Raw genomic sequence first — 71,820 nt, forward strand, 5'->3', positions numbered from 1 at the left:
ATAGAAAGCAGTCCTCTATAAGTCCTACACCACGGCTGCACCACAGCCACTTACTCTACCTATAGGTATCAGCTGTAGGTGGCAGACATGGACCCGGTGTTCTCTTTCCAGGTGTTTTCTTCACTTTCATCCTGTCTGTGATGATAATGAGATGAGACGTGATCCCTATACAGCACCACATACTGGATCTTCAGCTTACTGACTCAGCTGGTAACTATATTTTTACTATACAGTGGTGGAATTAAGTATTTGATCCCTTGTTGATTTTGTAACTTTGCCCACTGACACAGACATGAACGTCTATAATTTTAAGTGTAACAGTGAGAGAATATCCAAACTAAAATCCAGAAAATCACATTGTATAAATTATATAAATGTATTTGCATTGTGCAGAGAGAAATAAGTATTGGATCCCCTACCAACCATTAAGAGTTCTGGCTACAGTGGAGAAGACCAGAGACCTGCACAAGGCTGGACTAGAGAAGACCATAGACCTGCACAAGGCTGGACTAGAGAAGACCATAGACCTGCACAAGGCTGGACTAGAGAAGACCATAGACCTGCACAAGGCTGGACTAGAGAAGACCATAGACCTGCGCAAGGCTTGAATGGAGAAGACCATAGACCTGCACAAGGCTGGAATGGAGAAGACCATAGACCTGCGCAAGGCTTGAATGGAGAAGACCATAAACCTGCACAAGGCTGGAATGGAGGAGACCATAGATCTGCACAAGGCTGGAATGGAAAAGACTATAGACCTGCACAAGGCTGGAATGGAGAAGACCATAGACCTGCACAAGGCTGGAATGGAGAAGACCATAGACCTGCACAAGGCTGGAATGGAGAAGACCATAGACCTGCACAAGGCTGGAATGGAGAAGACCATAGACCTGCACAAGGCTGGAATGGAGAAGACCGTAGACCTGCACAAGGCTGGAATGGAGAAGACCATAGACCTGCACAAGGCTGGAATGGAGGAGACCATAGACCTGCACAAGGCTGGAATGGAGAAGACCATAGACCTGCACAAGGCTGGAATGGAGAAGACCATAGACCTGCACAAGACTGGAATGGAGAAGACTATAGACTTGCACAAGGCTGGAATGGAGAAGACCATAGACCTGCACAAGGCATGAATGGAGAAGACCGAAGACCTGCACAAGACCGGAATGGAAAAGACCATAGACCTGCACAAGGCTGGAGTGGAAAAGACCATAGACCTGCACAAGGCTGGAATGGAGAAGACTATAGACCTGCACAAGGCTGGAATGGAGGAGACCATAGATTTGCACAAGGCTGGAATGGAAAAGACTATAGACCTGCACAAGGCTGGAATGGAGAAGACCATAGACCTGCACAAGGCTGGAATGGAGAAGACCATAGACCTGCACAAGGCTGGAATGGAGAAGACCATAGACCTGCACAAGGCTTGAATGGAGAAGACCATACACCTGCACAAGGCTGGAATGGAGGAGACCATAGATTTGCACAAGGCTGGAATGGAAAAGACTATAGACCTGCACAAGGCTGGAATGGAGAAGACCATAGACCTGCACAAGGCTGGAATGGAGAAGACCATAGACCTGCACAAGGCTGGAATGGAGAAGACCATAGACCTGCACAAGGCTGGAATGGAGAAGACCATAGACCTGCACAAGGCTGGAATGGAGAAGACCGTAGACCTGCACAAGGCTGGAATGGAGAAGACCATAGACCTGCACAAGGCTGGAATGGAGGAGACCGTAGACCTGCACAAGGCTGGAATGGAGAAGACCGTAGACCTGCACAAGGCTGGAATGGAGAAGACCGTAGACCTGCACAAGGCTGGAATGGAGAAGACCGTAGACCTGCACAAGACTGGAATGGAGAAGACTATAGACTTGCACAAGGCTGGAATGGAGAAGACCATAGACCTGCACAAGGCTGGAGTGGAGAAGACCATAGACCTGCACAAGGCTGGAATGGAGAAGACCGTAGACCTGCACAAGGCTGGAATGGAGAAGACCATAGACCTGCACAAGGCTGGAATGGAGGAGACCATAGACCTGCACAAGGCTGGAATGGAGAAGACCATAGACCTGCACAAGGCTGGAATGGAGAAGACCATAGACCTGCACAAGACTGGAATGGAGAAGACTATAGACTTGCACAAGGCTGGAATGGAGAAGACCATAGACCTGCACAAGGCATGAATGGAGAAGACCGAAGACCTGCACAAGACCGGAATGGAAAAGACCATAGACCTGCACAAGGCTGGAGTGGAAAAGACCATAGACCTGCACAAGGCTGGAATGGAGAAGACTATAGACCTGCACAAGGCTGGAATGGAGGAGACCATAGATTTGCACAAGGCTGGAATGGAAAAGACTATAGACCTGCACAAGGCTGGAATGGAGAAGACCATAGACCTGCACAAGGCTGGAATGGAGAAGACCATAGACCTGCACAAGGCTGGAATGGAGAAGACCATAGACCTGCACAAGGCTTGAATGGAGAAGACCATACACCTGCACAAGGCTGGAATGGAGGAGACCATAGATTTGCACAAGGCTGGAATGGAAAAGACTATAGACCTGCACAAGGCTGGAATGGAGAAGACCATAGACCTGCACAAGGCTGGAATGGAGAAGACCATAGACCTGCACAAGGCTGGAATGGAGAAGACCATAGACCTGCACAAGGCTGGAATGGAGAAGACCATAGACCTGCACAAGGCTGGAATGGAGAAGACCGTAGACCTGCACAAGGCTGGAATGGAGAAGACCATAGACCTGCACAAGGCTGGAATGGAGGAGACCATAGACCTGCACAAGGCTGGAATGGAGAAGACCGTAGACCTGCACAAGGCTGGAATGGAGAAGACCGTAGACCTGCACAAGGCTGGAATGGAGAAGACCGTAGACCTGCACAAGACTGGAATGGAGAAGACTATAGACTTGCACAAGGCTGGAATGGAGAAGACCATAGACCTGCACAAGGCTGGAATGGAGAAGACCGTAGACCTGCACAAGGCTGGAATGGAGAAGACCATAGACCTGCACAAGACTGGAATGGAGAAGACTATAGACTTGCACAAGGCTGGAATGGAGAAGACCATAGACCTGCACAAGGCATGAATGGAGAAGACCGAAGACCTGCACAAGGCCGGAATGGAAAAGACCATAGACCTGCACAAGGCTGGAGTGGAAAAGACCATAGACCTGCACAAGGCTGGAATGGAAAAGACCATAGACCTGCACAAGGCTGGAATGGAGAAGACTATAGACCTGCACAAAGCTGGAATGGAGAAGACCATAGACCTGCACAAAGCTGGAGTGGAGAAGACCATAGACCTGCACAAGGCTGGAGTGGAAAAGACCATAGACCTGCACAAGGCTGGACTGGAGAAGACCATAGACCTGCACAAGGCTGTAATGTAGAAAACCAGAGACCTGCACAAGGCTGGAATGGAGAAGACCATAGACCTGCATAAGGCTGGAATGGAGAAGACCATAGACCTGCACAAGGCTGGAATGGAGAAGACAATAGACCTGCACAAGGCTGAAATGGAGAAGACCATAGACCTGCACAAGGCTGGAATAGAGAAGACCATAGACTTGCACAAGGCTGGAATGGAGAAGACCATAGACCTACACAAGGCTGGAGTGGAGAAGACCATAGACCTGCACAAGGCTGGAATGGAGGAGACCATAGACCTGCACAAGGCTGGAATGGAGAAGACCATAGACCTGCACAAGGCTGGAATGGAGAAGACCATAGACCTGCACAAGGCTGGAGTGGAAAAGACCATAGACCTGCACAAGGCTGGAGTGGAAAAGACCATAGACCTGCACAAGGCTGGACTGGAGAAGACCATAGACCTGCACAAGGCAGTAATGTAGAAAACCAGAGACCTGCACAAGGCTGGAATGGAGAAGACCATTGATATAGAAGGGTTAATAGTTTCTCTTTTTCTACAAAGAAACAAACAGAGCAGTCTGTACTGATGACTGACGTGACACAGCAAAAAGGGGAGAGTATAGAGACGTACTTTGGGAGGTTACAGCTGAAGTGGACAGACATGGGGTACAGTGCAAGAAACGACCTTGATATCAAAATATTGGTGAATGCATTCATTGACGGTATGAATAAGTTTTTACGAGAAGCAGTACAGACAGCCAGACCTGAGTGGAGAAACATGGACCCAACAGACCTTCTGCAAGTAGCTAAGGGGGTTGAACTGACAAAATGCAAGCGACCAGTTATGTATGCTAGAGCACAAGGAAGACAGTGGAAACAGAGGGGGGGGGCACCAGGTGACCGAGCGACCGTACAGTGCTGGAATTGTGGACAGAATGGACATTATGCCAGACAGTGCAAAAACTCCAAAAAGGAGAGTGAGCAGACTGATTTCCCTCCTCCCTTGCCTCTGACCTAGGAAACTGGCAACCCAGTGACAAATGTGTACCCTGTTTTCGTTCCCTCAGGACCTGGTCCCACCTTACTTACGACCATAACCATGCCAGGGGGGAAAGAGGCAGAATTTTTAATTGACACTGGGGCAGCCGGCACTGTGGTACATAAAGACCTGATAAAGCCAGATATGATCACTGACGAGACTGTGGAGTGTGTTGGGGTGGAGGGATTGGTGTCTGAAACTCCCTTGACAAAACAGATGAAGCTGAGATTACAAGATAGCCAGGAAATTCTCACAAAGCTTATTGTTAGTGAAAACACTCCTATGAATTTGCTGGGGGCTGATGTGTTAAGTGCTATCCAGGCTACCATACAATACACCCCAGAAGGTATTACAGTCACAAGTCCCCTCTCTGACAAACACTTGTGCAAGATTGCAGCAATGGTGTACATGTCCAAATCTGCGAGAGTGTCCGATACCAGAACTAGTGAAGACATAGCAATGCAACAAGTTCCAGACATTGTATGGGCAAAGGGAAAAACTGATGTTGGTCGGCTTCCTATTCCCCCAGTCATGATAAAATTAAAAGAAGGCTCCACTCCTCCTTGTTTAAAACAGTATCCCTTAAGTCCAGCCAAATCAATGGCCCTGACCAGAGATATAAGAGAATATGTGGAAGCAGGGGCTCTAGTACAAAGGTCCTCCCCCTGTAACACTCCCTTGTATCCAATCAAGAAAAAAGGGCCCAAAGGTTCCCCTGACACGTACAGAATGGTGCATGATTTGAGAGCTGTCAATGCTGTCACTGAGAGTGTAACACCAATTGTTCCAAACCCACATACCTTACTGTCACAAATCCCAGGGACCTCCAAATGTTTTACAGTAATTGATTTGGCAAATGCCTTTTTCTCAGTGCCTCTACACCCTGACTGTCAGTATCTTTTTGCCTTCACACATGAGGGGAAACAGTACATGTGGACAGTCCTCCCGCAAGGAGGAATGAATTCACCTACCATTTATTCTACAGCTATGGCAGGAATTCTGGAGCAGTGGCAACCGCCTCATCCACAGGTTACGCTATTGCAGTATGTGGATGACCTTTTGCTCTGCTGTCCAGACCAGACGTCCTGCAAGGAAGCCACAATTTCTTTGCTGTGTTTTCTGGCAGAGAATGGTTGCAAAGTTTCACGTGAAAAATTACAGTACTGTAAGCAAAAGGTAACATTTTTGGGTCACTGTATCTCTGAAGGTACGAGACACCTGACTGAGGAGAGAAAACAAGCAGTCCAAAATCTCTCCCTACCCAGGTCCCACCGGCAACTGCGCACCTTTTTGGGCTTAGTGTCATACTGCAGGCCTTGGATAAGGTCTGCCTCGCAAATGATGCAACCCCTCTATGATTGTCTGTCATCTGACCCCTTTGACCTCACTCAGGAAGCTATTGATTCCTTTCATTCCCTTAAACTACTCATTGTATCTGCCCCAGCCCTGGGTATTCCAAATTACGATCAACCATTTTTCTTGTTTTGCACAGAACAGGGAGGGCATGCGACAGCCGTCCTCACACAGCAACATGGTGACAAACAAAGACCAATAGCTTACTACTCAGCGCGATTGGACCCAGTTGTCAGAGGGTCACCCACGTGTGTCCGTGCTGTAGCGGCTGCTGCAGTACTGCTAGGGAAAGCTTGCGAGATCACATTGACATTTCCCTTAACAATTTACTCCCCGCATGACATTCATGCTATACTTGTGCAAGTCCAACCAAAACACCTGTCTATGGCCAGACAGCTCAGACTTGAATGTGCCCTTCTGATTCCTGAGTATGTCACCCTCAAGAGGTGTAATGTTCTGAATCCAGCCACCCTTTTGCCAGTAGATTCAGAAAAGGGGGAATTGGTGACAATGGTAGCAAGTGAGGATGAATACTTTGACATGACGCACGAGCATGACTGCATAGAGCTGATGAGTCAGGAGACAGCAGGTTTTCCACATGTCTATGATACACCTATTACTAATGCAGATTTTGAGTTTTTTGTAGATGGCTCCAGATATCACCTGGATGGGAGATTCTACACTGGATATGCAGTAGTATCCTCGCATGAGGTAATCCGAGCTGAACCACTCCCGCCGCACATGTCCGCGCAGGAGGCGGAGCTAACAGCGCTCATTGAGGCGTGTAGAGCGGGGTCAGGTAGGAAAATTAATGTTTATTCAGACTCAAAGTATGGATTTGGGATCTGTCATGATTTTGGCCCTATCTGGAGAAGTAGAGCTTTTCTTACGTCAGCTGGTAAGCCTATTAAAAATGCAGAATTGGTAAAACAGTTAATGGAGGCACTAATGTTACCAGTCCAGGTTGGCATCATTAAGGTGAAAGCACACACAAAAGGTGACTCACTGGAGGTAGCGGGCAATAGAAGGGCGGATGCGGCTGCGAAAGCAGCGGCAAAGAGGCCTAGGGATCAGAGGATAGTGGCAGGGAGCCAGCAAGTCCCAGCCACAGTGAGTCTGGATGTCCTGAAATCCCTCCAGCATCAGGCTGCCCAAACAGAGAAGGAACACTGGGGAAAATGGGAGCTGGGCTGAACTCGAATGGAGTATGGGAAAGTAAGGACAGGTTGTGTTTACCAAGGTCCCTGTTCCCTATGATGGCACAAGCAACACATGGCCCCACTCACGCCTCAAAAAGTCACATGTGTAACCAGGTGAATGCCTTCTGGATCGCTCCTGGCTTCAGTTACGTAGCCTCCAAACACGTACAATCCTGCATTATCTGCGCACAACACAACCCAGGTAAAACAGTAAAAGTCCCTAAGAAAGCAACACCCAAACCGCTCTATCCGTTTCAACGACTGCAAATAGACTACATACAACTACCCAAGGTAGGAGTGTATGAATACGTCCTGGTATGTGTAGATCTCTTCTCAGGATGGGTTGAGGCCTATCCAGTAAAATGTGCAAATGCTAAAACAACTGCAGAAAAACTGATGAAGGAACTAGTCTGTCGGTATGGCATCCCAGAAGCCATAGAAAGTGACAGGGGTACACACTTCACTGGAGAAATAATGAGGGACATTATGCAGGCCCTGGGAATAGAGCAGGCATTCCATACCCCTTATCATCCACAGAGCAGTGGAAAAGTAGAGAGATTAAACGGGACACTTAAACTAAAAATTCAAAAGGCCATGGCAGAGACAGGAAAGAATTGGGTAGAGTGCTTATCCCTGGCACTCTTTTCAGTCAGACACACTCCAAATAGGAAGACAGGCTTGTCTCCTTTTGAAGTCCTTTTTGGTAGTGCCCCAAAAACAGGTCTCTACTTTCCACAAGTGTTACAGATGCAACACGGCACTATGACAGCCTACGTCCAGGCCTTACAGGAAAGACTTAATGTGGTGCATAAACATGTCTTTTCATCCATTCCAGATCCCAATGCAAGTGCAGATGTGCATCAGCTGAATCCAGGTGATTGGGTGGTCGTGCGCAGACACGTGAGAAGGAGCCTAGATCCACGCTTTGATGGCCCATTCCAAGTCCAGCTGACCACATCCACCTCAGTGAAACTTGAGGGAAAACCCACCTGGATCCACGCCAGTCACTGTAAAAAGGTCACTCCACCGGCAGAATGACAGTCTTGCTAATTATCCTGCTAGGTGTAGCAGGGTTGCTGCAAGAAACAAAGACACTGAGCGAACTTTTTAATACGGACTGGGATAATAAACTCATTCGCCACCATATTTCTCTTACTGAGGACATGGAGGGAGAAAAGCCAAAAGACTGTTGGATCTGCACACACAGTCCTATTTCTTCAAAGACTATGCCTTATTTAGCCTTACCTCTGGAACCACAGGAGGTATTGGTACCAGACTGTATACACAATGAAACCTGGACTCAATCTAGATTTTTGGGAGAAGATGTACCTCGTGATGTATCTGCTACATTGACTATAGTTGGATGGGTCACTAAACCCTGGTTCCAGCTAAATATCACTCGACCCGATGGATACTCGTGGTGGATGGAATACGATTCAGACATGGGCATAATTGCCAAAATAAAGACTAAGATTCCTCATTCGGGCCCCATTCCCCATGATGGATTATGGTTCAGTCTTCAATACAATGGTGTTGGAAATTGTGGAGAAGACAATAACTGTTTCTATATACATACACATGACTCAACCAAGGACAATGAGACAGTATATCAGAAGGGTATTGAGGGCTGTACATCATCATTTATTAGACGGACTTTTAGGAGGGAGCGGGGTAGCTGTATCTCGGGTATGACCGGAAAACAAATGAACAATACGTGGTGTGCTCATAAAGTCATGAAGGGGCTTCTGAATCTGCTTTATTGTGTACAAAGTCAAACTCACTTTTGTATTTTCCCAGAGGGAGTGTTTTTGGTTTGTGGGAATCGTGCTCACAAGTGGGTGAGCCCTGACATGAGAGGGGTCTGCACACTTGCCAGACTTACACCTGCCACTTTCATAGTTCCTCATAGTGAAGTAGATGTAGCAGCTGTCCCAATTCATACCTTGTATAAACGAGCAGCAGATAATAAACCCCGGCCAAATGGTAGGCCTCATGTAGTAGAATTGGGAAAAGCAAATAAGGTATTTAGTGCTATTTTCATATACCCTTTCTTAATGCAAATGTGGGACAAGCTAGTAGAGTCCACTGACTACCTGGATGATCAAATTTTTCGGGTTCTTGAGATTCTAAATGCTACCAATGCTATACAAAAACAATTAATTGTAGTCACTAACCAGCATACTATAGTGCTAGACTTTGTGACAGCAAAAGACGGCGGAATGTGTCAAATAATTGGTCCTGCCTGTTGCCATTACATTGACCCTGCAGGCAACCTCCAGGTTAGAGCAGATATACAGAAAACAAGTGAACTTAGGGATAAATGGTTAAAAGAGCACGATGCCAACAAGGACTCCTGGTGGGGAAATACATTTTCTTTTATGAATCCAGCCAATTGGTTTAAAGGCATAGCAGGTTGGGTTTCTGGCATTATACAAACCTGTATGCAAATATTGTTGTTCTGTCTACTGCTTTATATAGCTGTAAAAACATTGATATATGCATTACCTAAACTATTGAATAATGTATGTTCTAAGAGTCCCAGCATTGAACCCTCTGTAGTTTACTACGGACCCCAAATGGCCTCTGCTGACCGGGAGTAGGTGTCCACACTGAGGGTGGATGGGTGAAGTGGTAGGAAGACCCCTCATGGGTACTAGGCCCATGAGCCAGCAGCTCCTGTTTGGACGCCTACTGACCGTGTAGTGAAGGTTATACCATTTACAAAAGGGGGAAATTGATATAGAAGGGTTAATAGTTTCTCTTTTTCTTTATTAAAGATTTATTGTTATTAGTAAGTATATCTGATGGTAGTTCATAGTCATTATGGAGCCTACGGAATAAGAGACAGACTCAAGGATTATTATGGTTTCTAAATGTTCTTCTTATCTCATATGCATGACTCTACATTTTTGTTTTGCTAAAACTTAAAGGTTATATGAACAATTAGTAAAGTTCAGCTCGAAGTTTTTTTCTTTTTCTTTTGCAATATCACATTGATCTGTAAATGGTATAAATAAACTGTACTTTGATGAAATAAACAGAAGAAATTAATCATGCCCACATGGATGCTGGTCTTTTCTCTCCGAGCGCTCGATCTTGATTAGGTCTGAAGAGGCCTAACTCAAGAGAACCTCACTGGTGATCCCATAAGCTGACTTGTGACAAAACAGAACAGCTACAACACCATAGACCTGCACAAGGCTGGAATGGAGAAGACAATAGACCTGCACAAGGCTGAAATGGAGAAGACTATAGACATGCACAAAGCTGGAATGGATAAGACCATAGACCTGCACAAGGCTGGAATGGAGAAGACCATAGACCTGCACAAGGCTGGAATGGAGAAGACCATAGACCTGCACAAGGCTGGAATAGAGAAGACCATAGACCTGCACAAGGCTGGAATGGAGAAGACCATAGACCTGCAAAAGGCTGGAATGGAGAAGACAATAGACCTGCACAAGGCTGAAATGGAGAAGACTATAGACCTGCACAAAGCTGGAATAGATAAGACCATAGACCTGCACAAGGCTGGAATAGAGAAGACCATAGACCTGCACAAGGCTGGAATGGAGAAGACCATAGACCTGCATAAGGCTGGAATGGAGAAGACCATAGACCTGCACAAGGCTGGAGTGGAAAAGACCATAGACCTGCACAAGGCTGGAATGGAGAAGACCATAGACCTGCACAAGGCTGGAATGGAGAAGACCATAGACCTGCACAAGGCTAGAATAGAGAAGACCATAGACCTGCACAAGGCTGGAATGGAGAAGACCATAGACCTGCACAAGGCTGGAATAGAGAAGACCATAGACCTGCACAAGGCTGGAATGGAGAAGACCATAGACCTGCACAAGGCTGGAATGGAGAAGACCATAGACCTGCGCAAGGCTTGAATGGAGAAGACCATAGACCTACACAAGGCTGGAATGGAGAAGACCATAGACCTGCACAAGGCTGGAATGGAGGAGACCATAGATTTCCACAAGGCTGGAATGGAGAAGACCATAGACCTGCACAAGGCTGGAATGGAGAAGACCGTAGACCTGCACAAAGCTGTAATGTAGAAAACCAGAGACCTGCACAAGGCTGGAATGGAAAAGACCATAGACCTGCACAAGGCTGGAATGGAGAAGACCATAGACCTGCACAAGGCTGGAATGGAGAAGACCATAGACCTGCATAAGGCTGGAATGGAGAAGACCATAGACCTGCACAAGGCTGGAACGGAGAAGACCATAGACCTGCACAAGGCTGGAATGGAGAAGATCATAGACCTGCACAAGGCTGGAGTGGGAAAGACCATAGACCTGCACAAGGCTGGAATGGAGAAGACCATAGACCTGCACAAGGCTGGAATGGAGAAGACCATAGACCTGCACAAGGCTGGAATGGAGAAGACCATAGACCTGCGCAAGGCTTGAATGGAGAAGACCATAAACCTGCACAAGGCTGGAATGGAGGAGACCATAGATCTGCACAAGGCTGGAATGGAGAAGACCGTAGACCTGCACAAGGCTGGAATGGAGAAGACCATAGACCTGCACAAGGCTGGAATGTAGGAGATCATAGACCTGCACAAGACTGGAATGGAGAAGACTATAGACTTGCACAAGGCTGGAATGGAGAAGACCATAGACCTGCACAAGGCTGGAATGAAGAAGACCATAGACCTGCACAAGGCTGGAGTGGAGGAGACCAAAGACCTGCACAAGGCTGGAGTGGAGAAGACCATAGACCTGCACAAGGCTGGAATAGAGAAGACCATAGACCTGCACAAGGCTGGAATGGAGAAGACCATAGACCTGCACAAGGCTGGAATGGAGAAGACCATAGACCTGCGCAAGGCTTGAATGGAGAAGACCATAGACCTACACAAGGCTGGAATGGAGAAGACCATAGACCTGCACAAGGCTGGAATGGAGGAGACCATAGATCTGCACAAGGCTGGAATGGAGAAGACCATAGACCTGCACAAGGCTGGAATGGAGAAGACCGTAGACCTGCACAAAGCTGGAATGTAGAAGACCAGAGACCTGCACACAGCTGGAATGGAAAAGACCATACACCTGCACAAGGCTGGAATGGAGAAGACCATAGACCTGCACAAGGCTGGAGTGGAAAAGACCATAGACCTGCACAAGGCTGGAATGGAGAAGACCATAGACCTGCACAAGGCTGGAATGGAGAAGACCATAGACCTGCACAAGGCTGGAATGGAGAAGACCATAGACCTGCACAAGGCTGGAATGGAGAAGACCATAGACCTGCACAAGGCTAGAATAGAGAAGACCATAGACCTGCACAAGGCTGGAATGGAGAAGACCATAGACCTGCACAAGGCTGGAATAGAGAAGACCATAGACCTGCACAAGGCTGGAATGGAGAAGACCATAGACCTGCACAAGGCTGGAATGGAGAAGACCATAGACCTGCGCAAGGCTTGAATGGAGAAGACTATAGACCTACACAAGGCTGGAATGGAGAAGACCATAGACCTGCACAAGGCTGGAATGGAGGAGACCATAGATCTGCACAAGGCTGGAATGGAGAAGACCATAGACCTGCACAAGGCTGGAATGGAGAAGACCGTAGACCTGCACAAAGCTGGAATGTAGAAGACCAGAGACCTGCACACAGCTGGAATGGAAAAGACCATAGACCTGCACAAGGCTGGAATGGAGAAGACCATAAACCTGCACAAGGCTGGAATGGAGAAGACCAAAGACCTGCACAAGGCTGGAATGGAGAAGACCATAGACCTGCACAAGGCTGGAATGGAGAAGACCATAGACCTGCGCAAGGCTTGAATGGAGAAGACCATAGACCTGCACAAGGCTGGAATGGAGGAGACCATAGATCTGCACAAGGCTGGAATGGAGAAGACCATAGACCTGCACAAGGCTGGAATGGAGAAGACCAGAGACCTGCACAAGGCTGGAATGGAGAAGACCATAGACCTGCACAAGGCTGGAATAGAGAAGACCATAGACCTGCACAAGGCTGGAATGGAGAAGACCATAGACCTGCACAAGGCTGGAATGGAGAACACCATAGACCTACACAAGGCTGGAATGGAGATGACCATAGACCTGCACAAGGCTGGAATGGAGAAGACCATAGACCTGCACACAGCAGGAATGGAGAAAACCATAGACCTGCACAAGGCTGGAATGGAGTAGACCATAGACCTGCACAAGGCTGGAATGGAGAAGACCATAGACCTGCACAAGGCTTGAATGGAGAAGACCATAGACCTGCACAAGGCTGGAATGGAGAAGACCAAAGACCTGCACAAGGCTGGAATGGAGAAGACCATAGACCTGCACAAGGCTGGAATGGAGAAGACCATAGACCTGTGCAAGGCTTGAATGGAGAAGACCATAGACCTGCACAAGGCTGGAATGGAGAAGACCATAGACCTGCACAAGGCTGGAATGGAGGAGACCATAGATCTGCACAAGGCTGGAATGGAGAAGACCATAGACCTGCACAAGGCTGGAATGGAGAAGACCGTAGACCTGCACAAAGCTGGAATGGAGAAGACCAGAGACCTGCACACAGCTGGAATGGAAAAGACCATAGACCTGCACAAGGCTGGAATGGAGAAGACCATAAACCTGCACAAGGCTGGAATGGAGAAGACCAAAGACCTGCACAAGGCTGGAATGGAGAAGACCATAGACCTGCACAGAGCTGGAATGGAGAAGACCATAGACCTGCGCAAGGCTTGAATGGAGAAGACCATAGACCTGCACAAGGCTGGAATGGAGGAGACCATAGATCTGCACAAGGCTGGAATGGAGAAGACCATAGACCTGCACAAGGCTGGAATGGAGAAGACCAGAGACCTGCACAAGGCTGGAATGGAGAAGACCATAGACCTGCACAAGGCTGGAATAGAGAAGACCATAGACCTGCACAAGGCTGGAATGGAGAAGACCATAGACCTGCACAAGGCTGGAATGGAGAACACCATAGACCTACACAAGGCTGGAATGGAGAAGACCATAGACCTGCACAAGGCTGGAATGGAGAACACCATAGACCTACACAAGGCTGGAATGGAGAAGACCATAGACCTGCACAAGGCTGGAATGGAGAAGACCATAGACCTGCACACAGCAGGAATGGAGAAGACCATAGACCTGCACAAGGCTGGAATGGAGTAGACCATAGACCTGCACAAGGCTGGAATGGAGAAGACCATAGACCTGCACAAGGCTTGAATGGAGAAGACCATAGACCTGCACAAGGCTGGAATGGAGAAGACCAAAGACCTGCACAAGGCTGGAATGGAGAAGACCATAGACCTGCACAAGGCTGGAATGGAGAAGACCATAGACCTGTGCAAGGCTTGAATGGAGAAGACCATAGACCTGCACAAGGCTGGAATGGAGTAGACCATAGATCTGCACAAGGCTGGAATGGAGAAGACCATAGACCTGCACAAGGCTGGAATGGAGAAGACCAGAGACCTGCACAAGGCTGGAATGGAGAACACAATAGACCTGCACAAGGCTGGAATAGAGAAGACCATAGACCTGCACAAGGCTGGAATGGAGAAGACCATAGACCTGCACAAGGCTGGAATGGAGAACACCATAGACCTACACAAGGCTGGAATGGAGAAGACCATAGACCTGCACAAGGCTGGAATGGAGAACACCATAGACCTACACAAGGCTGGAATGGAGAAGACCATAGACCTGCACAAGGCTGGAATGGAGAAGACCATAGACCTGCACACAGCAGGAATGGAGAAGACCATAGACCTGCACAAGGCTGAAATGGAGTAGACCATAGACCTGCACAAGGCTGGAATGGAGAAGACCATAGACCTGCACAAGGCTGAAATGGAGAAGACCATAGACCTTACAAGGCTGGAATGGAGAAAACCATAGACCTGCACAAGACTGGAATGGAGAAGATCATAGACCTGCACAAGGCTGGAATGAAGAAGACCATAGACCTGCATAAGGCTGGAATGGAGAAGACCATAGACCTGCACAAGGCTGGAATGGAGAAGACCATAGACCTGCACAAGGCTGGAATGGAGAAGATCATAGACCTGCACAAGGCTGGAGTGGGAAAGACCATAGACCTGCACAAGGCTGGAATGGAGAAGACCATAGACCTGCACAAGGCTGGAATGGAGAAGACCATAGACCTGCACAAGGCTGGAATGGAGAAGACCATAGACCTGCGCAAGGCTTGAATGGAGAAGACCATAAACCTGCACAAGGCTGGAATGGAGGAGACCATAGATCTGCACAAGGCTGGAATGGAGAAGACCATAGACCTGCACAAGGCTGGAATGGAGAAGACCATAAACCTGCACAAGGCTGGAATGGAGGAGACCATAGATCTGCACAAGGCTGGAATGGAGAAGACCATAGACCTGCACAAGGCTGGAATGTAGGAGATCATAGACCTGCACAAGACTGGAATGGAGAAGACTATAGACTTGCACAAGGCTGGAATGGAGAAGACCATAGACCTGCACAAGGCTGGAATGGAGAAGACCATAGACCTGCACAAGGCTGGAATGGAGAAGACCATAGACCTGCGCAAGGCTTGAATGGAGAAGACCATAGACCTACACAAGGCTGGAATGGAGAAGACCATAGACCTTCACAAGGCTGGAATGAAGGAGACCATAGATCTGCACAAGGCTGGAATGGAGAAGACCATAGACCTGCACAAGGCTGGAATGGAGAAGACCGTAGACCTGCACAAAGCTGGAATGTAGAAGACTAGAGACCTGCACACAGCTGGAATGGAAAAGACCATAGACCTACACAAGGCTGGAATGGAGAAGACCATAGACCTGCACAAGGCTGGAATGGAGAACACCATAGACCTGCACAAGGCTGGAATGGAGAAGACCATAGACCTGCACAAGGCTGGAGTGGAAAAGACCATAGACCTGCACAAGGCTGGAAGGGAGAAGACCATAGACCTGCACAAGGCTGGAATGGAGAAGACCATAGACCTGCACAAGGCTGGAATGGAGAAGACCATAGACCTGCACAAGGCTGGAATGGAGAAGACCATAGACCTGCACAAGGCTAGAATAGAGAAGACCATAGACCTGCACAAGGCTGGAATGGAGAAGACCATAGACCTGCACAAGGCTGGAATAGAGAAGACCATAGACCTGCACAAGGCTGGAATGGAGAAGACCATAGACCTGCACAAGGCTGGAATGGAGAAGACCATAGACCTGCGCAAGGCTTGAATGGAGAAGACCATAGACCTACACAAGGCTGGAATGGAGAAGACCATAGACCTGCACAAGGCTGGAATGGAGGAGACCATAGATTTGCACAAGGCTGGAATGGAGAAGACCATAGACCTGCACAAGGCTGGAATGGAGAAGACCGTAGACCTGCACAAAGCTGTAATGTAGAAAACCAGAGACCTGCACAAGGCTGGAATGGAAAAGACCATAGACCTGCACAAGGCTGGAATGGAGAAGACCATAGACCTGCACAAGGCTGGAATGGAGAAGACCATAGACCTGCATAAGGCTGGAACGGAGAAGACCATAGACCTGCACAAGGCTGGAACGGAGAAGACCATAGACCTGCACAAGGCTGGAATGGAGAAGATCATAGACCTGCACAAGGCTGGAGTGGGTAAGACCATAGACCTGCACAAGGCTGGAATGGAGAAGACCATAGACCTGCACAAGGCTGGAATGGAGAAGACCATAGACCTGCACAAGGCTGGAATGGAGAAGACCATAGACCTGCGCAAGGCTTGAATGGAGAAGACCATAAACCTGCACAAGGCTGGAATGGAGGAGACCATAGATCTGCACAAGGCTGGAATGGAGAAGACCGTAGACCTGCACAAGGCTGGAATGGAGAAGACCATAGACCTGCACAAGGCTGGAATGTAGGAGATCATAGACCTGCACAAGACTGGAATGGAGAAGACTATAGACTTGCACAAGGCTGGAATGGAGAAGACCATAGACCTGCACAAGGCTGGAATGGAGAAGACCATAGACCTGCACAAGGCTGGAGTGGAGGAGACCAAAGACCTGCACAAGGCTGGAGTGGAGAAGACCATAGACCTGCACAAGGCTGGAATAGAGAAGACCATAGACCTGCACAAGGCTGGAATGGAGAAGACCATAGACCTGCACAAGGCTGGAATGAAGAAGACCATAGACCTGCGCAAGGCTTGAATGGAGAAGACCATAGACCTACACAAGGCTGGAATGGAGAAGACCATAGACCTGCACAAGGCTGGAATGGAGGAGACCATAGATCTGCACAAGGCTGGAATGCAGAAGACCATAGACCTGCACAAGGCTGGAATGGAGAAGACCGTAGACCTGCACAAAGCTGGAATGTAGAAGACCAGAGACCTGCACACAGCTGGAATGGAAAAGACCATACACCTGCACAAGGCTGGAATGGAGAAGACCATAGACCTGCACAAGGCTGGAGTGGAAAAGACCATAGACCTGCACAAGGCTGGAATGGAGAAGACCATAGACCTGCACAAGGCTGGAATGGAGAAGACCATAGACCTGCACAAGGCTGGAATGGAGAAGACCATAGACCTGCACAAGGCTGGAATGGAGAAGACCATAGACCTGCACAAGGCTAGAATAGAGAAGACCATAGACCTGCACAAGGCTGGAATGGAGAAGACCATAGACCTGCACAAGGCTGGAATAGAGAAGACCATAGACCTGCACAAGGCTGGAATGGAGAAGACCATAGACCTGCACAAGGCTGGAATGGAGAAGACCATAGACCTGCGCAAGGCTTGAATGGAGAAGACTATAGACCTACACAAGGCTGGAATGGAGAAGACCATAGACCTGCACAAGGCTGGAATGGAGGAGACCATAGATCTGCACAAGGCTGGAATGGAGAAGACCATAGACCTGCACAAGGCTGGAATGGAGAAGACCGTAGACCTGCACAAAGCTGGAATGTAGAAGACCAGAGACCTGCACACAGCTGGAATGGAAAAGACCATAGACCTGCACAAGGCTGGAATGGAGAAGACCATAAACCTGCACAAGGCTGGAATGGAGAAGACCAAAGACCTGCACAAGGCTGGAATGGAGAAGACCATAGACCTGCACAAGGCTGGAATGGAGAAGACCATAGACCTGCGCAAGGCTTGAATGGAGAAGACCATAGACCTGCACAAGGCTGGAATGGAGGAGACCATAGATCTGCACAAGGCTGGAATGGAGAAGACCATAGACCTGCACAAGGCTGGAATGGAGAAGACCAGAGACCTGCACAAGGCTGGAATGGAGAAGACCATAGACCTGCACAAGGCTGGAATAGAGAAGACCATAGACCTGCACAAGGCTGGAATGGAGAAGACCATAGACCTGCACAAGGCTGGAATGGAGAACACCATAGACCTACACAAGGCTGGAATGGAGAAGACCATAGACCTGCAAAAGGCTGGAATGGAGAAGACCATAGACCTGCACACAGCAGGAATGGAGAAGACCATAGACCTGCACAAGGCTGGAATGGAGTAGACCATAGACCTGCACAAGGCTGGAATGGAGAAGAACATAGACCTGCACAAGGCTTGAATGGAGAAGACCATAGACCTGCACAAGGCTGGAATGGAGAAGACCAAAGACCTGCACAAGGCTGGAATGGAGAAGACCATAGACCTGCACAAGGCTGGAATGGAGAAGACCATAGACCTGTGCAAGGCTTGAATGGAGAAGACCATAGACCTGCACAAGGCTGGAATGGAGAAGACCATAGACCTGCACAAGGCTGGAATGGAGGAGACCATAGATCTGCACAAGGCTGGAATGGAGAAGACCATAGACCTGCACAAGGCTGGAATGGAGAAGACCGTAGACCTGCACAAAGCTGGAATGTAGAAGACCAGAGACCTGCACACAGCTGGAATGGAAAAGACCATAGACCTGCACAAGGCTGGAATGGAGAAGACCATAAACCTGCACAAGGCTGGAATGGAGAAGACCAAAGACCTGCACAAGGCTGGAATGGAGAAGACCATAGACCTGCACAAGGCTGGAATGGAGAAGACCATAGACCTGTGCAAGGCTTGAATGGAGAAGACCATAGACCTGCACAAGGCTGGAATGGAGGAGACCATAGATCTGCACAAGGCTGGAATGGAGAAGACCATAGACCTGCACAAGGCTGGAATGGAGAAGACCAGAGACCTGCACAAGGCTGGAATGGAGAAGACCATAGACCTGCACAAGGCTGGAATAGAGAAGACCATAGACCTGCACAAGGCTGGAATGGAGAAGACCATAGACCTGCACAAGGCTGGAATGGAGAACACCATAGACCTACACAAGGCTGGAATGGAGAAGACCATAGACCTGCACAAGGCTGGAATGGAGAACACCATAGACCTACACAAGGCTGGAATGGAGAAGACCATAGACCTGCACAAGGCTGGAATGGAGAAGACCATAGACCTGCACACAGCAGGAATGGAGAAGACCATAGACCTGCACAAGGCTGAAATGGAGTAGACCATAGACCTGCACAAGGCTGGAATGGAGAAGACCATAGACCTGCACAAGGCTTGAATGGAGAAGACCATAGACCTGCACAAGGCTGGAATGGAGAAGACAATAGACTGCACAAGGATGGAATGGAGGAGACCATAGACCTGCACAAGGCTGGAATGGAGAAGACTATAGACTTGCACAAGGCTGGAATGGAGAAGACCATAGACCTGCACAAGGCTGGAATGGAGAAGACCGTAGACCTGCACAAAGCTGGAATGTAGAAGACCAGAGACCTGCACACAGCTGGAATGGAAAAGACCATAGACCTGCACAAGGCTGGAATGGAGAAGACCATAGACCTGCACAAGGCTGGAATGGAAAAGACCGTAGACCTGCACAAAGCTGGAATGTAGAAGACCAGAGACCTGCACACAGCTGGAATGGAAAAGACCATAGACCTGCACAAGGCTGGAATGGAGAAGACCATAGACCTGCACAAGGCTGGAATGGAGAAGACCAAAGACCTGCACAAGGCTGGAATGGAGAAGACCATAGACCTGCACAAGGCTGGAATGGAGAAGACCATAGACCTGCGCAAGGCTTGAATGGAGAAGACCATAGACCTGCACAAGGCTGGAATGGAGGAGACCATAGATCTGCACAAGGCTGGAATGGAGAAGACCATAGACCTGCACAAGGCTGGAATGGAGAAGACCATAGACCTGCACAAGGCTGGAATAGAGAAGACCATAGACCTGCACAAGGCTGGAATGGAGAAGACCATAGACCTGCACAAGGCTGGAATGGAGAACACCATAGATCTACACAAGGCTGGAATGGAGAAGACCATAGACCTGCACAAGGCTGGAATGGAGAAGACCATAGACCTGCACAAGGCTGGAATGGAGTAGACCATAGACCTGCACAAGGCTGGAATGGAGAAGACCATAGACCTGCACAAGGCTTGAATGGAGAAGACCATAGACCTGCACAAGGCTGGAATGGAGAAGACAATAGACCTGCACAAGGATGGAATGGAGGAGACCATAGACCTGCACAAGGCTGGAATGGAGAAGACTATAGACTTGCACAAGGCTGGAATGGAGAAGACCATAGACCTGCACAAGGCTGGAATGGAGAAGACCATAGACCTGCACAAGGCTGGAGTGGAGAAGACGATAGACCTGCACAAGGCTGGAGTGGAAAAGACCATAGACCTACACAAGGCTGGACTGGAGAAGACCATAGACCTGCACAAGGCTGTAATGTAGAAAACCAGAGACCTGCACAAGGCTGGAATGGAGAAGACCATAGACCTGCACAAGGCTGGAATGGAGAAGACAGTAGACCTGCACAAGGCTGGAATGGAGAAGACTATAGACCTGCACAAGTCCATTCCAGCTTTGTGCAGGTCTATAGTCTTCTCCATTCCAGCCTTGTGCAGGTCTATGGTCTTCTCCATTCCAGCCTTGTGCAGGTCTATGGTCTTATCCATTCCAGCTAAGACCATAGACCTGCACAAGGCTGGAATGGAGAAGACCATAGACCTGCACAAGGCTGGAATGGAGAAGACCATAGACCTGCACAAGGCTGGAATAGAGAAGACCATAGACCTGCACAAGGCTGGAATGGAGAAGACCATAGACCTACACAAGGCTGGAGTGGAGAAGACCATAGACCTACACAAGGCTGGAATGGAGAAGACCATAGACCTGCACAAGGCTGGAATAGAGAAGACCATAGACCTGCACAAGGCTGGAATGGAGAAGACCATAGACCTACACAAGGCTGGAGTGGAGAAGACCATAGACCTGCACAAGGCTGGAATGGAGGAGACCATAGACCTGCACAAGGCTGAAATGGAGAAGACCATAGACCAGCACAAGATTGGAATGGAGAAGACCGTAGGCCTGCACAAGGCTGGAATGGAGAAGACCATAGACCTGCACAAGGCTGGAATGGAGGAGACCATAGACCTGCACAAGGCTGGAATGGAGAAGACCATAGACCTGCACAAGGCTGGAATAGAGAAGACCATAGACCTGCACAAGGCTGAAATGGAGAAGACCATAGACCTAACAAGGCTGGAATGGAGAAAACCATAGACCTGCACAAGACTGGAATGGAGAAGATCATAGACCTGCACAAGGCTGGAATGAAGAAGACCATAGACCTGCATAAGGTTGGAATGAAGAAGATCATAGACCTGCACAAGGCTGGAATGATGAAGATCATAGACCTGCACAAGGCTGGAACGGAGAAGACCATAAGTAAGACGCTGGGGGAGGAGAAACTGCTGGTGCAATAGTAAGAAAATGGAAGAAATACAAAATGAGTGTCAATCCACATCGATCTGGGGCTCCATGCAAAATCTCACTTCATGGGGTCTCCAGGATCATGAGGAAGGTAAGAGATCAGCCTAAAACTACACGGGTGAACTTGTTACTGATCTCAAGGCAGCTGGGATCACTGTAACCAAGAAAACATTGGTAACACATTACACCGTAATAGTGGCCACAAAGTTACACTGCTCAAGAAGGCCCATATGCAGCTGGCCCATCTGAAGAAGGCCCATGTGGAGCCGGCGCCTCTGAAGAAGGCCCATGTGCAGCCGGCCCCTCTGAAGAAGGCCCATGTGCAGCCGGCCCCTCTGAAGAAGGCCCATGTGCAGCCGGCCTGTCTGTAGAAGGCCCATGTGCAGCCTGCCTGTCTGAAGAAGGCCCATTTGCGGCCGGCCCATCTGAAGAAGGCCCATGTGCAGCAGGCCCGTCTGATGCAGGCCCATGTGCAGCCGGCCAATCTGAAGAAGGTCCACGTGCAGCCATCCCGTCTGCCGTAGGCCCATGTGCAGCCGGCCCGTCTGCCGAAGGCCCATGTGCAGTCAGCCTATCTGAAGAATGCCCATGTGCAGCCAGTCCATCTGAAGAAGGCCCATGTGGAACCGGCCCCTCTGAAGAATGTCCATGTGCAGCCGGCCCGTCTGAAGAAGGCCCATGTGCAGCCGGCCCGTCTGAAGAAGGCCCATTTGCGGCCGGCCCATCTGAAGAAGGCCCATGTGCAGCCGGCTCATCTGAAGAAGGTCCATGTGCAGCCGTCCCGTCTGATGAAGGCCCATGTGCGGCCGGCCCCTCTGAAGATGGTCCTATGTGCAGCTGATCAGTCTGAAGAAGGCCCATGTGCAGCTGGCCCATCTGATGAAGGCCCATGTGCAGCCGGGCCATCTGAAGAAGCTCCATGTGCAGCCTGCCTGTCTGAAGAAGGCCCATTTGCGGCCGGCCCATCTGAAGAAGGCCCATGTGCAGCAGGCCCGTCTGATGCAGGCCCATGTGCAGCCGGCCCATCTGAAGAAGGTCCACGTCCAGCCGTCCCGTCTGCCGAAGGCCCATGTGCAGTCGGCCTATCTGAAGAATGCCCATGTGCAGCCAGCCCATCTGAAGAAGGCCCATGTGGAACCGGCCCCTCTGAAGAATGTCCATGTGCAGCTGGCCCGTCTGAAGAATGTCCATGTGCAGCTGGCCCGTCTGAAGAAGGCCCATGTGCAGCCAGCCCATCTGAAGAAGGCCCATTTGCGGCCGGCCCATCTGAAGAAGGCCCATGTGCAGCCTGCTCATCTGAAGGAGGTCCATGTGCAGCCGTCCCGTCTGATGAAGGCCCATGTGCGGCCGGCCCCTCTGAAGAAGGCCTATGTGGAGCTGATCAGTCTGAAGAAGGCCCATGTGCAGCTGGCCCGTCTGATGAATGCCCATGTGCAGCCGAGCCATCTGAAGAAGCTCCATGTGCAGACGTCCCGTCTGACGAAGGCCCATGTGCGGCCGGCCCCTCTGAAGAAGGCCTATGTGCAGCTGGCCAGTCTGAAGAAGGCCCATGTGCAGCCGGCCCGTCTGAGGTTTGTCGGTGAACAACCTGGATGATTCTGATAGTAATTGAGAGAAGGTGCTGGGGACAGATGAGACAAAAATTCAGCTCTTTGGCCTTCACTCAACTCGCCGTGTTTGGAGGAAGAGAAATGCTGCCTATGACCCAAAGAACACATTCCCCACTGTCAAGCATAGAGGGGGAAACATTATATTTTGGGGGTGTTTCTCTGCTAAGGGCACAGGACTACTTCACCGCATCAATGGGACAATGGATGGAGCCATGTATCATAAAATCCTAAGTGATAACCTCCTTCCCTCTGCCAGGACATTAAAAATGGGTCGTGGCTGGGTCTTCCAGCACGACAATGACCCAAAACATACAGCCAAGGAAACAAAGAAGGGGCTCAAAAAGAAGCACATTAAGGTCATGGAGTGGCCTAGCCAGTCTCCAGACCTTAATCCCATAGAAAACTTATGGAGGAGCTGAAGATCTGAGTTGCCGAGCGACAGCCTCAAAATCTTAATGATTTACCGATGATCTGCAAAGAGGAGAGGAGCAAAATCCTCCTGACATCAAACCTCATCATCAACTACAAAAACCTCTGACTGCTGGGCGGCCAACAAGGGAACGGCCACCAAGTATTAAGTTTTGTTTGCCAGAGGGATCCAATACTTATTCCTCTCTGCACAATGCAAATACACTTATATACTTTATACAATGTGATTTTCTGGATTTTATTTTGGATATTTTATCTCTCACTGTTAAAATCAATCGACCCTTAAAATTATAGACTGTTCATGTCTATGTCAGTGGGTGAAGTAACAAAATCAGCAAGGGATCAAATACTTCCTTCCTTCACTGTAGATGGTGAAAAACCCACCAATAACTAAACTCCTGTTGTGCTACCAGCCCTGGGGCGCTCGCAGTCTCGTGTGGGAAGAATAGGTGAATCTTGGGTGGAGACGTATTTTTCCAGGTGAAGGTGTGTGATCTCCTGTATTACCCCTCGTCTTCCGCTCCTGACATGGGGCCTCCGGCTTCCCCTCCCTCCTCTTCTTGGAGATACTTTACTTTCACTTTTGTTATTGTGCCTCCTCGTGTGTGAACGCTCGGGTCTACGGTCAGACATGGATATCGGGCAGCTGAAGGAATACATCATATCCTACACCCTGAATAGCTGCCCCCTGGGAAACCAGGGCTACAACCAGGTCCTCATCCAGCTCCTGGGCTTCCTGGGACACGGGAAATCCTCCCTGATCAATTCTTGTAAATACGCCCTCCATGACAAGGAGTTCACAGCCCACGCCGAGTCCGGCTCTGCTGACGGCGGCCTCACCACGGTCCGGAAGACCTACCCACTCACCAACACCATCACCATGGTGGACAACCGAGGATGCGCCAAGCTCAACCCCTTCGAGACCGGGGAGTTTTACACCCAACTGGGTAAGTCCCATTCATCGCAAGATGACCAAAAAATCCACGTTCAGACAGTTTGATTTTGTTTTCTTTACTCTGTTCAGTCAATTCTGTAATTTCATTGATTGGATTTTTATGGACACAAAGATTGTAATTATTATTATTTTTGATTTTCTTTATTTGTAAGTTGGAGTTTGTTTCTACTTTTTTTTTTATTGACTTTCACATTTCGTTCCCCCAGGGGCGTGAACTTGTGATCATTCTATTGCTCGTACTTCATACCCCTGTACTTGGCCGTTCTGCCTTTGTTAATCCTCTGGCTGCCATCCTCGGGCTCTGACGCACCCTGATCTCAGAAACCTTCCAACACTGTAAATTCTGCTGTTGGAGATTGGCAGCAGCATCTAAATGGTTGACATCTGCATTGGGCGCTCGCTCACTCAGATCCTCAGCCTGCTCCATGCACCCGCACCCAATATATCACGTGCTATTACCTCCTACATCAGGAAGGGGTTAAAATATATCTTATTCATAATCAATTAAAACTTTACCAAAAACAATCTTGGTAATTGGTCATTCATAGGAGTCTACAAGTCAAAAAGACACCGTCCTCGATAACCAGGATCCCCACCGAGTGGACGGCAGGAGCTAACAATCCTTGTGTTGTGTGAATGAGGACTTTCCCATTCTGAATAACACCCTGGTCGGTTTCTGTTGCTTCTCATTTCTCCCCACCGACTGTTTGTTATACATGCAGCTCCTCGTGCTCCCAAATTTATCAGAATGCTCCTCATTCCGCCACTATCTCTGCAGGCGATATGTTTGTTCTCACGCGCTCTGCTCCCTGTGCCACCCTCACACAGATTTCTCCCAATGTCGCCCGCTTTCTCGCACACATGATTGTTCTGTGCTGCGATTTTGTCATGTGGACTTCTCCTGGCATTACTCATTCTTCCTCCATACTGCCCCCTTTAGAACACATGTTGCTCCTTCATGCCCCTCACCTTATCATGCACACTACTTTTTGTGGCCTAGGTTTCTCTGCCTTGCTGTCTTTTTCTCTCACAGACTGCTCTGTGTCTCTCGTCCTCACGTAGACTTCTCCCTGTGTCTCTCGTCCTCACGTAGACTTTTCCCTGTGTCCCTCTTTCTCATGCAGACTTCTCCCTGTGTCCCTCTTTCTCACGCAGACTTCTCCCTGTGTCCCTCTTTCTCACGCAGACTTCTCCCTGTGTCCCTCTTTCTCACGCAGACTTCTCCCTGTGTCCCTCTTTCTCATGCAGACTTCTCCCTGTGTCCCTCTTTCTCATGCAGACTTCTCCCTGTGTCCCTCTTTCTCACGCAGACTTCTCCCTGTGTCCCTCTTTCTCACGCAGACTTCTCCCTGTGTCCCTTTTTCTCACGCAGACTTCTCCCTGTGTCCCTCTTTCTCATGCAGACTTCTCCCTGTGTCCCTCTTTCTCATGCAGACTTCTCCCTGTGTCCCTCTTTCTCACGCAGACTTCTCCCTGTGTCCCTTTTTCTCACGCAGACTTCTCCCTGTGTCCCTCTTTCTCATGCAGACTTCTCCCTGTGTCCCTCTTTCTCACGCAGACTTCTCCCTGTGTCCCTCTTTCTCACGCAGACTTCTCCCTGTGTCCCTCTTTCTCATGCAGACTTCTCCCTGTGTCCCTCTTTCTCATGCAGACTTCTCCCTGTGTCCCTCTTTCTCACGCAGACTTCTCCCTGTGTCCCTCTTTCTCATGCAGACTTCTCCCTGTGTCCCTCTTTCTCATGCAGACTTCTCCCTGTGTCCCTCTTTCTCATGCAGACTTCTCCCTGTGTCCCTCTTACTCATGCAGACTTCTCCCTGTGTCCCTCTTTCTCATGCAGACTTCTCCCTGTGTCCCTCTTTCTCATTCAGACTTCTCCGTGTGTCCCTCTTTCTCATTCAGACTTCTCCCTGTGTCCCTCTTTCTCACGCAGACTTCTCCCTGTGTCTCTTTCTCACGCAGACTTCTCCCTGTATCTCTTTCTCATGCAGACTTCTCCATGTATCCCTCTTTTTCACGCAGACTTCTCCCTGTGTCCCTCTTTCTCATGCAGACTTCTCCGTGTCCCTCTTTCTCACGCAGACTTCTCCGTGTCCCTTGTCCTCACGCAGACTTCTCCGTGTCCCTCGTCCTCACACAGACTACTCCCTGTGTCCCTCTTTCTCACATAGACTTCTCCCTGTGTCCCTCTTTCTCATGCAGACTTCTCCCTGTGTCCCTCTTTCTCATGCAGACTTCTCCCTGTGTCCCTCTTTCTCATGCAGACTTCTCCCTGTGTCCCTCTTTCTCATGCAAACTTCTCCCTGTGTCCCTCTTTCTCACGCAGACTTCTCCCTGTGTCCCTCTTTCTCATGCAGACGTCTCCCTGTGTCCCTCTTTCTCATGCAGACTTCTCCCTGTGTCTCTCTTATTCATGCAGACTTCTCCCTGTGTCCCTCTTTCTCATGCAGACTTCTCCCTGTTTCTCTTTCTCATGCAGACTTCTCCCTGTGTCCCTCTTTCTCATGCAGACTTCTCCCTGTGTCTCTCTTTCTCATGCAGACTTCTCCCTGTGTCCCTCTTTCTCATGCAGACTTCTCCCTGTGTCTCTCTTTCTCATGCAGACTTCTCCCTGTGTCCCTCTTTCTCATGCAGACTTCTCCCTGTATCTCTTTCTCATGCAGACTTCTCCCTGTGTCCCTCTTTCTCATGCAGACTTCTCCCTGTGTCCCTCTTTCTCATGCAGACTTCTCCCTGTATCTCTTTCTCATGCAGACTTCTCCATGTATCTCTTTCTCATGCAGACTTCTCCATGTGTCCCTCTTTTTCACGCAGACTTTTCCCTGTGTCTCTCTTTCTCACGCAGACTTCTCCATGTCCCTCTTTCTCACGCAGACTTCTCCGTGTCCCTCTTTCTCACGCAGACTTCTCCGTGTCCCTTGTCCTCACGCAGACTTCTCCGTGTCCCTCGTCCTCACGCAGACTACTCCGTGTCCCTCGTCCTCACGCAGACTACTCCCTGTGTCCCTCTTTCTCACATAGACTTCTCCCTGTGTCCCTCTTTCTCACATAGACTTCTCCCTGTGTCCCTCTTTCTCATGCAGACTTCTCCCTGTGTCCCTCTTTCTCATGCAGACTTCTCCCTGTGTCCCTCTTTCTCATGCAGACTTCTCCGTGTCCCTCTTTCTCACACAGACTTCTCCCTGTGTCTCTCTTTCTCATGCAGACTTCTCCCTGTGTCCCTCTTTCTCATGCAGACTTCTCCCTGTGTCCCTCTTTCTCATGCAGACTTCTCCGTGTCCCTCTTTCTCACATAGACTTCTCCCTGTGTCCCTCTTTCTCATGCAGACTTCTCCCTGTGTCCCTCTTTCTCACGCAGACTTCTCCCTGTGTCCCTCTTTCTCATGCAGACTTCTCCGTGTCTCTTTCTCACGCAGACTTCTCCCCGTGTCCCTCTTTCTCACGCAGACTTCTCCCTGTATCTCTTTCTCATGCAGACTTCTCCCTGTGTCCCTCTTTCTCACGCAGTCTTCTCCCTGTGTCTCTTTCTCATGCAGACTTCTTCCTGTGTCCCTCTTTCTCATGCAGACTTCTCCCTGTGTCCCTCTTTCTCACGCAGACTTCTCCCTGTGTCCCTCTTTCTCATGCAGACTTCTCCCTGTGTCCCTCTTTCTCATGCAGACTTCTCCCTGTGTCCCTCTTTCTCACGCAGACTTCTCCCTGTGTCCCTCTTTCTCATGCAGACTTCTCCCTGTGTCCCTCTTTCTCATGCAGACTTCTACCTGTGTCCCTCTTTCTCACGCAGACTTCTCCCTGTGTCCCTCTTTCTCATGCAGACTTCTCCCTGTGTCCTTCTTTCTCACGCAGACTTCTCCCTGTGTCCCTCTTTCTCACGCAGACGTCTCCCTGTGTCCCTCTTTCTCACGCAGACTTCTCCCTGTGTCCCTCTTTCTCATGCAGACTTTTCCCTGTGTCCCTCTTTCTCATGCAGACTTCTCCCTGTGTCCCTCTTTCTCACGCAGACTTCTCCCTGTGTCCCTCTTTCTCATGCAGACTTCTCCCTGTGTCCCTCTTTCTCACGCAGACTTCTCCCTGTGTCCCTCTTTCTCACGCAGACTTCTCCCTGTGTCCCTCTTTCTCATGCAGACTTCTCCCTGTGTCCCTCTTTCTCATGCAGACTTCTCCCTGTGTCCCTCTTTCTCACGCAGACTTCTCCCTGTGTCCCTCTTTCTCATGCAGACTTCTCCCTGTGTCCCTCTTTCTCATGCAGACTTCTCCCTGTGTCCCTCTTTCTCATGCAGACTTCTCCCTGTGTCCCTCTTACTCATGCAGACTTCTCCCTGTGTCCCTCTTTCTCATTCAGACTTCTCCGTGTGTCCCTCTTTCTCATTCAGACTTCTCCCTGTGTCCCTCTTTCTCACGCAGACTTCTCCCTGTGTCTCTTTCTCACGCAGACTTCTCCCTGTATCTCTTTCTCATGCAGACTTCTCCATGTATCCCTCTTTTTCACGCAGACTTCTCCCTGTGTCCCTCTTTCTCATGCAGACTTCTCCGTGTCCCTCTTTCTCACGCAGACTTCTCCGTGTCCCTTGTCCTCACGCAGACTTCTCCGTGTCCCTCGTCCTCACACAGACTACTCCCTGTGTCCCTCTTTCTCACATAGACTTCTCCCTGTGTCCCTCTTTCTCATGCAGACTTCTCCCTGTGTCCCTCTTTCTCATGCAGACTTCTCCCTGTGTCCCTCTTTCTCATGCAGACTTCTCCCTGTGTCCCTCTTTCTCATGCAAACTTCTCCCTGTGTCCCTCTTTCTCACGCAGACTTCTCCCTGTGTCCCTCTTTCTCATGCAGACGTCTCCCTGTGTCCCTCTTTCTCATGCAGACTTCTCCCTGTGTCTCTCTTTCTCATGCAGACTTCTCCCTGTGTCCCTCTTTCTCATGCAGACTTCTCCCTGTTTCTCTTTCTCATGCAGACTTCTCCCTGTGTCCCTCTTTCTCATGCAGACTTCTCCCTGTGTCTCTCTTTCTCATGCAGACTTCTCCCTGTGTCCCTCTTTCTCATGCAGACTTCTCCCTGTGTCTCTCTTTCTCATGCAGACTTCTCCCTGTGTCCCTCTTTCTCATGCAGACTTCTCCCTGTATCTCTTTCTCATGCAGACTTCTCCCTGTGTCCCTCTTTCTCATGCAGACTTCTCCCTGTGTCCCTCTTTCTCATGCAGACTTCTCCCTGTATCTCTTTCTCATGCAGACTTCTCCATGTATCTCTTTCTCATGCAGACTTCTCCATGTGTCCCTCTTTTTCACGCAGACTTTTCCCTGTGTCTCTCTTTCTCACGCAGACTTCTCCATGTCCCTCTTTCTCACGCAGACTTCTCCGTGTCCCTCTTTCTCACGCAGACTTCTCCGTGTCCCTTGTCCTCACGCAGACTTCTCCGTGTCCCTCGTCCTCACGCAGACTACTCCGTGTCCCTCGTCCTCACGCAGACTACTCCCTGTGTCCCTCTTTCTCACATAGACTTCTCCCTGTGTCCCTCTTTCTCACATAGACTTCTCCCTGTGTCCCTCTTTCTCATGCAGACTTCTCCCTGTGTCCCTCTTTCTCATGCAGACTTCTCCCTGTGTCCCTCTTTCTCATGCAGACTTCTCCGTGTCCCTCTTTCTCACACAGACTTCTCCCTGTGTCTCTCTTTCTCATGCAGACTTCTCCCTGTGTCCCTCTTTCTCATGCAGACTTCTCCCTGTGTCCCTCTTTCTCATGCAGACTTCTCCGTGTCCCTCTTTCTCACATAGACTTCTCCCTGTGTCCCTCTTTCTCATGCAGACTTCTCCCTGTGTCCCTCTTTCTCACGCAGACTTCTCCCTGTGTCCCTCTTTCTCATGCAGACTTCTCCGTGTCTCTTTCTCACGCAGACTTCTCCCCGTGTCCCTCTTTCTCACGCAGACTTCTCCCTGTATCTCTTTCTCATGCAGACTTCTCCCTGTGTCCCTCTTTCTCACGCAGTCTTCTCCCTGTGTCTCTTTCTCATGCAGACTTCTTCCTGTGTCCCTCTTTCTCATGCAGACTTCTCCCTGTGTCCCTCTTTCTCACGCAGACTTCTCCCTGTGTCCCTCTTTCTCATGCAGACTTCTCCCTGTGTCCCTCTTTCTCATGCAGACTTCTCCCTGTGTCCCTCTTTCTCACGCAGACTTCTCCCTGTGTCCCTCTTTCTCATGCAGACTTCTCCCTGTGTCCCTCTTTCTCATGCAGACTTCTACCTGTGTCCCTCTTTCTCACGCAGACTTCTCCCTGTGTCCCTCTTTCTCATGCAGACTTCTCCCTGTGTCCTTCTTTCTCACGCAGACTTCTCCCTGTGTCCCTCTTTCTCACGCAGACGTCTCCCTGTGTCCCTCTTTCTCACGCAGACTTCTCCCTGTGTCCCTCTTTCTCATGCAGACTTTTCCCTGTGTCCCTCTTTCTCATGCAGACTTCTCCCTGTGTCCCTCTTTCTCACGCAGACTTCTCCCTGTGTCCCTCTTTCTCATGCAGACTTCTCCCTGTGTCCCTCTTTCTCACGCAGACTTCTCCCTGTGTCCCTCTTTCTCACGCAGACTTCTCCCTGTGTCCCTCTTTCTCATGCAGACTTCTCCCTGTGTCCCTCTTTCTCATGCAGACTTCTCCCTGTGTCCCTCTTTCTCACGCAGACTTCTCCCTGTGTCCCTCTTTCTCATGCAGACTTCTCCCTGTGTCCCTCTTTCTCATGCAGACTTCTCCCTGTGTCCCTCTTTCTCATGCAGACTTCTCCCTGTGTCCCTCTTACTCATGCAGACTTCTCCCTGTGTCCCTCTTTCTCATGCAGACTTCTCCCTGTGTCCCTCTTTCTCATTCAGACTTCTCCGTGTGTCCCTCTTTCTCATTCAGACTTCTCCCTGTGTCCCTCTTTCTCACGCAGACTTCTCCCTGTGTCTCTTTCTCACGCAGACTTCTCCCTGTATCTCTTTCTCATGCAGACTTCTCCATGTATCCCTCTTTTTCACGCAGACTTCTCCCTGTGTCCCTCTTTCTCATGCAGACTTCTCCGTGTCCCTCTTTCTCACGCAGACTTCTCCGTGTCCCTTGTCCTCACGCAGACTTCTCCGTGTCCCTCGTCCTCACACAGACTACTCCCTGTGTCCCTCTTTCTCACATAGACTTCTCCCTGTGTCCCTCTTTCTCATGCAGACTTCTCCCTGTGTCCCTCTTTCTCATGCAGACTTCTCCCTGTGTCCCTCTTTCTCATGCAGACTTCTCCCTGTGTCCCTCTTTCTCATGCAAACTTCTCCCTGTGTCCCTCTTTCTCACGCAGACTTCTCCCTGTGTCCCTCTTTCTCATGCAGACGTCTCCCTGTGTCCCTCTTTCTCATGCAGACTTCTCCCTGTGTCTCTCTTTCTCATGCAGACTTCTCCCTGTGTCCCTCTTTCTCATGCAGACTTCTCCCTGTATCTCTTTCTCATGCAGACTTCTCCCTGTGTCCCTCTTTCTCATGCAGACTTCTCCCTGTGTCTCTCTTTCTCATGCAGACTTCTCCCTGTGTCCCTCTTTCTCATGCAGACTTCTCCCTGTGTCTCTCTTTCTCATGCAGACTTCTCCCTGTGTCCCTCTTTCTCATGCAGACTTCTCCCTGTATCTCTTTCTCATGCAGACTTCTCCCTGTGTCCCTCTTTCTCATGCAGACTTCTCCCTGTGTCCCTCTTTCTCATGCAGACTTCTCCCTGTATCTCTTTCTCATGCAGACTTCTCCATGTATCTCTTTCTCATGCAGACTTCTCCATGTGTCCCTCTTTTTCACGCAGACTTTTCCCTGTGTCTCTCTTTCTCACGCAGACTTCTCCATGTCCCTCTTTCTCACGCAGACTTCTCCGTGTCCCTCTTTCTCACGCAGACTTCTCCGTGTCCCTTGTCCTCACGCAGACTTCTCCGTGTCCCTCGTCCTCACGCAGACTACTCCGTGTCCCTCGTCCTCACGCAGACTACTCCCTGTGTCCCTCTTTCTCACATAGACTTCTCCCTGTGTCCCTCTTTCTCACATAGACTTCTCCCTGTGTCCCTCTTTCTCATGCAGACTTCTCCCTGTGTCCCTCTTTCTCATGCAGACTTCTCCCTGTGTCCCTCTTTCTCATGCAGACTTCTCCGTGTCCCTCTTTCTCACACAGACTTCTCCCTGTGTCTCTCTTTCTCATGCAGACTTCTCCCTGTGTCCCTCTTTCTCATGCAGACTTCTCCCTGTGTCCCTCTTTCTCATGCAGACTTCTCCGTGTCCCTCTTTCTCACATAGACTTCTCCCTGTGTCCCTCTTTCTCATGCAGACTTCTCCCTGTGTCCCTCTTTCTCACGCAGACTTCTCCCTGTGTCCCTCTTTCTCATGCAGACTTCTCCGTGTCTCTTTCTCACGCAGACTTCTCCCCGTGTCCCTCTTTCTCACGCAGACTTCTCCCTGTATCTCTTTCTCATGCAGACTTCTCCCTGTGTCCCTCTTTCTCACGCAGTCTTCTCCCTGTGTCTCTTTCTCATGCAGACTTCTTCCTGTGTCCCTCTTTCTCATGCAGACTTCTCCCTGTGTCCCTCTTTCTCACGCAGACTTCTCCCTGTGTCCCTCTTTCTCATGCAGACTTCTCCCTGTGTCCCTCTTTCTCATGCAGACTTCTCCCTGTGTCCCTCTTTCTCACGCAGACTTCTCCCTGTGTCCCTCTTTCTCATGCAGACTTCTCCCTGTGTCCCTCTTTCTCATGCAGACTTCTACCTGTGTCCCTCTTTCTCACGCAGACTTCTCCCTGTGTCCCTCTTTCTCATGCAGACTTCTCCCTGTGTCCTTCTTTCTCACGCAGACTTCTCCCTGTGTCCCTCTTTCTCACGCAGACGTCTCCCTGTGTCCCTCTTTCTCACGCAGACTTCTCCCTGTGTCCCTCTTTCTCATGCAGACTTTTCCCTGTGTCCCTCTTTCTCATGCAGACTTCTCCCTGTGTCCCTCTTTCTCACGCAGACTTCTCCCTGTGTCCCTCTTTCTCATGCAGACTTTTCCCTGTGTCCCTCTTTCTCATACAGACTTCTCCCTGTGTCCCTCTTTCTTATGCAGACTTCTCCCTGTGTCCCTCTTTCTCACGCTGACTTCTCCCTGTGTCCCTCTTTCTCATGCAGACTTCTCCCTGTGTCCCTCCTTCTCATGCAGACTTCTCCCTGTGTCCCTCTTTCTCACTCAGACTTCTCCCTGTGTCCCTCTTTCTCACGCAGACTTCTCCCTGTGTCCCTCTTTCCCACGCAGACTTCTCCCTGTGTCCCTCTTTCTCACGCAGACTTCTCCCTGTGTCCCTCTTTCTCATGCAGACTTCTCCCTGTGTCTCTCTTTCTCACACAGACTTCTCCCTGTGTCCCTCTTTCTCATGCAGACTTCTCCGTGTCCCTCGTCCTCACGCAGACTTCTCCCTGTGTCCCTCTTTCTCATGCAGACTTCTCCCTGTGTCCCTCTTTCTCATGCAGACTTCTCCCTGTGTCCCTCGTCCTCATGCAGACTTCTCCCTGTGTCCCTCTTTCTCATGCAGACTTCTCCCTGTGTCCCTCTTTCTCATGCAGACTTCTCCCTGTGTCCCTCTTTCTCACGCAGACTTCTCCCTGTGTCCCTCTTTCTCATGCAGACTTCTCCCTGTGTCTCTCTTTCTCACACAGACTTCTCCCTGTGTCCCTCCTTCTCATGCAGACTTCTCCCTGTGTCCCTCTTTCTCACTCAGACTTCTCCCTGTGTCCCTCTTTCTCACTCAGACTTCTCCCTGTGTCCCTCTTTCTCACGCAGACTTCTCCCTGTGTCCCTCTTTCCCACGCAGACTTCTCCCTGTGTCCCTCTTTCTCACGCAGACTTCTCCCTGTGTCCCTCTTTCTCACGCAGACTTCTCCCTGTGTCTCTCTTTCTCACACAGACTTCTCCCTGTGTCCCTCTTTCTCATGCAGACTTCTCCGTGTCCCTCGTCCTCACGCAGACTTCTCCCTGTGTCCCTCTTTCTCATGCAGACTTCTCCCTGTGTCCCTCTTTCTCATGCAGACTTCTCCCTGTGTCCCTCGTCCTCATGCAGACTTCTCCCTGTGTCCCTCTTTCTCATGCAGACTTCTCCCTGTGTCCCTCTTTCTCATGCAGACTTCTCCCTGTGTCCCTCTTTCTCACGCAGACTTCTCCCTGTGTCCTTCTTTCTCATGCAGACTTCTCCCTGTGTCCCTCTTTCTCATGCAGACTTCTCCCTGTGTCCCTCTTTCCCACGCAGACTTCTCCCTGTGTCTCTTTCTCACGCAGACTTCTCCCTGTATCTCTTTCTCATGCAGACTTCTCCATGTATCCCTCTTTTTCACGCAGACTTCTCCCTGTGTCCCTCTTTCTCACGCAGACTTCTCCGTGTCCCTCTTTCTCACGCAGACTTCTCCGTGTCCCTTGTCCTCACGCAGACTTCTCCGTGTCCCTCGTCCTCACGCAGACTACTCTCTGTGTCCCTCTTTCTCACATAGACTTCTCCCTGTGTCCCTCTTTCTCATGCAGACTTCTCCCTGTGTCCCTCTTTCTCATGCAGACTTCTCCCTGTGTCCCTCTTTCTCATGCAAACTTCTCCCTGTGTCCCTCTTTCTCACGCAGACTTCTCCCTGTGTCTCTCTTTCTCACGCAGACTTCTCCGTGTCCCTTGTCCTCACGCAGACTTCTCCGTGTCCCTCGTCCTCACGCAGACTACTCCCTTTGTCCCTCTTTCTCATGCAGACTTCTCCGTGTCTCTTTCTCATGCAGACTTCTCCCTGTGTCCCTCTTTCTCATGCAGACTTCTCCCTCTGTCCCTCTTTCTCACGCAGACTTCTCCCTCTTTCTCATGCAGACTTCTCCGTGTCTCTTTCTCACGCAGACTTCTCCCTGTGTCCCTCTTTCTCACGCAGACTGCTCCCTGTATCTCTTTCTCATGCAGACTTCTCCCTGTGTCCCTCTTTCTCATGCAGACTTCTCCCTGTGTCCCTCTTTCTCATGCAGACTTCTCCCTGTGTCCCTCTTTCTCATGCAGACTTCTTCCTGTGTCCCTCTTTCTCATGCACACTTCTCCCTGTGTCCCTCTTTCTCATGCAGACTTCCCCCTGTGTCCCTCTTTCACCCGCAGACTTTTCCCTGTGTCCCTCTTTCTCATGCAGACGTCTCCCTGTGTCCCTCTTTCTCATGCAGACTTCTCCCTTTGTCCCTTTTTCTCATGCAGACTTTTCCCTGTGTCCCTCTTTCTCATGCAGACTTCTCCCTGTGTCCCTCTTTCTCATACAGACTTCTCCCTGTGTCCCTCTTTCTCATGCAGACTTCTCCCTGTGTCCCTCTTTCTCACGCAGACTTCTCCCTGTGTCCCTCTTTCTCACATAGACTTCTCCATGTGTCCCTCTTACTCATGCAGACCTCTCCCTGTGTCTCTCTTTCTCATGCAGACTTCTCCCTGTGTCCCTCTTTCTCACGCAGACTTCTCCCTGTGTCTCTCTTTCTCACGCAGACTTCTCCCTGTATATTTTTCTCACGCAGACTTCTCCCTGTGTCCCTCTTTCTCACACAGACTTCTCCCTGTATCTTTTTCTCACGCAGACTTCTCCCTGTGTCCCTCTTTCTCATGCAGACTTTTCCCTGTGTCCCTCTTTCTCACGCAGACTTCTCCCTGTATATTTTTCTCACGCAGACTTCTCCCTGTGTCCCTCTTTCTCATGCAGACTTCTCCCTGTGTCCCTCTTTCTCATGCAGACTTCTCCCTGTATCTTTTTCTCATGCAGACTTCTCCCTGTGTCTCTCTTTCTCATGCAGACTTCTCCCTGTGTCCCTCTTTCTCATGCAGACTTCTCCCTGTGTCCCTCTTTCTCATGCAGACTTCTCCCTGTGTCTCTCTTTCTCATGCAGACTTCTCCCTGTGTCCCTCTTTCTCATGCAGACTTCTCCCTGTGTCCCTCTTTCTCATGCAGACTTCTCCCTGTATCTCTTTCTCATGCAGACTTCTCCCTGTATCTCTTTCTCATGCAGACTTCTCCCTGTGTCCCTCTTTCTCATGCAGACTTCTCCCTGTGTCCCTCTTTCTCACGCAGACTTCTCCCTGTGTCCCTCTTTCTCACGCAGACTTCTCCCTGTGTCCGTCTTTCTCACGCAGACTTCTCCCTGTGTCCCTCTTTCTCACGCAGACTTCTCCCTGTGTCCCTCTTTCTCATGCAGACTTCTTCCTGTGTCCCTCTTTCTCATGCAGACTTCTCCCTGTGTCCCTCTTTCTCATGCAGACTTCTCCGTGTCCCTCTTTCTCATGCAGACTTCTCCCTGTGTCCCTCTTTCTCATGCAGACTTCTCCCTGTGTCTCTCTTTCTCACGCAGACTTCTCCCTGTATATTTTTCTCACGCAGACTTCTCCCTGTGTCCCTCTTTCTCACGCAGACTTCTCCCTGTATCTTTTTCTCACGCAGACTTCTCCCTGTGTCCCTCTTTCTCATGCAGACTTCTCCCTGTGTCCCTCTTTCTCATGCAGACTTCTCCCTGTGTCCCTCTTTCTCATGCAGACTTCTCCCTGTGTCCCTCTTTCTCATGCAGACTTCTCCCTGTGTCCCTCTTTCTCATGCAGACTTCTCCCTGTGTCCCTCTTTCTCATGCAGACTTCTCCCTGTATCTCTTTCTCATGCAGACTTCTCCCTGTATCTCTTTCTCATGCAGACTTCTCCATGTATCTCTTTCTCATGCAGACTTCTCCATGTGTCCCTCTTTTTCACGCAGACTTTTCCCTGTGTCTCTCTTTCTCACGCAAACTTCTCCATGTCCCTCTTTCTCACGCAGACTTCTCCGTGTCCCTCTTTCTCACGCAGACTTCTCCGTGTCCCTTGTCCTCACGCAGACTTCTCCGTGTCCCTCGTCCTCACGCAGACTACTCCGTGTCCCTCGTCCTCACGCAGACTACTCCCTGTGTCCCTCTTTCTCACATAGACTTCTCCCTGTGTCCCTCTTTCTCATGCAGACTTCTCCCTGTGTCCCTCTTTCTCATGCAGACTTCTCCCTGTGTCCCTCTTTCTCATGCAGACTTCTCCGTGTCCCTCTTTCTCACACAGACTTCTCCCTGTGTCTCTCTTTCTCATGCAGACTTCTCCCTGTGTCCCTCTTTCTCACGCAGACTTCTCCCTGTGTCCCTCTTTCTCATGCAGACTTCTCCCTGTGTCCCTCTTTCTCATGCAGACTTCTCCCTGTGTCCCTCTTTCTCATGCAGACTTCTCCCTGTGTCCCTCTTTCTCACGCAGACTTCTCCCTGTGTCCCTCTTTCTCATGCAGACTTCTCCCTGTGTCCCTCTTTCTCACGCAGACTTCTCCCTGTGTCCCTCTTTCTCATGCAGACTTCTCCCTGTGTCCCTCTTTCTCACGCAGACTTCTCCCTGTGTCCCTCTTTCTCATGCAGACTTCTCCCTGTGTCCCTCTTTCTCATGCAGACTTCTCCCTGTGTCTCTCTTTCTCATGCAGACTTCTCCCTGTGTCCCTCTTTCTCATGCAGACTTCTCCGTGTCTCTTTCTCATGCAGACTTCTCCCTGTGTCCCTCTTTCTCACGCAGACTTCTCCCCGTGTCCCTCTTTCTCACGCAGACTTCTCCCTGTATCTCTTTCTCATGCAGACTTCTCCCTGTGTCCCTCTTTCTCACGCAGTCTTCTCCCTGTGTCTCTTTCTCATGCAGACTTCTCCCTGTGTCCCTCTTTCTCATGCAGACTTCTCCCTGTGTCCCTCTTTCTCATGCAGACTTCTCCCTGTGTCCCTCTTTTTCACGCAGACTTCTCCCTGTGTCCCTCTTTCTCATGCAGACTTCTCCCTGTGTCCCTCTTTCTCATGCAGACTTCTCCCTGTGTCCCTCTTTCTCACGCAGACTTCTCCCTGTGTCCCTCTTTCTCATGCAGACTTCTCCCTGTGTCCCTCTTTCTCATGCAGACTTCTACCTGTGTCCCTCTTTCTCACGCAGACTTCTCCCTGTGTCCCTCTTTCTCATGCAGACTTCTCCCTGTGTCCTTCTTTCTCATGCAGACTTCTCCCTGTGTCCCTCTTTCTCACGCAGACTTCTCCCTGTGTCCCTCTTTCTCACGCAGACTTCTCCCTGTGTCTCTCTTTCTCACGCAGACTTCTCCCTGTGTCCCTCTTTCTCACGCAGACTTCTCCCTGTGTCCCTCTTTCTCATGCAGACTTCTCCCTGTGTCCCTCTTTCTCACGCAGACTTCTCCCTGTGTCCCTCTTTTTCATGCAGACTTCTCCCTGTGTCCCTCTTTCTCATGCAGACGTCTCCCTGTGTCCCTCTTTCTCATGCAGACTTCTCCCTGTGTCCCTCTTTCTCACGCAAACTTCTCCCTGTGTCCCTCTTTCTCATGCAGACTTCTCCCTGTGTCCCTCTTTCTCACGCAGACTTCTCCCTGTGTCCCTCTTTCTCATGCAGACTTCTCCCTGTGTCCCTCTTTCTCACGCAGACTTCTCCCTGTGTCCCTCTTTCTCATGCAGACTTTTCCCTGTGTCCCTCTTTCTCATGCAGACTTTTCCCTGTGTCCCTCTTTCTCATGCAGACTTCTCCCTGTGTCCCTCTTTCTTATGCAGACTTCTCCCTGTGTCCCTCTTTCTCACGCTAACTTCTCCCTGTGTCCCTCTTTCTCATGCAGACTTCTCCCTGTGTCCCTCCTTCTCATGCAGACTTCTCCCTGTGTCCCTCTTTCTCACGCAGACTTCTCCCTGTGTCCCTCTTTCCCACGCAGACTTCTCCCTGTGTCCCTCTTTCTCACGCAGACTTCTCCCTGTGTCCCTCTTTCTCATGCAGACTTCTCCCTGTGTCTCTCTTTCTCATACAGACTTCTCCCTGTGTCCCTCTTTCTCATGCAGACTTCTCCGTGTCCCTCGTGCTCACGCAGACTTCTCCCTGTGTCCCTCATTCTCATGCAGACTTCTCCCTGTGTCCCTCATTCTCATGCAGACTTCTCCCTGTGTCCCTCTTTCTCATGCAGACTTCTCCCTGTGTCCCTCTTTCTCATGCAGACTTCTCCCTGTGTCCCTCTTTCTCATGCAGACTTCTCCCTGTGTCCCTCTTTCTCATGCAGACTTCTCCCTGTGTCCCTCTTTCTCACGCAGACTTCTCCGTGTCCCTCTTTCTCATGCAGACTTCTCCCTGTGTCCCTCTTTCTCATGCAGACTTCTCCCTGTGTCCCTCTTTCCCACGCAGACTTCTCCCTGTGTCTCTTTCTCACGCAGACTTCTCCCTGTATCTCTTTCTCATGCAGACTTCTCCATGTATCCCTCTTTTTCACGCAGACTTCTCCCTGTGTCCCTCTTTCTCACGCAGACTTCTCCGTGTCCCTCTTTCTCACGCAGACTTCTCCGTGTCCCTTGTCCTCACGCAGACTTCTCCGTGTCCCTCGTCCTCACGCAGACTACTCCCTGTGTCCCTCTTTCTCACATAGACTTCTCCCTGTGTCCCTCTTTCTCATGCAAACTTCTCCCTGTGTCCCTCTTTCTCACGCAGACTTCTCCCTGTGTCTCTCTTTCTCATGCAGACTTCTCCCTGTGTCCCTCTTTCTCACGCAGACTTTTCCCTGTGTCCCTCTTTCTCTCGCAGACTTCTCCCTGTGCCTCTCTTTCTCATGCAGACTTCTCCCTGTGTCCCTCTTTCTCACGCAGACTTCTCCCTTTGTCCCTCTTTCTCATGCAGACTTCTCCGTGTCTCTTTCTCATGCAGACTTCTCCCTGTGTCCCTCTTTCTCATGCAGACTTCTCCCTCTGTCCCTCTTTCTCACGCAGACTTCTCCCTCTTTCTCATGCAGACTTCTCCGTGTCTCTTTCTCACGCAGACTTCTCCCTGTGTCCCTCTTTCTCACGCAGACTGCTCCCTGTATCTCTTTCTCATGCAGACTTCTCCCTGTGTCCCTCTTTCTCATGCAGACTTCTCCCTGTGTCCCTCTTTCTCATGCAGACTTCTCCCTGTGTCCCTCTTTCTCATGCAGACTTCTTCCTGTGTCCCTCTTTCTCATGCAGACTTCTCCCTGTGTCCCTCTTTCTCATGCAGACTTCTCCCTGTGTCCCTCTTTCACCCGCAGACTTTTCCCTGTGTCCCTCTTTCTCATGCAGACTTCTCACTGTGTCCCTCTTTCTCATGCAGACTTCTCCCTGTGTCCCTCTTTCTCACGCAGACTTCTCCCTGTGTCCCTCTTTCTCACATAGACTTCTCCATGTGTCCCTCTTACTCATACAGACTTCTCCCTGTGTCCCTCTTTCTCATGCAGACTTCTCCCTGTGTCTCTCTTTCTCATGCAGACTTCTCCCTGTGTCCCTCTTTCTCACGCAGACTTCTCCCTGTGTCTCTCTTTCTCACGCAGACTTCTCCCTGTATATTTTTCTCACGCAGACTTCTCCCTGTGTCCCTCTTTCTCACACAGACTTCTCCCTGTATCTTTTTCTCACGCAGACTTCTCCGTGTCCCTCTTTCTCATGCAGACTTCTCCCTGTGTCCCTCTTTCTCATGCAGACTTCTCCCTGTATCTTTTTCTCACGCAGACTTCTCCCTGTGTCCCTCTTTCTCATGCAGACTTCTCCCTGTGTCCCTCTTTCTCATGCAGACTTCTCCCTGTATCTTTTTCTCATGCAGACTTCTCCCTGTGTGTCTCTTTCTCATGCAGACTTCTCCGTGTCCCTCTTTCTCATGCAGACTTCTCCCTGTGTCCCTCTTTCTCATGCAGACTTCTCCCTGTGTCTCTCTTTCTCATGCAGACTTCTCCCTGTGTCCCTCTTTCTCATGCAGACTTCTCCCTGTGTCCCTCTTTCTCATGCAGACTTCTCCCTGTATCTCTTTCTCATGCAGACTTCTCCCTGTATCTCTTTCTCATGCAGACTTCTCCCTGTGTCCCTCTTTCTCATGCAGACTTCTCCCTGTGTCCCTCTTTCTCATGCAGACTTCTCCCTGTGTCCCTCTTTTTCACGCAGACTTCTCCCTGTGTCCGTCTTTCTCACGCAGACATCTCCCTGTGTCCCTCTTTCTCATGCAGACTTCTCCCTGTGTCCCTCTTTCTCATGCAGACTTCTCCCTGTGTCCCTCTTTCTCATGCAGACTTCTCTGTGTCCCTCGTCCTCATGCAGACTTCTCCCTGTGTCCCTCTTTCTCATGCAGACTTCTCCCTGTGTCCCTCTTTCTCATGCAGACTTCTCCCTGTGTCCCTCTTTCTCACGCAGACTTCTCCCTGTGTCCCTCTTTCTCATGCAGACTTCTCCCTGTGTCCCTCTTTCTCATGCAGACTTCTCCCTGTGTCCCTCTTTCCCACGCAGACTTCTCCCTGTGTCTCTTTCTCACGCAGACTTCTCCCTGTATCTCTTTCTCATGCAGACTTCTCCATGTATCCCTCTTTTTCACGCAGACTTCTCCCTGTGTCCCTCTTTCTCACGCAGACTTCTCCGTGTCCCTCTTTCTCACGCAGACTTCTCCGTGTCCCTTGTCCTCACGCAGACTTCTCCGTGTCCCTCGTCCTCACGCAGACTACTCTCTGTGTCCCTCTTTCTCACATAGACTTCTCCCTGTGTCCCTCTTTCTCATGCAGACTTCTCCCTGTATCCCTCTTTTTCACGCAGACTTCTCCCTGTGTCCCTCTTTCTCACGCAGACTTCTCCGTGTCCCTCTTTCTCACGCAGACTTCTCCGTGTCCCTTGTCCTCACGCAGACTTCTCCGTGTCCCTCGTCCTCACGCAGACTACTCTCTGTGTCCCTCTTTTTCACATAGACTTCTCCCTGTGTCCCTCTTTCTCATGCAGACTTCTCCCTGTGTCCCTCTTTCTCATGCAGACTTCTCCCTGTGTCCCTCTTTCTCATGCAAACTTCTCCCTGTGTCCCTCTTTCTCACGCAGACTTCTCCCTGTGTCTCTCTTTCTCACGCAGACTTCTCCGTGTCCCTTGTCCTCACGCAGACTTCTCCGTGTCCCTCGTCCTCACGCAGACTACTCCCTTTGTCCCTCTTTCTCATGCAGACTTCTCCGTGTCTCTTTCTCATGCAGACTTCTCCCTGTGTCCCTCTTTCTCATGCAGACTTCTCCCTCTGTCCCTCTTTCTCACGCAGACTTCTCCCTCTTTCTCATGCAGACTTCTCCGTGTCTCTTTCTCACGCAGACTTCTCCCTGTGTCCCTCTTTCTCACGCAGACTGCTCCCTGTATCTCTTTCTCATGCAGACTTCTCCCTGTGTCCCTCTTTCTCATGCAGACTTCTCCCTGTGTCCCTCTTTCTCATGCAGACTTCTTCCTGTGTCCCTCTTTCTCATGCACACTTCTCCCCGTGTCCCTCTTTCTCATGCAGACTTCCCCCTGTGTCCCTCTTTCACCCGCAGACTTTTCCCTGTGTCCCTCTTTCTCATGCAGACTTCTCCCTGTGTCCCTCTTTCTCATGCAGACTTCTCCCTTTGTCCCTCTTTCTCATGCAGACGTTTCCCTGTGTCCCTCTTTCTCATGCAGACTTCTCCCTGTGTCCCTCTTTCTCATACAGACTTCTCCCTGTGTCCCTCTTTCTCATGCAGACTTCTCCCTGTGTCCCTCTTTCTCACGCAGACTTCTCCCTGTGTCCCTCTTTCTCACATAGACTTCTCCATGTGTCCCTCTTACTCATGCAGACCTCTCCCTGTGTCTCTCTTTCTCATGCAGACTTCTCCCTGTGTCCCTCTTTCTCACGCAGACTTCTCCCTGTGTCTCTCTTTCTCACGCAGACTTCTCCCTGTATATTTTTCTCACGCAGACTTCTCCCTGTGTCCCTCTTTCTCACACAGACTTCTCCCTGTATCTTTTTCTCACGCAGACTTCTCCCTGTGTCCCTCTTTCTCATGCAGACTTTTCCCTGTGTCCCTCTTTCTCACGCAGACTTCTCCCTGTATATTTTTCTCACGCAGACTTCTCCCTGTGTCCCTCTTTCTCATGCAGACTTCTCCCTGTGTCCCTCTTTCTCATGCAGACTTCTCCCTGTATCTTTTTCTCATGCAGACTTCTCCCTGTGTCTCTCTTTCTCATGCAGACTTCTCCCTGTGTCCCTCTTTCTCATGCAGACTTCTCCCTGTGTCCCTCTTTCTCATGCAGACTTCTCCCTGTGTCTCTCTTTCTCATGCAGACTTCTCCCTGTGTCCCTCTTTCTCATGCAGACTTCTCCCTGTGTCCCTCTTTCTCATGCAGACTTCTCCCTGTATCTCTTTCTCATGCAGACTTCTCCCTGTATCTCTTTCTCATGCAGACTTCTCCCTGTGTCCCTCTTTCTCATGCAGACTTCTCCCTGTGTCCCTCTTTCTCACGCAGACTTCTCCCTGTGTCCGTCTTTCTCACGCAGACTTCTCCCTGTGTCCCTCTTTCTCACGCAGACTTCTCCCTGTGTCCCTCTTTCTCATGCAGACTTCTTCCTGTGTCCCTCTTTCTCATGCAGACTTCTCCCTGTGTCCCTCTTTCTCATGCAGACTTCTCCGTGTCCCTCTTTCTCATGCAGACTTCTCCCTGTGTCCCTCTTTCTCATGCAGACTTCTCCCTGTGTCTCTCTTTCTCACGCAGACTTCTCCCTGTATATTTTTCTCACGCAGACTTCTCCCTGTGTCCCTCTTTCTCACGCAGACTTCTCCCTGTATCTTTTTCTCACGCAGACTTCTCCCTGTGTCCCTCTTTCTCATGCAGACTTCTCCCTGTGTCCCTCTTTCTCATGCAGACTTCTCCCTGTGTCCCTCTTTCTCATGCAGACTTCTCCCTGTGTCCCTCTTTCTCATGCAGACTTCTCCCTGTGTCCCTCTTTCTCATGCAGACTTCTCCTTGTGTCCCTCTTTCTCATGCAGACTTCTCCCTGTATCTCTTTCTCATGCAGACTTCTCCCTGTATCTCTTTCTCATGCAGACTTCTCCATGTATCTCTTTCTCATGCAGACTTCTCCATGTGTCCCTCTTTTTCACGCAGACTTTTCCCTGTGTCTCTCTTTCTCACGCAGACTTCTCCATGTCCCTCTTTCTCACGCAGACTTCTCCGTGTCCCTCTTTCTCACGCAGACTTCTCCGTGTCCCTTGTCCTCACGCAGACTTCTCCGTGTCCCTCGTCCTCACGCAGACTACTCCGTGTCCCTCGTCCTCACGCAGACTACTCCCTGTGTCCCTCTTTCTCACATAGACTTCTCCCTGTGTCCCTCTTTCTCATGCAGACTTCTCCCTGTGTCCCTCTTTCTCATGCAGACTTCTCCCTGTGTCCCTCTTTCTCATGCAGACTTCTCCGTGTCCCTCTTTCTCACACAGACTTCTCCCTGTGTCTCTCTTTCTCATGCAGACTTCTCCCTGTGTCCCTCTTTCTCACGCAGACTTCTCCCTGTGTCCCTCTTTCTCATGCAGACTTCTCCCTGTGTCCCTCTTTCTCATGCAGACTTCTCCCTGTGTCCCTCTTTCTCATGCAGACTTCTCCCTGTGTCCCTCTTTCTCACGCAGACTTCTCCCTGTGTCCCTCTTTCTCATGCAGACTTCTCCCTGTGTCCCTCTTTCTCACGCAGACTTCTCCCTGTGTCCCTCTTTCTCATGCAGACTTCTCCCTGTGTCCCTCTTTCTCACGCAGACTTCTCCCTGTGTCCCTCTTTCTCATGCAAACTTCTCCCTGTGTCCCTCTTTCTCATGCAGACTTCTCCCTGTGTCCCTCTTTCTCATGCAGACTTCTCCCTGTGTCCCTCTTTCTCATGCAGACTTCTCCCTGTGTCCCTCTTTCTCATGCAGACTTCTCCCTGTGTCCCTCTTTCTCATGCAGACTTCTTCCTGTGTCCCTCTTTCTCATGCAGACTTCTCCCTGTGTCCCTCTTTCTCATGCAGACTTCTCCCTGTGTCCCTCTTTCACCCGCAGTCTTCTCCCTGTGTCTCTTTCTCATGCAGACTTCTCCCTGTGTCCCTCTTTCTCATGCAGACTTCTCCCTGTGTCCCTCTTTCTCATGCAGACTTCTCCCTGTGTCCCTCTTTTTCACGCAGACTTCTCCCTGTGTCCCTCTTTCTCATGCAGACTTCTCCCTGTGTCCCTCTTTCTCATGCAGACTTCTCCCTGTGTCCCTCTTTCTCACGCAGACTTCTCCCTGTGTCCCTCTTTCTCATGCAGACTTCTCCCTGTGTCCCTCTTTCTCATGCAGACTTCTCCCTGTGTCCCTCTTTCTCATGCAGACTTCTCCCTGTGTCCCTCTTTCTCACGCAGACTTCTCCCTGTGTCCCTCTTTCTCATGCAGACTTCTCCCTGTGTCCCTCTTTCTCATGCAGACTTCTCCCTGTGTCCCTCTTTCCCACGCAGACTTCTCCCTGTGTCTCTTTCTCACGCAGACTTCTCCCTGTATCTCTTTCTCATGCAGACTTCTCCATGTATCCCTCTTTTTCACGCAGACTTCTCCCTGTGTCCCTCTTTCTCACGCAGACTTCTCCGTGTCCCTCTTTCTCACGCAGACTTCTCCGTGTCCCTTGTCCTCACGCAGACTTCTCCGTGTCCCTCGTCCTCACGCAGACTACTCCCTGTGTCCCTCTTTCTCACATAGACTTCTCCCTGTGTCCCTCTTTCTCATGCAAACTTCTCCCTGTGTCCCTCTTTCTCACGCAGACTTCTCCCTGTGTCTCTCTTTCTCATGCAGACTTCTCCCTGTGTCCCTCTTTCTCACGCAGACTTTTCCCTGTGTCCCTCTTTCTCTCGCAGACTTCTCCCTGTGCCTCTCTTTCTCATGCAGACTTCTTCCTGTGTCCCTCTTTCTCACGCAGACTTCTCCCTTTGTCCCTCTTTCTCATGCAGACTTCTCCGTGTCTCTTTCTCATGCAGACTTCTCCCTGTGTCCCTCTTTCTCATGCAGACTTCTCCCTCTGTCCCTCTTTCTCACGCAGACTTCTCCCTCTTTCTCATGCAGACTTCTCCGTGTCTCTTTCTCACGCAGACTTCTCCCTGTGTCCCTCTTTCTCACGCAGACTGCTCCCTGTATCTCTTTCTCATGCAGACTTCTCCCTGTGTCCCTCTTTCTCATGCAGACTTCTCCCTGTGTCCCTCTTTCTCATGCAGACTTCTCCCTGTGTCCCTCTTTCTCATGCAGACTTCTTCCTGTGTCCCTCTTTCTCATGCAGACTTCTCCCTGTGTCCCTCTTTCTCATGCAGACTTCTCCCTGTGTCCCTCTTTCACCCGCAGACTTTTCCCTGTGTCCCTCTTTCTCATGCAGACTTCTCACTGTGTCCCTCTTTCTCATGCAGACTTCTCCCTGTGTCCCTCTTTCTCACGCAGACTTCTCCCTGTGTCCCTCTTTCTCACATAGACTTCTCCATGTGTCCCTCTTACTCATACAGACTTCTCCCTGTGTCCCTCTTTCTCATGCAGACTTCTCCCTGTGTCTCTCTTTCTCATGCAGACTTCTCCCTGTGTCCCTCTTTCTCACGCAGACTTCTCCCTGTGTCTCTCTTTCTCACGCAGACTTCTCCCTGTATATTTTTCTCACGCAGACTTCTCCCTGTGTCCCTCTTTCTCACACAGACTTCTCCCTGTATCTTTTTCTCACGCAGACTTCTCCGTGTCCCTCTTTCTCATGCAGACTTCTCCCTGTGTCCCTCTTTCTCATGCAAACTTCTCCCTGTATCTTTTTCTCACGCAGACTTCTCCCTGTGTCCCTCTTTCTCATGCAGACTTCTCCCTGTGTCCCTCTTTCTCATGCAGACTTCTCCCTGTATATTTTTCTCATGCAGACTTCTCCCTGTGTGTCTCTTTCTCATGCAGACTTCTCCCTGTGTCCCTCTTTCTCATGCAGACTTCTCCCTGTGTCCCTCTTTCTCATGCAGACTTCTCCCTGTGTCTCTCTTTCTCATGCAGACTTCTCCCTGTGTCCCTCTTTCTCATGCAGACTTCTCCCTGTGTCCCTCTTTCTCATGCAGACTTCTCCCTGTATCTCTTTCTCATGCAGACTTCTCCCTGTATCTCTTTCTCATGCAGACTTCTCCCTGTGTCCCTCTTTCTCATGCAGACTTCTCCCTGTGTCCCTCTTTCTCATGCAGACTTCTCCCTGTGTCCCTCTTTTTCACGCAGACTTCTCCCTGTGTCCCTCTTTCTCATGCAGACTTCTCCCTGTGTCCCTCTTTCTCATGCAGACTTTTCCCTGTGTCCCTCTTTCTCATGCAGACTTCTCCCTGTGTCTCTCTTTCTCACGCAGACTTCTCCCTGTATATTTTTCTCACGCAGACTTCTCCCTGTGTCCCTCTTTCTCACGCAGACTTCTCCCTGTATCTTTTTCTCACGCAGACTTCTCCCTGTGTCCCTCTTTCTCATGCAGACTTCTCCCTGTGTCCCTCTTTCTCATGCAGACTTCTCCCTGTGTCCCTCTTTCTCATGCAGACTTCTCCCTGTGTCAATCTTTCTCATGCAGACTTCTCCCTGTGTCCCTCTTTCTCATGCAGACTTCTCCCTGTGTCTCTCTTTCTCATGCAGACTTCTCCCTGTGTCCCTCTTTCTCATGCAGACTTCTCCCTGTATCTCTTTCTCATGCAGACTTCTCCCTGTATCTCTTTCTCATGCAGACTTCTCCATGTATCTCTTTCTCATGCAGACTTCTCCATGTGTCCCTCTTTTTCACGCAGACTTTTCCCTGTGTCTCTCTTTCTCACGCAGACTTCTCCGTGTCCCTTGTCCTCACGCAGACTTCTCCGTGTCCCTCGTCCTCACGCAGACTACTCCGTGTCCCTCGTCCTCACGCAGACTTTTCCCTGTGTCCCTCTTTCTCATGCAGACTTCTCCCTGTGTCTCTCTTTCTCACGCAGACTTCTCCCTGTATATTTTTCTCACGCAGACTTCTCCCTGTGTCCCTCTTTCTCACGCAGACTTCTCCCTGTATCTTTTTCTCACGCAGACTTCTCCCTGTGTCCCTCTTTCTCATGCAGACTTCTCCCTGTGTCCCTCTTTCTCATGCAGACTTCTCCCTGTGTCCCTCTTTCTCATGCAGACTTCTCCCTGTGTCAATCTTTCTCATGCAGACTTCTCCCTGTGTCCCTCTTTCTCACGCAGACTTCTCCCTGTGTCCCTCTTTCTCATGCAGACTTCTCCCTGTGTCCCTCTTTCTCATGCAGACTTCTCCCTGTGTCCCTCTTTCCCACGCAGACTTCTCCCTGTGTCTCTTTCTCATGCAGACTTCTCCCTGTATCTCTTTCTCATGCAGACTTCTCCATGTATCCCTCTTTTTCACGCAGACTTCTCCCTGTGTCCCTCTTTCTCACGCAGACTTCTCCGTGTCCCTCTTTCTCACGCAGACTTCTCCGTGTCCCTTGTCCTCACGCAGACTTCTCCGTGTCCCTCGTCCTCACGCAGACTACTCCCTGTGTCCCTCTTTCTCACATAGACTTCTCCCTGTGTCCCTCTTTCTCATGCAAACTTCTCCCTGTGTCCCTCTTTCTCACGCAGACTTCTCCCTGTGTCTCTCTTTCTCATGCAGACTTCTCCCTGTGTCCCTCTTTCTCACGCAGACTTTTCCCTGTGTCCCTCTTTCTCTCGCAGACTTCTCCCTGTGCCTCTCTTTCTCATGCAGACTTCTTCCTGTGTCCCTCTTTCTCACGCAGACTTCTCCCTTTGTCCCTCTTTCTCATGCAGACTTCTCCGTGTCTCTTTCTCATGCAGACTTCTCCCTGTGTCCCTCTTTCTCATGCAGACTTCTCCCTCTGTCCCTCTTTCTCACGCAGACTTCTCCCTCTTTCTCATGCAGACTTCTCCGTGTCTCTTTCTCACGCAGACTTCTCCCTGTGTCCCTCTTTCTCACGCAGACTGCTCCCTGTATCTCTTTCTCATGCAGACTTCTCCCTGTGTCCCTCTTTCTCATGCAGACTTCTCCCTGTGTCCCTCTTTCTCATGCAGACTTCTCCCTGTGTCCCTCTTTCTCATGCAGACTTCTTCCTGTGTCCCTCTTTCTCATGCAGACTTCTCCCTGTGTCCCTCTTTCTCATGCAGACTTCTCCCTGTGTCCCTCTTTCACCCGCAGACTTTTCCCTGTGTCCCTCTTTCTCATGCAGACTTCTCACTGTGTCCCTCTTTCTCATGCAGACTTCTCCCTGTGTCCCTCTTTCTCACGCAGACTTCTCCCTGTGTCCCTCTTTCTCACATAGACTTCTCCATGTGTCCCTCTTACTCATACAGACTTCTCCCTGTGTCCCTCTTTCTCATGCAGACTTCTCCCTGTGTCTCTCTTTCTCATGCAGACTTCTCCCTGTGTCCCTCTTTCTCACGCAGACTTCTCCCTGTGTCTCTCTTTCTCACGCAGACTTCTCCCTGTATATTTTTCTCACGCAGACTTCTCCCTGTGTCCCTCTTTCTCACACAGACTTCTCCCTGTATCTTTTTCTCACGCAGACTTCTCCGTGTCCCTCTTTCTCATGCAGACTTCTCCCTGTGTCCCTCTTTCTCATGCAAACTTCTCCCTGTATCTTTTTCTCACGCAGACTTCTCCCTGTGTCCCTCTTTCTCATGCAGACTTCTCCCTGTGTCCCTCTTTCTCATGCAGACTTCTCCGTGTCCCTCTTTCTCATGCAGACTTCTCCCTGTGTCCCTCTTTCTCATGCAGACTTCTCCCTGTGTCTCTCTTTCTCACGCAGACTTCTCCCTGTATATTTTTCTCACGCAGACTTCTCCCTGTGTCCCTCTTTCTCACGCAGACTTCTCCCTGTATCTTTTTCTCACGCAGACTTCTCCCTGTGTCCCTCTTTCTCATGCAGACTTCTCCCTGTGTCCCTCTTTCTCATGCAGACTTCTCCCTGTGTCCCTCTTTCTCATGCAGACTTCTCCCTGTGTCCCTCTTTCTCATGCAGACTTCTCCCTGTGTCCCTCTTTCTCATGCAGACTTCTCCTTGTGTCCCTCTTTCTCATGCAGACTTCTCCCTGTATCTCTTTCTCATGCAGACTTCTCCCTGTATCTCTTTCTCATGCAGACTTCTCCATGTATCTCTTTCTCATGCAGACTTCTCCATGTGTCCCTCTTTTTCACGCAGACTTTTCCCTGTGTCTCTCTTTCTCACGCAGACTTCTCCATGTCCCTCTTTCTCACGCAGACTTCTCCGTGTCCCTCTTTCTCACGCAGACTTCTCCGTGTCCCTTGTCCTCACGCAGACTTCTCCGTGTCCCTCGTCCTCACGCAGACTACTCCGTGTCCCTCGTCCTCACGCAGACTACTCCCTGTGTCCCTCTTTCTCACATAGACTTCTCCCTGTGTCCCTCTTTCTCATGCAGACTTCTCCCTGTGTCCCTCTTTCTCATGCAGACTTCTCCCTGTGTCCCTCTTTCTCATGCAGACTTCTCCGTGTCCCTCTTTCTCACACAGACTTCTCCCTGTGTCTCTCTTTCTCATGCAGACTTCTCCCTGTGTCCCTCTTTCTCACGCAGACTTCTCCCTGTGTCCCTCTTTCTCATGCAGACTTCTCCCTGTGTCCCACTTTCTCATGCAGACTTCTCCCTGTGTCCCTCTTTCTCATGCAGACTTCTCCCTGTGTCCCTCTTTCTCACGCAGACTTCTCCCTGTGTCCCTCTTTCTCATGCAGACTTCTCCCTGTGTCCCTCTTTCTCACGCAGACTTCTCCCTGTGTCCCTCTTTCTCATGCAGACTTCTCCCTGTGTCCCTCTTTCTCACGCAGACTTCTCCCTGTGTCCCTCTTTCTCATGCAAACTTCTCCCTGTGTCCCTCTTTCTCATGCAGACTTCTCCCTGTGTCCCTCTTTCTCATGCAGACTTCTCCCTGTGTCCCTCTTTCTCATGCAGACTTCTCCGTGTCTCTTTCTCATGCAGACTTCTCCCTGTGTCCCTCTTTCTCACGCAGACTTCTCCCCGTGTCCCTCTTTCTCACGCAGACTTCTCCCTGTATCTCTTTCTCATGCAGACTTCTCCCTGTGTCCCTCTTTCTCACGCAGTCTTCTCCCTGTGTCTCTTTCTCATGCAGACTTCTCCCTGTGTCCCTCTTTCTCATGCAGACTTCTCCCTGTGTCCCTCTTTCTCATGCAGACTTCTCCCTGTGTCCCTCTTTTTCACGCAGACTTCTCCCTGTGTCCCTCTTTCTCATGCAGACTTCTCCCTGTGTCCCTCTTTCTCATGCAGACTTCTCCCTGTGTCCCTCTTTCTCACGCAGACTTCTCCCTGTGTCCCTCTTTCTCATGCAGACTTCTCCCTGTGTCCCTCTTTCTCATGCAGACTTCTCCCTGTGTCTCTCTTTCTCACGCAGACTTCTCCCTGTATATTTTTCTCACGCAGACTTCTCCCTGTGTCCCTCTTTCTCACGCAGACTTCTCCCTGTATCTTTTTCTCACGCAGACTTCTCCCTGTGTCCCTCTTTCTCATGCAGACTTCTCCCTGTGTCCCTCTTTCTCATGCAGACTTCTCCCTGTGTCCCTCTTTCTCATGCAGACTTCTCCCTGTGTCAATCTTTCTCATGCAGACTTCTCCCTGTGTCCCTCTTTCTCATGCAGACTTCTCCCTGTGTCTCTCTTTCTCATGCAGACTTCTCCCTGTGTCCCTCTTTCTCATGCAGACTTCTCCCTGTATCTCTTTCTCATGCAGACTTCTCCCTGTATCTCTTTCTCATGCAGACTTCTCCATGTATCTCTTTCTCATGCAGACTTCTCCCTGTGTCCCTCTTTCTCATGCAGACTTCTCCCTGTATCTTTTTCTCACGCAGACTTCTCCGTGTCCCTCTTTCTCATGCAGACTTCTCCCTGTGTCCCTCTTTCTCACGCAGACTTCTCCCTGTATCTTTTTCTCACGCAGACTTCTCCCTGTGTCCCTCTTTCTCATGCAGACTTCTCCCTGTGTCCCTCTTTCTCATGCAGACTTCTCCCTGTATCTTTTTCTCATGCAGACTTCTCCCTGTGTCTCTCTTTCTCATGCAGACTTCTCCCTGTGTCCCTCTTTCTCACGCAGACTTCTCCCTGTGTCCCTCTTTCTCATGCAGACTTCTCCCTGTGTCCCTCTTTCTCATGCAGACTTCTCCCTGTGTCCCTCTTTCTCATGCAGACTTCTCCCTGTGTCTCTCTTTCTCATGCAGACTTCTCCCTGTGTCCCTCTTTCTCATGCAGACTTCTCCCTGTGTCCCTCTTTCTTATGCAGACTTCTCCCTGTGTCCCTCTTTCTCATGCAGACTTCTCCCTGTGTCCCTCTTTCTCACGCAGACTTCTCCCTGTGTCTCTCTTTCTCACGCAGACTTCTCCCTGTATATTTTTCTCACGCAGACTTCTCCCTGTGTCCCTCTTTCTCACGCAGACTTCTCCCTGTATCTTTTTCTCACGCAGACTTCTCCCTGTCTCCCTCTTTCTCATGCAGACTTCTCCCTGTGTCCCTCTTTCTCATGCAGACTTCTCCCTGTGTCTCTCTTTCTCATGCAGACTTCTCCCTGTGTCCCTCTTTCTCATGCAGACTTCTCCCTGTGTCCCTCTTTCTTATGCAGACTTCTCCCTGTATCTCTTTCTCATGCAGACTTCTCCATGTATCTCTTTCTCATGCAGACTTCTCCATGTGTCCCTCTTTTTCACGCAGACTTTTCCCTGTGTCTCTCTTTCTCACGCAGACTTCTCCATGTCCCTCTTTCTCACGCAGACTTCTCCGTGTCCCTCTTTCTCACGCAGACTTCTCCGTGTCCCTTGTCCTCACGCAGACTTCTCCGTGTCCCTCGTCCTCACGCAGACTACTCCGTGTCCCTCGTCCTCACACAGACTACTCCCTGTGTCCCTCTTTCTCACATAGACTTCTCCCTGTGTCCCTCTTTCTCATGCAGACTTCTCCCTGTGTCCCTCTTTCTCATGCAGACTTCTCCCTGTGTCCCTCTTTCTCATGCAGACTTCTCCGTGTCCCTCTTTCTCACGCAGACTTCTCCGTGTCCCTCTTTCTCACGCAGACTTCTCCGTGTCCCTTGTCCTCACGCAGACTTCTCCGTGTCCCTCGTCCTCACGCAGACTTCTCCGTGTCCTTCGTCCTCACGCAGACTACTCCCTGTATCCCTCTTTCTCACATAGACTTCTCCCTGTGTCCCTCTTTCTCATGCAGATTTCTCCCTGTGTCCCTCTTTCTCATGCAGACTTCTCCCTGTGTCCCTCTTTCTCATGCAGACTTCTCCCTGTGTCCCTCTTTCTCACACAGACTTCTCCCTGTGTCTCTCTTTCTCATGCAGACTTCTCCCTGTGTCCCTCTTTCTCACGCAGACTTCTCCCTGTGTCCCTCTTTCTCATGCAGACTTCTCCGTGTCTCTTTCTCACGCAGACTTCTCCCCGTGTCCCTCTTTCTCACGCAGACTTCTCCCTGTATCTCTTTCTCATGCAGACTTCTCCCTGTGTCCCTCTTTCTCACGCAGACTTCTCCCTGTGTCCCTCTTTCTCATGCAGACTTCTCCGTGTCTCTTTCTCACGCAGACTTCTCCCCGTGTCCCTCTTTCTCACGCAGACCTCTCCCTGTATCTCTTTCTCACGCAGACTTCTCCCTGTGTCTCTCTTGCTCATGCAGACTTCTCCCTGTGTCCCTCTTTCTCATGCAGACTTCTCCCTGTGTCCCTCTTTCTCACGCAGTCTTCTCCCTGTGTCCCTCTTTCTCACGCAGTCTTCTCCCTGTGTCTCTTTCTCATGCAGACTTCTCCCTGTGTCCCTCTTTCTCATGCAGACTTCTCCCTGTGTCCCTCTTTCTCACGCAGACTTCTCCCTGTGTCCCTTGTCCTCACGCAGACTTCTCCCTGTGTCCCTCTTTCTCATGCAGACTTCTCCCTGTGTCCCTCTTTCTCATGCAGACTTCTACCTGTGTCCCTCTTTCTCACGCAGACTTCTCCCTGTGTCCCTCTTTCTCATGCAGACTTCTCCCTGTGTCCTTCTTTCTCACGCAGACTTCTCCCTGTGTCCCTCTTTCTCACGCAGACTTCTCCCTGTGTCCCTCTTTCTCATGCAGACTTCTCCCTGTGTCTCTCTTTCTCACGCAGATTTCTCCCTGTGTCCCTCTTTCTCACGCAGACTTCTCCCTGTGTCCCTCTTTCTCATGCAGACTTCTCCCTGTGTCCCTCTTTCTCACGCAGACTTCTCCCTGTGTCCCTCTTTTTCATGCAGACTTCTCCATGTGTCCCTCTTTCTCATGCAGACGTCTCCCTGTGTCCCTCTTTCTCATGCAGACTTCTCCCTGTGTCCCTCTTTCTCATGCAGACTTCTTCCTGTGTCCCTCTTTCTCACGCAGACTTCTCCCTGTGTCCCTCTTTCTCATGCAGACTTTTCCCTGTGTCCCTCTTTCTCATGCAGACTTTTCCCTGTGTCCCTCTTTCTCATGCAGACTTCTCCCTGTGTCCCTCTTTCTTATGCAGACTTCTCCCTGTGTCCCTCTTTCTCACGCAGACTTCTCCCTGTGTCCCTCTTTCTCATGCAGACTTCTCCCTGTGTCCCTCCTTCTCATGCAGACTTCTCCCTGTGTCCCTCTTTCTCACTCAGACTTCTCCCTGTGTCCCTCTTTCTCACGCAGACTTCTCCCTGTGTCCCTCTTTCCCACGCAGACTTCTCCCTGTGTCCCTCTTTCTCACGCAGACTTCTCCCTGTGTCCCTCTTTCTCATGCAGACTTCTCCCTGTGTCTCTCTTTCTCACACAGACTTCTCCCTGTGTCCCTCTTTCTCATGCAGACTTCTCCGTGTCCCTCGTCCTCACGCAGACTTCTCCCTGTGTCCCTCTTTCTCATGCAGACTTCTCCCTGTGTCCCTCTTTCTCATGCAGACTTCTCCCTGTGTCCCTCTTTCTCATGCAGACTTCTCCCTGTGTCCCTCTTTCTCACGCAGACTTCTCCGTGTCCCTCGTCCTCACGCAGACTTCTCCCTGTGTCCCTCTTTCTCATGCAGACTTCTCCCTGTGTCCCTCTTTCTCATGCAGACTTCTCCCTGTGTCCCTCTTTCTCACGCAGACTTCTCCCTGTGTCCCTCTTTCTCATGCAGACTTCTCCCTGTGTCCCTCTTTCTCATGCAGACTTCTCCCTGTGTCCCTCTTTCTCACGCAGACTTCTCCCTGTGTCCCTCTTTCTCACGCAGACTTCTCCCTGTGTCCCTCTTTCTCACGCAGACTTCTCCCTGTGTCCCTCTTTGTCACGCAGACTTCTCCCTGTGTCCCTTTCTCACGCAGGCTTCTCCCTGTGTCCCTCTTTCTCACATAGACTTCTCCCTGTGTCCCTCTTTCTCATGCAGACATCTCCCTGTGTCCCTCTTTCTCACACAGACTTCTCCCTGTGTCTCTCTTTCTCACGCAGACTTCTCCCTGTGTCCCTCTTTCTCACACAGACTTCTCCCTGTGTCTCTCTTTCTCACGCAGGCTTCTCCCTGTGTCCCTCGTCCTCACGCAGACTTCTCCCAGTGTCCCTCTTTCTCACGCAGACTTCTCCCTGTGTCCCTCTTTCTCACACAGACTTCTCCGTGTCCCTCGTCCTCACGCAGACTTCTCCGTGTCCTTTGTCCTTACACAGACTTCTCTCCATTTCTTTTTAGTGTCACAATTATCTGTATAAATTTATTTTCATCTATTTTTATTTTTTTCCTCCAGCGAATTTTGTTCCATTGAATGAAGGAGTGGAATGGACAAAGGAGTTTGATGATGTGTTGAGTCGCTTGGAAGATGCGGATATTGAGCCAAACTTCAGCGATATTATTGTGCCGGTCTTCGTTTACAGGTAGGAGAGAATCCGGGGATTATGTGTGGTAGAGGCCCATTCCTCTTAGTGTAGTCCGAGCACCAGACCTCTCATACACTTTGCCTGTTACTAACGGGATCTGGAATCTTCAGCAGCTTTATTCTATAGGAGAGGACATATATAATTGTCAGTAATAAGGGGCATTGTGGACTCGGTCAGATGACGACCACATGTACCGTCACCAACCATGGACACTATGAGGATGCATGGCGAACACTGCTGAATATAATACATATCAGGGTGACAGGATATACACGGAAAAGCATAACATTACTGTTACTTTACAGCGTGAAGAGGGACATTCCAGGCAATGAGATAGAAGAAATCAAGACGTTCCTCAAAACCTGCCGAGACCTAACAGGTAAGACACGAGGTAAGACAGGGAAAGAGACAGCGGGAAAGAGACAGAGCGGGAAAGAGACAGAGCGGGATGGAGACAGCTCGGGACGGAGACAGCTCGGGACGGAGACAGCCCGGGACGAAGACAGCCCGGGACGGAGACAGCCCGGGACGGAGACAGCCCGGGACGGAGACAGCCCGGGCAAAGAGACAGCCCGGGCAAAGAGACAGCCCGGGCAAAGAGACAGCCCGGGCAAAGAGACAGCCCTGAAAAAAGGCAGCCGGGCAAAGAGACAGCCGGGCAAAGAGACAGAGAGAGAGAGAGACAGACAGATACAGAGATTGAGACAGACTGATGCAAATACAGACAGATAGAAACAGACAGACAAGGAAAGAGACAGACAGCGAGACACAGACAGAGACTGGGAGAGAGACAGAGAGACAGTTACTATCCCGGGCAACACCTGGGTACTACAGCTAGTATATATATATTTATTACAATTTCCATTAGAGCTGTGGGAGACTGTCACGTGGACGGTGTATAATGGCCCCCAGCATGGAGAGAGGCGGAAGGTGCCGAGAGACCCCCCCCCCCCAGTATAAAGAGAGGCGGAAGGTGCACATAGATCCTACTATAGAAATATAAAAGGTGAAGGGAGACCCCCAGGATAGAGAAATCAAAGGTACATAGAGTCCTCTAGTATAGATAGAGGCAGAAGGAGCATATTGGCCTCCAGTAGATCCAGGCAGCACATGGCTCAGGGCAGGTAGAAGACCTGGAGTGCACCCTGTTGGCTCTTGTATTTTCCGTTTTGGCCAATGCCGCTGGTTGGCTGCACTATGCACATTGTTGTGTCGGCTCTCTTCTCTTCATTGTAATGGTTATTCGTCTACTTCACAGGAATCTTCCCCATCATCGTACTCACCCACAAGACCAGCGGCCCCTTCTCCAAAATCCGGGACATGTTTGAGGGGATGGGAGCTGAAGAAATCTTCTCAGTAGAGAATTACACAAGTGAGGACCATCTGAAGACCCTGGGGAGACACCTGCAGTTCCTGAACCTGATCCACAAAGTCTTACTGAACGTGAACTTCAGGATGTCAGAGGAGCGCAATCCCCGGAGAGAGCGCGTCGAGCGCAAGAAGTTTCTACACAAGTTCTTCCATAAGAGATAACTCAAGAAATGGAAGACAAGAGAAACGTGATGGACATGGGGACGGTGGAGGGAGGATTCACATGGATGGCTCCACCTAAACAAAGCATCTGACCACAGAATTACCCAACATAATACAATTCACTCGACCAATGATATTTGTTTATGACGTAATAAGGGAAATGTAGTGAAGTAGGAGCAGAAGCCTTCAGGTAGGAAAGCGAATACCGCGGACACCGGTCGGCACAATAAAGAGGACTCTGCATTATGTTACGCCTCCATTGATGTTTTTGTAAAATGTAGTTGGGGCTTCACATCGCAAAAATACAAACATTCACAGTATATATGGTCAGATATCGTCAGAACGTATAGCAGAAGTGTAGTCGGACTGAACCTCCCATAGATGTTAATATTTGGCACTCGAAGAGTGAAAGACGCACTAAATTTATGAAGGAAATCGTAATAACGGCAAAGACACGGCACCATGCAGACGGGACACTGGCAGTCAGGGTCAGACCCACCAAATAGTATCCAAAATGTATATCAGATTGTTATATACACCCCCAGAACCCAACCAGCCCCCCCAGCATGGAAACCATGGAAAAAGAGGACTCGGGAACCATAAGGCAGAAAAGGTACAAGAGTCACATCCAGAACTCCGCAGATTCACCACTCTGATGTCGGGGGTCTGTGCACTGTGTATAGTGTCATATCCTATAACATAGGACGGACCCCACTGCAGGGGCACTGTATCATATTATCATAGTATCATAGTTTTTAAGGTTGAAGGGAGACTCTAATGCGGGCTTTGCACGTTGCGACATCGCAAGCCGATGCTGCGATGTCGCACGCGATAGTCCCCGCCCCCGTCGCAGCAGCAATAACTTGTGATTCCTGGCGTAGCAAACATTATCGCTACGCCAGCTTCACATGCACTCACCCGTCCTGCGACGTCGCTGTGGCCGGCGTCCCGCCTCCATCCTAAGGGGGCAGGTTGTACAACGTCACAGCGACGTCACATGGCAAGCGGCCAATCAAAGAGGAGGGGCGGAGATGAGCAGGATGTAAATATCCCGCCCACCTCCTTCCTTCCGTAGAGCCGACGGCGGCAGGTAGGAGATGTTCCTCGCTCCTGCGGCTTCATACACAGCGATGTGCGCTGCCGCAGGAACGAGGAACAACATCGTACCTGTCGCGGCAGCGTAATTATGAAAAAGTCGGAGCCTGCAACGATGATATGATAACGACGCTTTTGCGCTTGTTAATCGTATCATCTAGGATTTACACACGATGTAGAAAGTGACGCCGGATGTGCGTCACTTTCGATTTGACCCCACCGACATCGCACGTGCGATGTCGCAACGTGCAAAGCCACCCTAAGTCCATCTAGTTCACCCAGTATCCTAACATGCTGATCCAGAGGAAGGCAAAAAAAACCCCCAATGTGGCAAACAGGTTCCAATGGGGAAAAAATGTCCTTCCTTCGTCCACATCCGGCAATCAGACTAGTTCCCTGGATCAATACCCTGTCATAAAATCTAATATACATAACTGGTAATATTACATTTTTCAAGAAAGGCGTCCAGGCTCTGCTTAATGTTAGTAGTGAATCACTCATTACAACATCATGCGGCAGAGAGCTCCATAGTCTCACTGCTCGTACAGTAAAGAATCCTCGTCTGTGATTATGATTAAACCTTCTTTCCTCAAGACGTAGCGGATGCCCCCGTGCTCCAGTCGCAGGCCTAGGTGTAAATAGATCTTTGGAAAGGTCTCTGTACTGTCCCCTCATATATTTATACATTGTGATTAGATCCCCCCTAAGCCTTCGTTTTTCCTGTCTTGGTATTGCAGCCCCCCCATTCCTCTAATAATCTTGGTGGTCTTCTCTGCACCCTCTCCAGTTCAGCTATGTCCTTCTTATATATCGGTGAGCAGAATTGTACACAGTATATAAGTGCGGTCGCACTAGTGACTTGTACAGAGGTAGAACTATATTTTTTTCATGAACACTTCTACCTCTTTTAATACATCCCATTATTTTATTAGCCCTGGCAGCAGCTGCCTGACACTGTCCACTAAAGTGAAGTTTACCATCCACCCATACACCCAAGTCTTTTTCTGTGTCTGTTTTACCCAGTGTTCTACAATTAAGTACATAATCATACATTTTATTTCCTCTACCCAAGTGCATGACCTTACATTTATCTACATTAAACTTCAATTGCCACTTCTCAGCCCAATCCTCCAATTTACATAAATCTCCCTGTAATATAAAATTATCCTCCTCTGTATTGATTACCCTGCAGAGTTTAGTATCATCTGCAAATATTGAAATTCTACTCCGCATGCCCCCAACAAGATTATTTATAAATATGTTGAAAAGAAGTGGGCCCAATACTGACCCCTGTGGTACCCCACTATGAACTGAGACCCAGTCCGAGTTCGTACCATTAATAACCACCCTTTGTTTCCTATCACTGAGCCAGTTTTTAACCCAGTTACACATATTTTCCCCTATCCCCATTATTCTCATTTTATGTACCAACCTTTTGTGTGGCACCGTATCAAAAGCTTTTGGAAAGTCCATATACACAACATCCACTGCATTTCCCTGGTCCAGGCTTGAACTTACCTCTTCATAGAAGCTGATCAGTGTGACAGGATCGATCCCTCATAAACCCATGTTGATCTCTGTCATAAGGTTATTTTTCTTGAGATACTCCAGTATAGCATCTCTCAAGAAACCCTCAAGGATTTTACCAACCGTAGAGGTTAAACTTACCGGCCTATAATTTCCCGGCTCAGTTTTTGTCCCCTTTTTGAATATTGGCACCACATTTGCTATGCGCCAGTCCTGCGGTACCGACCCTGTTATTAAGGAATCTGAGAAGATTAAAAATAATGGTCTATCTATCACAGAACTCAATTCCTGTAGTACTCTGGGGTGTAGCCATCCGGGCCCGGAGATTTGTCACCCTTAGTGATTTCGAGGCGGCGGCGTACTTCCTGCTGGGTTAAGCAGGTAATATTCAAGGGTGAATTTATGGTATCACTGGTCATGTCATCTGCCATGGCATTTTCTTGTATAAAAACCGTAGAAAAAAAGTCATTCAGCAGGTTGGCTTTACCCTCATCCCCCTCCACCATTTCACCAAGACTATTTTTAAGGGGGCCAACACTATCGCTTTTCAGTTTTTTACTGTTTATGTAGTTAAAGAATATTTTAGGATTATTTTTACTTTCTCTCGCAATGAGTCTCTGTCTCAAACTTAGCTAACTTAATTTGCTTTTTACATATTTTATTTAATTTGCTATACTTATATAATTCCTCATCACTACCTACCCTCTTTAATTCTTTAAGGCTTTCTGTTTTTCTTTTATTGCTTCCCTTACAGCACTATTTAGCCATAGGGGTTTCCTCCTATTTCCAGCATGTTTGTTCCCATAGGGTATATTTTCTGCACAAGCCCTATTCAGGATGCTCACTGTACTGACAGGAAACAGGACCGAAAAATAACAGGGAGGCCATATACTACATACAGAGGACACAATGTATAGTGTATAATATATATATATATATATATATATATATATATATATATATTACATATAGAGGATACAATCTGTATATACTACATACAGAGGATACAATGTACAGTAAATATACACTACATATAGAGTACACAGTGTATATATACACTACATACAGAGGACACAATGTACAGTAAATATACACTACATATAGAGTACACAGTGTATATATACACTACATACAGAGGACACAATGTACAGTAAATATACACTACATATAGAGTACACAGTGTATATATACACTACATACAGAGGACACAATGTACAGTAAATATACACTACATATAGAATACACAGTGTATATATACACTACATACAGAGGACACAATGTACAGTATATATACACTACAAATAGAGTACACGATGTATGTATACACTACATACAGAGGACACAATGTACAGTATATATACACTACATATAGAGTACACAATGTGTATATACTGCATACAGAGGACACAATGTATAGTGTATAATATATATATATATATATATATATATATTACATATAGAGGATACAATCTGTATATACTACATACAGAGGACACAATGTACAGTAAATATACACTACATATAGAGTACACAGTGTATATATACACTACATACAGAAGACACAATGTACAGTAAATATACACTACATATAGAGTACACAGTGTATATATACACTACATACAGAGGACACAATGTACAGTAAATATACACTACATATAGAGTACACAATGTGTATATACTGAATACAGAGAACACAATGTATACTGTACAGCGGGATACACTATACGGTATATATTACATACAGAGGACACAATATAGCACGCAAGAAAAAAAGGAGTTTTAAGTGTGCAAAACAATGAACTTTATTGAAAACCAAGATAAAACCAGAATAAAATAATGAGAATGCAGAGATGGTGATAATGCACAGCGCCAGTAGTCACCAATAATTTAATGCCCAAGATATGGACTATTAATTACATATTAGATAAATAAATGTAGCTCCGGCACTCCTTAGAGAATAAAATGCAGAAGGTCTTGGGTGGTGCTGAATAAATTTTTATTTAACCAAGAAATAAAGTCTGTCCCAACGTTTCGGTCCACACTGGACCTTTTTCAAGGGATCTATCAGACTGACAAGAAAAATGAAAACAGAAGGGAAAATAAATATACAATAAAGAAAAATATATATCATCATGAAGGAAACTTTACAATAATGTATGAGGGGAGATACAACATGGTATAATGCAATATTATAATCGAATAGTGACATCTTATGGTACAGAAGTTTGCAAACGCACATGATACCCTTGAGAAAAAAGGTAAGGTCAACATGAGATCACGGTGAATGTATGAACATGTGATACCATGGGCAGATGTCGTAACTAGTAAGTAATGCATATGAACATACCTAGAGTATTGCAGAAAATAAATATGCACCAACGGGCAACATGTGTAATCGTCAACAGCGTCTAACAGTAGGGTTGGGTGCTATATGAGAAAATGAAAAAGCTCTTAGGTACGGAAAATGATACATGATAAACAGTGTAATCACTGACATATAGTAAGTACCTGTGACCCTATAACCCAGGTTATGTACCACGCTAATTACACCTAAAAATGGGAGGAGTCTTGTAAGCCACACCTTAGGAGGCGAGATACCGTGATCTCATGTTGACCTTACCTTTTTTCTCAAGGGTATCATGTGCGTTTGCAAACTTCTGTACCATAAGATGTCACTATTCGATTATAATATTGCATTATACCATGTTGTATCTCCCCTCATACATTATTGTAAAGTTTCCTTCATGATGATATATATTTTTCTTTATTGTATATTTATTTTCCCTTCTGTTTTCATTTTTCTTGTCAGTCTGATAGATCCCTTGAAAAAGGTCCAGTGTGGACCGAAACGTTGGGACAGACTTTATTTCTTGGTTAAATAAAAATTTATTCAGCACCACCCAAGACCTTCTGCATTTTATTCTCTAAAGAGTGCCGGAGCTACATTTATTTATCTAGTGGTCTATTTTTCTCCAGAGCACCCAACCAGATAGTGAGCCAGGCTTATTTTTTCTATTAATTACATATTAGGAAAGCAGAATCCAAGTGAAATTATGCATAAAGTGCATACAGGTTTACTGAAATGACAAGTGCTAGTTTCTTGTGCACAATATGACACAAGGTTCTTACTAGAGTATATTTTGAGACTGAGAGACCGTTTCGCAGGTCAACAGCCCCCTTCTTGTAGGAGTAAAGGGGGCTTTACACGGTAGCGATATCGCTAGCAATTTGTAGCGATATCGAGCGTGTAAGTACCCACCCCTGTCGCGCATGCAATTGTTTGTGATCGCTGCCGTAGCGAACATTATCGCTACGCAGCGTCACACATACTCACCTGGTCAGCAGCGGCGCTTTGACTGCCGAACAATCCCTCCTTCAAGGGGAAGGGACGTTCGGCGTCACCACGATGTTACTAAGCGGCCGGCCAATCAAAGCGGAGGGGCGGAAATGAGTGGGACGTAACATCCCGCCCACTTCTTCCTTCTGCATTGTGGCCGGCGGCAGGTAAGGAGACGGTCCTCGCTCCTGCGGTGTCACACATAGTGATGTGTACTGCTGCAGGAGCGACGAACCACATCGATAATCAACCATTACCGATTTTTGGTTTTGGAACGACCTCTCCATGGTGAACGATTTTCACCATTTTTGAGGTCGCTTAAGGTCGCTGGTCAGTGTCACACGCTGCGATATCGTTAATGACGCCGGATGTGCGTCACTAACAACTTGACCCCGACGACCAAACATTAACGATATCGTAGCGTGTAAAGCCCCCTTAAGTCTTCCCTTAGCCTGCCAGTCCTATGTCCCAATCATATGACCAGAAGTAACACTGCACATGTATCCAAGTGTTCCACTACTGTGGGGCGCCAAGGGATCAGTGCGCATGGTCATTGTTTTCCACATTTAACACTGCTTTTTCTGCTGTGTGCTATATTCATCCTTGGGAGCCTGTCCTGGGGTCTGCACAGAGATATACCTGACAGTCCTCATTCAGCATGACCTCTTCAGGACAAATGCAGAGCATGGGTCTTATTGTTTGTTTATGCAGAGAACACAATGTATTCTATACTACACTATATACAAAGTATACAATGTGTATATACAGTACAGGGGACACAATGTATATAAACACTACATACAGAATACACAATATGTATATACTACATACAGAGGAGATAATGTATATATACTGTACAGGGGATACAATCTATATATACACTACATCCAGAGTACACAATATGTATGTACTACATACAGAGGACATAATGTATATATACTGTACAGGGGATACAATCTATATATACACTACATCCAGAGTACACAATATGTATGTACTACATACAGAGGACATAATGTATATATACTGTACAGGGGATACAATGTATATATACACTACATCCAGAGTACACAATGCACATATACTACATACAGAGGACATAATGTATACATACTGGACAGGGGATACAATGTAAATATATACTACATCCAGAGTAAACAATGTATATTTACAACATACAGAGGACATAATGTATACATACTGGACAGGGGATACAATCTATATATACACTACATACAGAGAACACAATGCATATATACTACATGCAGAGGACACAATGTGTATTTACTACATACAACGGACATAATATATACATACTGGACAGGGGATACAATGTACTGTATATATACACTACATACAGAGCACATAATGTATATATACTGTACGGTGGACATATATACCATACAGGGGGATAAACACTGTGTATATACTGTACATGGGAACACAATGAATATATATCGTATAGGTGAACACAGTACACTATATATACTGTACAGGGGGGGGAACACTACATATACTGTAAAGGGGGACACAATATATATACAGTATATTATTATTATTATTATTTATTATAGCGCCATTTATTTCATGGCGCTAAAGAGGGTATACGTACAACAATCATTAACAGTACAAAACAGACTGGTATAGGAGGAGAGAGGACCCTGCCCGCGAGGGCTCACAGTCTACAGGAGGAGAGAGGACCCTGCCCGCGAGGGCTCACAGTCTACAGGAGGAGAGAGGACCCTGCCCGCGAGGGCTCACAGTCTACAGGAGGAGAGAGGACCCTGCCTGCGAGGCCTCACAGTCTACAGGAGGAGAGAGGACCCTGCCTGCGAGGGCTCAGAGTCTACAGGAGGAGAGAGGACCCTGCCTGCGAGGGCTCAGAGTCTACAGGAGGAGAGAGGACCCTGCCTGCGAGGGCTCACAGTCTACAGGAGGAGAGGGGACCCTGCCCGCGAGGGCTCACAGTCTACAGGAGGAGAGAGGACCCTGCCCGCGAGGGCTCACAGTCTACAGGAGGAGAGAGGACCCTGCCTGCGAGGGCTCACAGTCTACAGGGGGAGAGAGGACCCTGCCCGCGAGGGCTCACAGTCTACAGGGGGAGAGAGGACCCTGCCTGCGAGGGCTCACAGTCTACAGGAGGAGAGAGGACCCTGCCCGCGAGGGCTCACAGTCTACAGGGGGAGAGAGGACCCTGCCCGCGAGGGATCACAGTCTACAGGGGGAGAGAGGACCCTGCCTGCGAGGGCTCACAGTCTACAGGAGGAGAGAGGACCCTGCCCGCGAGGGCTCACAGTCTACAGGAGGAGAGAGGACCCTGCCTGCGAGGGCTCACAGTCTACAGGGGGAGAGAGGACCCTGCCCGCGAGGGCTCACAGTCTACAGGGGGAGTGAGGACCCTGCCTGCGAGGGCTCACAGTCTACAGGAGGAGAGGGGACCCTGCCCGCGAGGGCTCACAGTCTACAGGAGGAGAAAGGACCCTGCCCGCGAGGGCTCACAGTCTACAGGAGGAGAGAGGACCCTGCCTGCGAGGGCTCACAGTCTACAGGGGGAGAGAGGACCCTGCCCGCGAGGGCTCACAGTCTACAGGGGGAGAGAGGACCCTGCCCGCGAGGGCTCACAGTCTACAGGGGGAGAGAGGACCCTGCCCGCGAGGGCTCACAGTCTACAGGGGGAGAGAGGACCCTGCCCGCGAGGGCTCACAGTCTACAGGGGGAGAGAGGACCCTGCCCGCGAGGGCTCACAGTCTACAGGAGGAGAGAGGACCCTGCCCGCGAGGGCTCACAGTCTACAGGGAATGGGTGATGGTACAATAGGTGAGGACAGAGCTGGTTGCGCAGTGGTGTACTAGACTGAGGGTTATTGTAGGTTGTAGGCTTGTTGGAAGAGATGGGTCTTGAGGTTCCTCTTGAGGCGCTCCATGGTAAGGGAGAGTCTGATGTGCTGAGGTAGAGCGTTCCAGAGTATGGGGAGACACGGGAGAAATCCTGTACGCGATTGTGCGAAGAGATGTTAAGAGAGTGTAGTATATGTAGTAATTTGAGGGATTCACATCCTAAATGGAGCAGGGTTTGGGAATTACGGCTCTTTATTATGGAGCTGCTTCTATTATTAAGGAATCAAAAGTAATTGGACAATTTTCTCAGATGCTCTTTACTGGCTCATGAGCGATTCCCTCATTAATCAGGTAAATGGTCTGGAGCTGATTCCAGGTGCGGCACTTACATTTGTAGCAGTCGCTATGAACCCTCAACATGCGGTCAGAGGAAAAGAAACCGACCATCATTAGGTGGAAAAAAAGGAGAAATCAGAGACAGCAAAAATGTCAGGAGCGGCCAAATCAACAGATTGGTACAAAAAAAGAAAGAGGCTCTGGTGAGCGGGAACTGTAAAAGACTCGGACGTCCCTGGAAGACACCAGTAGAAGACACCAGAAAATCCCAAGCGTGAACCCTGAGAGCAAGTGTACCGCCCCCGGGCAAGCAGCCGGCTCATTGCCGCCCCTTGGATCCGGATCCGCAGTGGCTCGAGGGGTCTCCGGACTCGGGGGTCGCACGGTCACTCGATTAAAAGAGATGGGGGAACATGTACAGGGGGGATTTTGGAAAGTTCGTGACGCCACCCACGGTGCGTGGTAATGTGAGGGACCACCGTTGCTGTTGGGGAGCCCGGTGACGGTGATGTGGTGCAGCCTGATGTTTTAACCCCTCCGTGGGTAGGGGGTTCGTGTCCCGGGGCCCGTTGGTGTAGGATGGTGTTGGGCGCCGTTGGGGAGATAGGTGCAGGGGCTTGCAAGGTACTCACTCAGTCCTGGAGTAATCACACTGACAACTTGTAAACCAAAGTTCTGAGCACCACTGTAGTCCACGGGGAGCACGCCTGGATCCGTGCCCCTGGTGTTGTTATTGGTCTGCAGCCATAAACCTGGCACCTTCGTCTCAATCGGACCCGTTGGTATGAAACTCTCCGGGTCCCGCTCACCCGTATGGCTAATGGAGTAACGGAGTGAGCTTGCTCTCAGGGTTCACGCGTAGGTTTTTCTTGGACTGTAGTGGGAAAGTCCTATCCCATCGGTGTACCGGTGTACACACTTTGGCAAATTTTTAGAAAATCTGGTAACTTTCACTCTTTTCATTAAAACTGGTTGATTCACTGACATTTTCTATATGGAAAATAACAAACTGTGGAAAATAACAAACGAAACACCGATACCTAACAATTTTATGGCATCGCAACTGTTAGCACTGTAACATTTAACATTCTTTACCGCCTCATTACTGCAACGGACAATCACGATCACCCGGTGCCAGTGGCCCTTCCAGGGCACAGCGCAGCCTCTGGCCACCATACCACGGGCCCCAGACCCAGGCGGGATTTTCACTCACAAGTTCTTGAGCGGCAATTCTTCTCTGGCTATCGCTTTTGTACGGAATCGTAGTAGCCGCCGCCCATGCACCTCTCCAGCACGGGATCGATGTTAGGCTGCATTTCAGCCTCTGGCACTGGTGACAAGTAGACTTCTGCGGCCCTGACAGCCGTCGGGATGCCACGCAGTAGCGGAACCGGCAGACATCTTGGCTCCGCTGCCGCTGGTGCAAACAGATCAATTGACTGCTCCACAGCCGGGGTTGCAGGATTGCAGGGTCCGGGTGCTTCGTGTCAGAGGACGGGCCCGGTGATGCGGCCGGGTGTGGTCTGGCTGGTGTCTGGGTGACCGCTCCCGTAGCTGGAATGAGGGCTTTGCTCTGGGTCTCTGTAGATGGAGACTCTGGTAGATACAATGAAGGTTCCGCTGCTGGGGTTGGTGGAGGCAGCTCGGCGTCCACCGAGGACGGGGTAGTCGGCTGTGGAGCGCTCACCGCGAGCGGCGACGGTCAGGATCCCTCAGCCACTTTGGCCGGATTTGTGCAATCAGTAGGGACTGGGTAACCGCGTACCCTCTCTTCACGTGGGATTTCGCTCTCACGGGCTCACACCGCCACCGCCAGGCTCCTCATCTCTTCACTCCAGTGGTTTAAAATGAAGAGGAATTGCGTCCGCATGCTCCGGCACAGCTGCTCTGTTTCTTCCTCTAACCATGCCGCGGTCCCGGGGACAGCACGCTCTGGGGACCAGTCTCGCTCCGCCATCTTGCCACTGCGTCTTCCAGGAACGTTGTGACAGAGTCCTGGCGTCCCTGCTCCACTTCCGCTAGTAACACATTCTTGCCCGCCCCCTCGGTCTTTTCACAGCACTCTCTCGCTGACCGTGGCCCTCTGGGAACTTCCGGTTCCGGCCTCTTCAGGAAGACGAGGGGCAGAGCCTAATCTTCGCACGCTTTCTTGGAGAAGAAGGTATTTTGGCGCGAAAAATGGCGGAATCGGCGGGAAACGGAATCTTGACCCGCGGTCTTCGACTTTCAAGGCGCACGTCACCCAGGTAAGTGGGTCCTGCTCGTATCCTGTTCGTGATGGCAAGTTTTTCCAGGTGTACCGACCCCGGGCGAGCAGCTGGCTCGCTGCCGCCACTCGGATCCGGAACCGCAGTGGCTTGAGGGGTCTCCGGATCGCGCGGCCACTCGATTAAAAGAGATGGGGGGATATGTACAGGGGGGATTTTGGAAAATTTGTGACGCCACCCACAGTGCGTGGTAATGTGAGGGACCACCGCTGTCGTTGGGGAGCCCGGTGACGGTGGTGTGTGGCAGTCTGATGTTTTAACCCCTCCGTGGGTAGGGGGTTCGTGTCCCGGGGCCCGTTGGGGTAGGATGGTGTTCGGGTGCCATTGGGGAGATAGGTGCAGGGGCTTTCAAGGTACTCACTCAGTCCTGGAGTAATCACACTGACAACTTGTAAACCAGAATTCTGAGCACCACTGTAGTCTGCGGGGAGCACGCCTGGATCCGTGCCCCTGGTGTTGTTGTTGGTCTGCGTCCCTAAACCTGGCACCTTCGTCTTAATTGGACCTGTTGGTATGAAACTCTCCGGGTCCTGCTTACCCGTATGGCTAACGGGATGAGCTTGCTCTCAGGGATCACGCTTGCAATTTTCTTGGACTGTAGTGGGAAAGTCCTATCCCATCGGTGCGCTAGTACCCCGATTTTGGAGTGGGTTGGGGATGACACTTGAAGTCTTCACCCCTGTCTGGTAAATTACCGGAACGCGTGAAGCTACTTTCCGGCCTGGGGTCCACTTACCCCGTCGTGCCCTGGCCCCTGCCCGGTGTTAGCTCAAGGCCACCGGCTGCCCTCCTCGGCAGTCCGTGCCCCTTGACACTAACCCCTGCGACCGGGTTCCAGCTCCCACCAAGCCCAGACCATGGTCTGCCACCTAGTACACAGAAGCTCTCCTCACTCCACTCTCTGCTCTCTACTGAACTGAACTGACACGTTCCTCACTTTCCCCTCACCAACACCCATGTGGGCGGCCCTATTCCCTCCAGGCCTCCCAATGGCGTGTCTGGTAGGTTCAAGTGGGAAGTGTTCCTAGGATTTTGATTGACAAGCTATTTAACAACACCATAGGACTGGGGTCCGTTAACCAAGGAGGGTGGATACTGTGCAGGAGGGCAGATGGCACAATACCCTGTGACCACCTGATAGGCCAGGGCGTCACACAAGCTCACCCAGTTAGCCATACTGGTGAGCGGGACCCGACTAGTTTTATGCTAAAGGGACCAGTTAGAAGAAATAGTGCCAAGGAAAAGGTCACAGACTAACAGGCAACACCAACGGGCACAGGACCCAGGCGTGCTCCCTCCCAGCGGCAGCGGTGTCAAGAACTTTGGTTACCACAGTTGTCGGTGTCAGCGCTATTGGACTGAGTGAGTACAGAAGTGACCCTTACTGTCCCAACGGCACCTCCCCGCAGCCATCACCGAGACCCGAGGCATCCCTCCTACCCGTGGAGGGGTTAAACACCTGGCTGCCCACACCATCGCCATCGGGTACTCCCAACTGCAACAGTGGTACTCCACCTTACCACACACCATGGGTAGCGTCATGAACTTTCCACATCCTCCCTTGTAAATATTCCCCCCTTTAATTCCGAGTGGCCGCACGACCCCAACCCCCGAGTCCGGAGATCCCTTGAGCCACCGCGGATCCGGATCCGAGCAGCCCCGGCTGCTGACGCGGAAGCGGCACACAAATACAGAGGGGTCACCACAAGGCCAAAAAGCTGAAAGCTTCACAATGGAAGAGAGTTGTGATGCAGACGTCCGTGGGCGAAAGTCTCACACTGGAGGAGAGCAGCGATGGAGACGTCCGTGGGCGAAAGTCTCACACTGGAGGAGAGCAGCGATGGAGACGTCCGTGGGTGAAAGTCTCACACTGGAGGAGAGCAGCGATGGAGACGTCCGTGGGCGAAAGTCTCACACTGGAGGAGAGCAGCGATGGAGACGTCCGTGGGCGAAAGTTTCACACTGGAGGAGAGCAGCGATGGAGACGTCAATGGCCGAAAGCTTCACACTGGAGGAGAGCAGCAATGGAGACATCTATAGCTGAAAGCCTCACACTGGAGGAGAGCAGCAATGGAGACGTCCACAGCTGGAAGCCTCACACCAGAGGAGACCAGTGATAAAGATCTCCATGGCCGGAAGCCTCCCACTGGAGGAGACCAGTGATGAAGATGTCCATGGCCGAAACCCTCACACCAAAAAAGACTAAGGAAACCAGTGATGAAGACATGCATTGCCAGAAGCCTCACAATGGAGGAGAGCAGCGATGGAGACGTCAATGGCCGAAAGCTTCACACTGGAGGAGAGCAGCAATGGACACATCTATAGCTGAAAGCCTCACACTGGAGGAGAGCAGCAATGGAGACGTCCACAGCTGGAAGCCTCACACCAGAGGAGACCAGTGATAAAGATCTCCATGGCCGGAAGCCTCCCACTGGAGGAGACCAGTGATGAAGATGTCCATGGCCGAAACC

The 71,820-nt window shown here is 49.9% G+C and overlaps 1 protein-coding gene across 2 annotated transcripts; it reads left to right on the forward strand.

The window, feature by feature from the left end:
- Nucleotides 1–24,363: 24,363 nt before the first annotated feature.
- On the forward strand, nucleotides 24,364–58,196 carry LOC142246578 (uncharacterized). Of its 2 annotated transcripts, none has more exons than XM_075319645.1 (4): nucleotides 24,364–24,790; nucleotides 56,288–56,414; nucleotides 56,723–56,808; nucleotides 57,676–58,196. In XM_075319645.1, exons 1-4 carry the CDS (start codon nucleotides 24,475–24,477, stop codon nucleotides 57,948–57,950), a joined length of 804 nt encoding a protein of 267 aa, XP_075175760.1. In that variant the 5' UTR covers nucleotides 24,364–24,474; the 3' UTR covers nucleotides 57,951–58,196. The 2 variants fall into 2 exon arrangements, with proteins under 2 accessions (XP_075175760.1, XP_075175761.1); XM_075319646.1 differs by having other exon boundaries at nucleotides 24,366–24,790; nucleotides 56,723–56,796.
- Nucleotides 58,197–71,820: the final 13,624 nt, after the last annotated feature.

The sequence above is a fragment of the Anomaloglossus baeobatrachus genome, chromosome 7, assembly GCF_048569485.1.
Source record: "Anomaloglossus baeobatrachus isolate aAnoBae1 chromosome 7, aAnoBae1.hap1, whole genome shotgun sequence".
NCBI classification, from domain to species: domain Eukaryota; kingdom Metazoa; phylum Chordata; class Amphibia; order Anura; family Aromobatidae; genus Anomaloglossus; species Anomaloglossus baeobatrachus.

What these genes read in the sequence shown, in the direction of transcription:
- LOC142246578 (XM_075319645.1), top strand. Translation starts at nt 24,475, where the DNA reads ATGGATATCGGGCAGCTGAAGGAATACATCATATCCTACACCCTGAAT. An exon ending in GGAGTTTTACACCCAACTGG is followed by an intron (nt 24,791 to 56,287) that starts GTAAGTCCCATT and finishes TTTTTCCTCCAG; the next exon opens with CGAATTTTGTTCCATTGAAT. An exon ending in CCTAACAGGTAAGACACGAG is followed by an intron (nt 56,809 to 57,675) that starts GTAAGACAGGGA and finishes TCTACTTCACAG; the next exon opens with GAATCTTCCCCATCATCGTA.